Here is a 72089-nt window from a genome sequence, read left to right as displayed (position 1 = left end):
AGTTTTGGTTGCATGCGGGATTCAAATACATACAAGATGGCATTAATGGTAGAACCCCTTTTGAGACTTCAGAAAAGGGTTAATGTTCTCCTGAAGGAGTTTCATGAACATCCAATGTTGCAGCAGATTCTACAAATTATTGGGTGAAAGTTCTTATTCAAGGTTCTTATTTGGTGAAAGTTCTTTGCATCCATTTCTGTTGGACCTCATAGGATTTTTCATTTTTGCAGATGAACTTAATCCATTATCATCCTTAGTGAGTCATTGGAGGAGGATTGAATTTGAATGATGGCCTACTTTGCTGGATGCAGTGGAGCGACAACACAAGGTTGATGCTAAGAAGGTCAGTTATAAACTTGATTTTGTAGTTGAGTTTGAAATTTTATGATTAGATTTTTTCCATTATGACCATATAGTTTTGGCAATTACAGTTGTGGTTTGCCTTACACTCAATACTATTTCGGAGATTTCTTGTTGATCAAGATGTGGAAATCAACTCTACAATTTTGAGGTACATGCTTTATATTTTTGCTTGTATTTGTTGGATAAACTTGAAAGATATATAAGTTGAGGAATATTTCCTAACTTTCTTTGTGAACTTGTAGTATCGAAGAGTTTATGAAAACTAAGACCATAGGATAGTTTGGGAAACACTTGGAGCTCTTGTTTATGTTTCATCGGCAGTTTTCTATACAAATCTGCTTGGAATCATACCCTATAGATATGCCAAAGTAATAGTTTACCTGTCTTAATCTTGTTATTATTCTACGATTTAATACTTTTACCCAGGTTTTTTAGTTGTGAATATATATTTTAACTTGCAACATGGCTTTGGGATAATTAGGCGATAAGACGACCTGTTAAGTTTCAAAGATTTATTCACTTGTCATTATGGAGCTTATTGTCTAATGGAAATGTTCTAAATGAATTGCTTGAGAAGAGCATTTCAGATGGATACTTCTGATATTTTACTAACTGCTTTCTTACATTTGCAGAACTCTTGCTATAAAGGTTTCACAAATTACCATAGTTACACGGGTACCGCTCCCAGGCATTGGAGAGCACATACCCGAAGCTCCCCGCTCTTTGGAGCTTGGGCGCTGATCGGAAATGATCCAAAACCGCTGGGAACTTCAATGGGTACTTTGGAGCTTTTTGGGAGCTTCACTGCATCCGATTTTTGATGTTTTGGGAGCTTCACGACAATGAATAAGTGCAAACGTAGGTGTATTTGGGAGTTTCACTGCAATGAATAAGTGAAAAAAAAGGTGTATTTGACATTGCCAGCTTGGTTGTTGCTTATACTGATGGCACTCTGTGAAGGGAAGGGTATGCTGCTCAGTTTAGATTTGGATATGGGTATAGAACTAAGAGAAACAACCTGTTTATGGAAAACCCTTCTATCCAAATGAAGATGAGGCGTTTGGCCAATCCCGATCTTTGTCATTGGAAAGCTATTCATTCTCCTCATATACGCGGATGGCCAATGGATATAAAAGAATTTAGGAAGATTGTTGGCCATTGGCAAAACCATCATTATCGCCCAAGTTGAATGGATAAAAGATGGAATACTAAAGAAAAAAATAGTTGAAATTATGAAATATAAATATTATTTAAAAACAATTTTTAATTTAATTTTCATATTTATTTAAGTATAAAATATATGTTAACTTGGAAATTTATAATTTTATTATACAAATTCTTTTTAAAATAACATTGGATTTAAACTCTATTGTTTTAACTTTTTTTTATTTACTATTAATATATTTTTTATTTTTCCTTATCTCTATTATAATTAGATAAAATATATATAATATTGGTGAGGTTACATCAAGGGCGAAGAATTGAAGCAATGACTTAACATATAGCGTTGCATGAAATCACCTAATAATCGAGTAATAACAATCCTTTTGAGAGTTCTGCATATTTATTTGCTCGAAAAGAATTTGATTGAGAAATTGTTGAAGAATTGAACCAATGACTTAACATATTGCGTTACATGAAATCACCTAATAATCGAGTAATAACAATCTTTTTGAGAGTTCTGCATGTTTATTTGCTTGGAAAGAATTTGATTGAGAAATTGTTGATGGATTAATATTCTGATTTTTTTTGGAAATATTTCAAGTTCAATATTTTACATGTTTCTTTACAAGATGGAATTTGATTAGAAAATTTTGGATGGAAATAAATAAATTATTTTATTTTTATTTTTAATATATATTAAATTTTAATATATTATATTATTGCTGCTCCTAACTTGACGTTTCCTGTAAATTGAGCGATACTTCTAACATGCGAAATACTCATTCCCACCTATCAGAAATACCAGCGTACCAAAAACTTGTGCAAGATAGCAAATTGCATACAACATCTTTGGGTATTATGTGCTGTTCTTACCTTTGTAAGTATTTTTGTGCTGTACACCTCAGAGTAGAAATGTTATTTTGTTTAGGAGTATTCCAAAGAACTAGAGTGATTTAAAGTATGCTATAAGGATTTAAGCTGCTTGGTCAACCAATGCGACAAAAAGTATGATCGCTGATGTCTTGTTTTCTTCTTCCTTACTAGAACGGGCTTCACTGTTATTTCTTGCACGATTCTTCAATCACTCGAAGCGGGTAGAAACCTTGTTGAGAAGGAGTTGAAAGATTGTTCAGATCTTTGTAAATGGGAGGGAAATTGCTACTATTTGATTGAATCATATAAAAAGACACATCAAAAGCTTCAGAAACTAGTTCAGAAATTCAATGTAAATATTTATCTCATATTAAATCATGTGGCAGCACCATTACCTGAAAAAGAAAGGGATCTCCCAAAATTTTTCATTCAAAGCAGACGCTTTGATTATCCCTCACTGTCTGCCTTAGATTTTGTTCAAGAGTTTGAAGTGGAGGTGCTATATCAAATGGCTCTATTTAGATTTTAAAGTACATGGGCGATATGTCATAAACATTTTCGGCAATGGTATTGACTCTGGCGATATCTTGTGGCAGTTTGGAAAAGTTCAGATCTCAGATGAGGAAAGACTTCATGCATTTACCACCGCATATGATGCTGGCAAGAAATTTGTTAAAGGTTGTGCTAAGTGTACACGGTCTTCTTTGCAATATGTTAAATCACTGGCAATTTCTTCAATAATGAAGTAAAAATATGTTTTAGCATTGCATCGATCCTAAAGTGTTGATCTGTTTATCCTGACTTGGCCTCCTATTCTTCTCATGTGCTTTCCAACTTTTCCAGGGACTGGGTATTCTTTACCTGCAAGATTGGATGAAAATTTTTTGTCAGGCCATTTGTTGCGTTTGTGTTTGGAGCACCAGAAGCTTTCCCAGTAATCCTGTGCAAAATACAATATTTACAAGGGTATTTACCATGAATAATTGTAGAACATCTGGTTTTGTTTGAGTATATAGTGTAAGGATGCGAAAGTTCTCTTAATCTCATGTTTTGGTTGCATGCAGGATTCAAATACATACAAGATGGCATTAATAGTAAAACCCCTTCTGAGACTTCCGGAAAGGGTTAATGTTCTCCTGAAGGAGTTTCATGAACATCCAACGTTGCAGCAGATTCTACAAATTATTGGGTGAAAGTTCTTATTCAAGGTTCTTATTTGGTGAAAGTTCTTTGCATCCATTTCTGTTGGACCTCACAGGATTTTTCATTTTTTCAGATGAACTTAATCCATTATCATCCTTAGGCAGTCGTTGGAGGAAGATTGAATTTGAATGCTGGCCTACTTCGCTGGATGCAGTTGAGCGACAACACAAGGTTGATGCTGAGAAGGTCACTTATAAACTTGATTTTGCAGTTGAGTTTGAAATTTTATGATTAGATTTTTACCATTATGACCATATAGTTTTGGCAATTACTGTTGTGGTTTTCCTTACACTCAATACTATTTCGGAGAATGCCTGTTGATCCAGATGTGGAAATCAACTCTACAATGTTGAGGTAAAAGCTTTATATTTTTGCTTGTATTTGTTGGAGAAACTTGAAAGATATATAAGTTGAGGAATCTTTCCTAACTTTCTTTGTGAACATTTAGTGTCCAAGAGTTTATGCAAACTGCGACCATAGGAGAGTTTGGGAAACGCTTGGAGATCTTGCTTATGTTTCGTGGGCACTTTTCTTTACAAATCTGCTTGGAATCATACCGTATAGCCAAAGTAATAGTTTACCTGTCTTAATCTTGTTATTATTCTACAATTTAATACTTTTCCCCAGGTTTTTTAGTTGTGCATATATATTTTAACTTGCAACATGGCTTTGGGATAATTAGGCGATCCACTGAAAGAGGGCCTGTTAAGTTTCAAGGATTTATTCACTTGTCATTATGGAGCTTATTGTCTAATGGAAATGTTCTAAATCAATTGCTTGAGAAGAGCATTTCAGATGGATACTTCTGCTATTTTACTGACTCCATTTCTTACATTTGCAGAACCCTTGCTATAAAGGTTTCACAAATTACATACAACATCTTTGGGTATTATGCGCAGTCCTTACCTTTGTAAGTATTTCTGTGCTTTTCGAAAGGAGTACACCTCAGAGTAGAAATGTTATTTTGTTTAGGAGTATTCCAAAGAACTACAATGATTCAAAGTATGCTATAAGGATTTAAGCTGCTTGGTCAACCAATGCAACAAAAAGTATGATTGTTGATGTCTTGTTTTCTTCTTCCTTACTAGAACGGGCTTCACTGTTATTTCTTGCAGGATTCTTCAATCACTCAAAGCGGGTAGAAAACTTGTTGAGAAGGAGTCGAAAGATTGTTCAGATCTTTGTAAATGGGAGGGAAATTGCTACTATTCGATTGAATCATATAAGAAGACACATCAAAAGCTTCAGAAACTAGTTCAGAAATTCAATGTAAATATTTATCTCATATTAAATCATGTGGCAGCACAATTACCTGAAAAAGCAAGGGATCTCCCAAATTTTTTCATTCAAAGCAGAGGCTCTGATTATCCCTCACTGTCTGTCTTATATTTTCTTCAAGAGTTTGAAGTGAAGGTGCTATATCAAATTGCTCTATTTAGATTTTGAAGTACATGGGCGATATGTCATAAACATTTTTGGCAATGGTATTGACTCTGGTGATATCTTGTGGCAGTTTGGAAAAGTTCAAATCTCAAATGAGGAAAGACTTCATGCATTACCACCGCATATGATGTTGGCAAGAAATTTGTTGAAGGTTGTGCTAAGTGTACACTGCCTTCTTTGCAATATGTTAAATGACTGGCAATTTTTTCAGTAATGGAAGTAAAAATATGTTTTAGTATGGCATCCATCCTAAAGTGCTAATCAGTTTATACTGACTGAACCTCCTATCCTTCTCATGTGCTTTCCAACTTTTCCAGGGACTGGGTATTCTTTACCTGCAAGATTGGATGAAATTTTTTTGTCAGGCCATTTGTTGCGTTTGTGTTTGGAGCACCAGAAGCTTTCCCAGTGATCCTGTGCAAAATACAATATTTACAAGGTTATTTACCATGAATAATTGTAGAACATCTGGTTTTGTTTGAGGATATAGTGTAAGGATGCGAAAGTTCTCTTAATCTCAAGTTTTGGTTGCATGCAGGATTCAAATACATACAAGATGGCATTAATAGTAAAACCCCTTCTGAGACTTCCAGAAAGGGTTAATGTTCTCCTGAAGGAGTTTCATGAACATCCAATGTTGCAGCAGATTCTACAAATTATTGGGTGAAAGTTCTTATTCAAGGTTCTTATTTGGTGAAAGTTCTTTGCATCGATTTCTGTTGGACCTCACAGGATTTTCATTTTTTCAGATGAACTTACTCCATTATCATCCTTAGGGAGTCGTTGGAGGAAGATTGAATTTGAATGCTGTCCTACTTTGCTGGATGCAGTTGAGCGACAACACAAAGTTGATGCTGAGAAGGTCAGTTATAAACTTGATTTTGTAGTTGAGTTCGAAATTTTATGATTAGATTTTTACCATTATGACCATATAGTTTTGGCAATTACAGTCGTGGTTTGCCTTACACTCAATACTATTTCGGAGAATGCCTGTTGATCCAGATGTGGAAATCAACTCTACGATTTTGAGGTACAAGCTTTATATTTTTGCTTGAATTTGTTGGAGAAACTTGAAAGATATATAAGTTGAGGAATCTTTCCTAACTTTCTTTGTGAACTTGTAGTATCGAAGAGTTTATGCAAACTGCGACCATAGGAGAGTTTGGGAAACGCTTGGAGCTCTTGCTTATGTTTCATGGGCAGTTTTCTTTACAAATCTGCTAGGAATCGTACCGTATAGATATGCCAAAGTAATAGCTTACCTGTCTTAATCTTGTTATCATTCTACCATTTAATACTTTTCCCCAGGTTTTTTAGTTGTGAATATATATTTTAACTCGCAACATGACTTTGGGATAATTAGGCGATCCACTGAAAGAGGGCCTGTTAAGTTTCAAGGATTTATTCACTTGTCATTATGGAGCTTATTGTCTAATGGAAATGTTTTAATTTCAAACCATCCTCCAAGCCAGGATGCAGCACTTGCAAGCCAGGATGTAGGGCTTTCAGTGATGCAAGGATTACAGTGATGCAAACTCATTGAAGGTGTCGCATGGCCTTCAAACTCAGGCCTGATATGAACGTTTGGTGAAACCTGATTTGAGCCATTAATCCAGAAGAGGAGATCAATAGCCATAGCTAGTAGTAGGCCCGTTGAGCAAGTGGTTGAACTAGTCCATTTAGTGGACAGGTTTTTTGCCAATCACTTCCAGTGAGTGGGCATGCCACGAGTGGATTTGAACCAACCCAGAACTCGCGGTTCCTCTCCCTTCAGGCAGGACTAGCTGCAGTGCAGCGCTCCTTGTTAATAAAATAAATTGATTTCAAAATATTTACCTAGCATGGCATGACATAATATAACATAGCCTTATTAAGGGAATAAAAAAATAAAACAAATTTATAATTTAGAAATTATTAATATAATTATTTCTTTAAATATATTCCATCAATATTCATCTCACTTCAAAAATATTACATTTACATTCCAGATCGTCTTCTTCATGTTCGGCTTCACCATCTTCAGATTCACTTCACCGTCCTTGATATTCTTTAAAAAGGTGAGAGAGTTTGGATTTTACGTCATCATTCTCCCAACTTATTCCATCCCACCAACGTAACTCTCCTACAATTTCCTTCAACTTAGGTACCTTCTCCATTTCTTTTGGCATTCTCCCTAACAATGGACAGTCTGTGATCTCTATAAATTCCAGATTAGGCATTGTTTCTTCATTCCATACACTCGATGGCCTTGCAATAGTCTCTGCCTTCTCTAAACCTGTAAGAGTCAATTTCTTTAACATTGGAAGGCTGCTGATCTCAACTTCCAACTGACGGCACTGGTAAATCTTTATGGACTCTAAATCAGTGAGCTCCTCCATTCTCAATGTCTTTAACCTGCCGCAATCTGACATGTGTAAGGAGTGCAGTTTCGGCATTGTTTTTGCATTACACACTATACTCTCTAAGCTGTCTAGGGAGGATAGATTTAATGTCTGCAACACTGGAAAACCACCACTGCTCTCCATGAACAGCTCCTTCAACCTAGCACAACCTAATATTTTTAATTCCCTTAAATTGGTTAGCTCCTTCATTCTCAATGTCTTCAACACGCCCCAAGCTGATATCACAAGATTCGCAGTTGCTGCATTGTTTTTGCATTGCACACTATACTCTCTAAGCTGTGAAGGGAGGATAGATATAATTCCTCCAACTTCGGAAAACCGTCACGTGCAGCCTCGCTCCCAATCTCCAAGGCTGGAAGCTCCTCTAATTTCATACAGTCGCTCAAGTGCAAATTCTTCAAATTTTGAAACTGACAAATACAATTTGGCAGACTTACCCCTTGATAATCGAATAACTCAAGACTCTGCAACTCCTCCATGCTCTGCATGTTCTGTGGAAGAATATCTAGCGCCGCATCATCTCTATTTTCAACTTTACCCCATGGGAACCATAACCTCAAATTTCTCATCTTTGACCACGTACTCATTGAACCTTCTTTAATTTCTGGATTTACTCTGACATTCAACTCGATCAGATTTGAGAGATTTGTGAGATCCTCCACACTCACTGGAGTTGACCTATAAGGCAAGACCAGTTTGTTCAATGAAGTGAGTTGAGAGATTTGATGTGGAATCACCCCCAAGTGTCCGTGGAGAACCGAAAATTTGAGATGCTTTAGATTTTTAAGTTCTCCTATCCTATCGGGTAAAGAATGGAGACTTTTACATTCTTCAAGATTCAAAAGTTGAAGATGTGAAAGACTGCATATGCTATCAGGCAAGTCCTTCAGCTTCTTACATCCTTTCAAATTAAGAAACTCAAGCTGTCCAAGTTTCTCCACTGCTGTTGGTGATTTTTCTATTGAGGTATCCGACAGATCCAGAACCCGGAGAGACCTGAAGTTTACCAAAAACCCCTCTGGAATTTCCTTCAACCGTCGGTTTTGGGCCAACACGAAAATTTGACATGCTTTAGATTTTTAAGTTCTCCTATCCTATCGGGTAAAGAATGGAGACTTTTACATTCTTCAAGATTCAAAAATTGAAGATGTGAAAGACTGCATATGCTATCAGGCAAGTCCTTCAGCTTCTTACATCCTCTCAAATTAAGAAACTCAAGCTGTCCAAGTTTCTCCACTGTTGTTGGTGATTTTTCTATTGAGGTATCCGACAGATCCAGAACCCAGAGACCTGAAGTTTACCAAAAACCCCTCTGGAATTTCCTTCAACCGTCAGTTTTGGGCCAACACTAAACTCACGAGTGTTGGAGACTTCAATTCTGTTGGCAAATCACTAATTTCGCTGCCCAGAACGGAGATTCTTTTGCCAGGCCTGGTCTCTTCTTCGCTTGGAAATTGTTGTAGATGTTGACTTGCTTCAAATAACCACTTCTCCTCTAATTGGCCTACATAAATTGTCATATTGCGTAGTACATCATGAACTTTTATATACTGCTTCTGCCAACCAACATACTCAATCAAGCATCTATCTACCAGTGCTTCTATGTATTCCCGCCCAACATCCATGAAGTAAGTAGTCCCTTTTTGGGGAACCAGTGGTTCTGCGATCCACATCTCCACTAGCGTCTCCACATCAATCTCTGCATCTTCAGGAAAGGCAGCACAATACAGAAAACATATCTTCATGTTATTATTGGGCAAATCATTGTAGCTCCATCTCAGCCGCTGATAGAGCTCAGCATCGATGGTCCTGTGAGTGGAGGGGAAGGATGGATCTACATTTTTCATGAAAACTAAAGCGCGACTCCACTCATCCGCAGTCTTTTTCCGAGCCATAGCTGCAGCAATTGTATTTATTGCCAAGGGCAACCCTTTACACTCCAAAGCAACTTGTGTAGCAATAAGCTCTAGATTATTTTCTGGAGCAGCCCCACTTCTAAACGCTCTTCTCCGGAAGAGCTCCCACCCTTCCTCTGTGGACAGGGGTCGTATCATCATGCAGTACTCTTTTTCTGCCATTATTTCAACTACATCTCTGTAGCGACCGGACATTAAGACTTTGCTGCCTTTATAACGCCCAAAATTAACCCCAACTTGATTCAAATCAATTGGACTCCAAATATCGTCCAAGAGAAGAAGAAACCTCTTATTTTCAAGAGATGCATACAATTTCATCTTTCTCATGTCAATACTCTCAAGTCTTAAATTCAGAGACTCGGCAATGGTATCCTGGAGACTTTGAATCTTATAGTTTTGAGAAATGGTATACCAAATGACGAGATCGAAGCTAGTACTTACCTTCTTCTTGCAGTTATTGTAGATGAGTTGGAGTAGTGCAGTTTTCCCAACCCCCGCCATCCCCAAAACACCAATCACCGGATGAGGATCGTTAAGCCATGAGAGCAGTTGATGCTGAGCGGTTTGAATGCCAGTCCCCACGAAGCCGGAATCTGGTAGAGGTTGAAGAAGCACCTCTGCTTGAGGCTGTGAGGACACCACAATCTGTGCAGTATGGGCAGCTGTTGAAAGAGCAGAATCAAGCTGTCGGAAGAGCTCACTGAATCCGGTCTTCCATTCTCTGATATCTGCGGGGATGCTGGGGCTGAAAAAGAGGCAGCAACCGCGACACCGTTCTCGCTGTCTGTTGGCGCGTTGGATGAGGGCTTTGACTTCTTGAAGGGCATCGTTGATCCTTCCCAAAAAACCTTCCACTAGCTCGGGCAGCTTCTTTGGTTGATCTTCGAATTGCGTTTGAATATGGCGTAACGACTGCTCCATATGGTCGAGTTCATTGTTGAGAAGTTGAAGGTTCTTCCCAAACTCCCTCACATCCTTCAATTGTTGGTAGAGGAGACCGATAATGGCGTTGGTGACGTTAGTGGCCACTCCGTCGCTTCTCCAATTGCAAACTGGGTGGGCATATTAGCAAAATGCAGAGAGAAAATGGAATTTATATGAAGATTGAAACCAAAACAGGGGACGATAGAGGGCCTGTAACGAGAAGCAGCACGGGGTTGGAGAGGTGCAGTGGGTTTGATGAGTGCGATACACAATACGATGAATGATTGCCTATATGCAGACGCAACCCTGTTTGCCTTTGGAGTATTTCTGGGCAATATTTGACCACAGATCAAATTCCCCACCTAACAATTAAACCACAATATCCCACCTAACAATAACAATAAGACCACACATTAAATTTCTTACCGAACGACCACACATTAAATTTCCTACCGAATAATTAAACTACATATCTGCCATTCCTGTTTTTGAAAAATATAAATCTATCCCCACCTAACCATTAAACTACAACTTATACTTTTATATATATATAAAATCAAATTACAACCACATAAAACTATATATCATCCCACCTTGAAAAAAATAAATCTATATTTCTTTTTAACAAAACACACCTTTCTAAAAATAAAAATAATTACACCTTGAAAAAAATAATTATTTATTGAACCCATACCCCCATAGTGATATATATATTTTTTTACTAAATACACTTTTCTAAAAATAGTTATTCCTTGAACCCATATCCCATAGTGATATAATTTTTGTATTCCTATGACTTTTCATCGCCAAGTTATTTGTATGGTTAAAAAGTTGGAACATTAATACAGTGATGTGTGGTGTGGCGGTTGAGTTCGTTGGGTGAAACCCAACGAGATCAGGGGTCAAATCACATTGAGGATATTATCTTGCTATGGTGTGCTGCTCAAGGAGTAGACTCCCCTTATCCGTGAGCTCTTGCCAAAATCATAAGAAATTAGTATTAGACTCCCCTTATCCGTGAGTCTCGGCTCTTGCCAAAATCATAAGAAATTAGTATCGTGTGCGGATCTCTTGCCAAAATCATAAGAGACTCCCCTTATCCGTGAGTCTCGGCTCTTGCCAAAATCATAAGAAATTAGTATGGTGTGCGGGAGTCTAAGAAATTAGTATGGTGTGCGGGAGTAGACTTGCTCTTGCCAAAATCATAAGAAATTAGTATGGTGTGCTCTTGCCAAAATCATAAGAAATTAGTATGGTGTGCGGGAGTAGACTCGCTCACTCTTGCCAAAATCATAAGAAATTAGTATGGTGTGCTCTTGCCAAAATCATAAGAAATTAGTATGGTGTGCGGGAGTAGACTCGCTCTTGCCAAAATCATAAGAAATTAGTATGTAGACTCCTCGCTCTTGCCAAAATCATAAGAAATTGGTATGGTGTGCGGCTCAAGGAGTAGACTCGCTCTTGCGAAAATCATAAGAAATTAGTATGTAGACTCTTCTTATCCATGGCTCAAGGAGTAGACTCCCCTTATCCGCGAGTCTCGACTCTTGCCAAAATCATAAGAAATTAGTATATCTGCTTGCAGGTTGTTGGATATACTCTTGGTGTTATAGTGGCAGCTACAAAAATTGATCCTAGATCTTCCTTAAATTAAATCTTGTAGTTACTAATTCACCCTCTCCCTTAAAAAAAGAAAAAGAAAATTAAAACATTAATAAAATAACATTCCACTAAACTTTACCAACGAAAATTAATGTTATTCCAATACATGAGAATCTAATCATGAACCTAATTGATACTCATTTCCTAAGTAGCATACACGTTATATATAATATCCAAAATCATCGCAATTCATTGAGGCATATCACACACGTCCACATTAATTCATTGACACATATCCACACACGTCCACATTAATTGGTTTGTTCGATAGTATGGGAACCACTTGTCATTGTACAAGCGATATAAAAAAGACAATATCAAATTATTAAGGTGGTTATACATGACTTTCACTTCTTACAGCATTTATTTTTAATTTAAGTTTTAATAAAATTTATTTATTTATTAAATTTAGTTAGTTTGTTTTATAATATAAGAAGTATTTATTGGGTTTGGAGTATGTCTTAAAACTGTTTTAGTGTGGATCCCTTTACTGAACTTTTGCGCGCGGCCCGACCCTTCGCTCTCAAGCTAGGGTTCTGAGTGTTTGCGGCGTCGCTCAGGCTGCTGCGCCTCTGCGCACAACCTTGCCCCTCCCTCTGCAGCCAGATGGAGGCTCCTGAGAGCTCTGCCCCCCCTGTGGATCCGCCCCCCGAAGTTACGGCGTTCAGAAACTTGATAGCGAATGGAACAAATCGGTCTCCTTCTGCGACTCAGCAAAAATTCATCAAAAGGATGGATTCGATACCCTCTGTTGCCCTGCCAGAGGAGGACACCTGCAAAGCTGCTCTGAACTTGGCAGAAAAAGGCCTCATAGGCCAGTTTACAGGCCTATGGCCCTCCCCCAAATCCGTGGAGGATTGGACCCAACGAAACTGGCAACCTCTGATAAAAAACGGAGTGAAGAGTTACTTCGTGGGCAAAGGGTACTTCGTTTTTGTTTTTGAAAGCTCGGAAGACAGAAGCTTAATCTTCAGAAATGGCCCCTATTTCATGGGGCCACAGGGACTGTATTTAAATCAATGGAACCCAGACTTTGATCCCTCTCAAGACGTCCCATCTGTTGTGCCGGTGTGGGTAAGACTCCCCCATCTGCCCCTTCACTGCTGGAACCAAAAATCGTTTCAGACTATTGGGAACGCATTAGGCAAGTATATAGACCAGGCTGTAAGAAGAGACCAATATTCTTGTGCGCGTATCTGCGTCGAAGTGGACCTTGAAGAAGGATTGCCTGAAGCGATCAAGCTTACGGTGGCAGGATGGACGCACATCCAAGAGCTCGATTATGAGCAGCTCCCCTTTAAATGCAGACACTGTCACGGCTACGGCCACTTCGCCAAGAATTGTAAGAAGAAAGCAGAGGACCAGGCTGAAAAACAGAATGGAGAGCAATGGACCCTAGTCCAGAGAACAGCCCAAGCAAAGAAGGACACAGGAAAAAGCGCAGCAACAAGAGACAGGAACAATGTCATCCCAACTCAGGAGACAGGAGAAAATGTAAAAGGAACCGAGGAGGCGCAACCAGATCCACCGATCAAAGACCAGGTAAAAGAGAACCATGAGGAAACCCCTCCTGAAAGCAATGAGGGAGGGGGTGACATTCACATCGAAGTCACCCAAGGCAGCCCCTCAAGCCCCACCTATGCAGAAATCACGAAGAAAAAGCCAGCTGAAAGCTCTGAGTCCTCAGAGGAAGAACTCTTTGAGAGACCTTTAAAAAGACCCGGAAGGAAATCCCGCAAGGAAAAAAGAGAAGAAGAAGCAGAAAGGCTCAAAACACAAGGGAGCCAATCCACGATAGAAATGACAATCAGAAGAAGTAACAGGCCCAGGTCATCCAAGGGCGGCTCCACCCCAAGCATAGGTAAATAATGAAGTTAGTCTCTTGGAATTGCAGAGGACTGGGGAACCCCGCCAAAATAGAAGCAGTTAAGGATCTCTTAAAATCGGAACCTACTGATATCCTCATGCTCCAAGAGACTAAGATAGCAGGACAAGCCCTGCTAGAAACCAGCAAATCAAAATGGAAGAAAAACTCAGGCATAGCTGTCAGCGCTCGGGGATCCTCGGGAGGTCTGGCAACGCTCTGGAATGAAGAACAATTCCAACTCATCAGCACTCATGAGACCTTGCACTAGATATATACAGAAATAACCCACATTTCAAGTAAGTTATCTATCTCTCTAGTCAATATATATGTACCTGTCAATTATTCAGAAAAAAGAGACTGCTGGAAATCTTTGGCAGAATTTCTTGAACAGGAAACCCCTAACAACATCATTCTCGCTGGAGATCTCAATATTGTTTTGAAAGCAAAAGAAAAAAGAGGAGGTTCTGACTCCAAGGACCCTATGGTGGGTGTAGTGGAGGAACTTGCTCAGCTCTGGGATCTCCAAGATTTTAATCCAATCCAAGGCTTATTCACCTGGTCAAATAACAGAACTGGAACAGATCATATCTCTGCTCGGCTTGATCGTTTTCTAGTGCAATCCCTCCTCATGAATAAGAAAATCATAACAACAAAAATTCTGCCCAAGTTGTCCTCGGATCACAAGCCAATACAGCTCTGTTTAGAAGACGAAGAGGATTTGGGTCCCATCCCATTTCGTTTTTCTCCTCAATGGATTGAAAGAGAAGGCTTTATGGACACGGTGAAAGCATCTTGGAACATCTCCATTTCAGGTTCCCCAAGCTTTGTTTGGGAGCAAAAACTGAAACTCACCAAAAAAGCATTGAAGGAGTGGATCAAGAAACCAACTCCCAACCCCACCTCTCTTAGAGTTGCAGCAGTCCAGGCTTTGCATTCCCTTCAAAATGACATGGAATGTAAAAACATTAATGAAAACCTCTTGGACAAGGAAATAAAAGCGCAGAGAGCAGCCTACCAATCTTTTAGAAATGAGGAAGAATACTGGAGATTAAAGTCTAGGAGCCTGTGGCTGAAAGGAGGGGACCGCAATACCTCTTTCTTCCACCGGCAGTACAGAGCTAGATTGTCAAGGAACCATATAGCAGAAATAAAGACTATGGCGGGCCAAATCTGCAAGGGCAATCAGCAAGTCAAAGAAGCTGCAGAACTACACTTTCAGAATCTCTACAGCTCGGATGACCAAGGTGAAGAAATGGAGGAAACAGAATTTCTCAACCATATCCCCTCCTTAATCTCTCTGGAGGACAACGCAGATTTATGCAAACCTGTTACAGAGGAAGAAATAATCAAAACTATCTGGTCCATGGATTCCGACAAGGCCCCCGGGCCGGACGGATTTACCATTCACTTCTACAAAGTATGCTGGGACATCATAAAAAATGATCTACAAAAGATGATAAGGGGATTCATGTCTAAAGCCAAAGTAGGCGGCAGCACTAACTCAACCTACTTAGCTCTGATTCCCAAAGACTCTAATCCGGAAACTTTTGCCAGATTCAGGCCAATTTCATTATGTAATGCTTCCTATAAGATCTTGGCAAAGTTGTTGGCCAACAGAATGAAGCCCTTGCTCCCTAGAATCATCTCTAAATCTCAAGGAGGCTTTGTGAAAGGTAGACACATCCTGGACAACGTCATTCAAGTTCAGGAGACCATACACTCAAGCAAGCAGAGAAAAGAGAAAGGTATGCTCATAAAGTTAGATATGGCGAATGCGTTCGACAGAGTCAATAGAACATTTCTAAGTAAAGTCTTGCTCTCCTTCGGCTTCTCCATTCAGTTTGTCAACCTTTTAAAGGCCTGCATGAACAACCCATGGATAGCTCCCCTCATAAACGGCAGACCTGCAAACTTCTTTAAAGCCAAGAGAGGCATCAGGCAGGGATGCCCGCTCTCTCCCTATCTTTACATCATATTGGCTGAAGCATTAAGTCGAAAACTTGAAGCTGAAAGACTGTCAGGATCCATTCCGGGCCTCAAACCCTCCAACAGAGCAAGCTCCCTGAACCATGCATTATTTGCAGATGACTCGATCCTTCTGGGGGGCGCCTCAATCAGAATTGCAAAGGCCTTCGGCACGGTCATTAGGAACTACTGCAAAGTCTCAGGAGCACTGGTAAACGAAAGCAAAAGCGAAGTCTACAGCTGGAATACAGATCAACAGGAGCTCAACAACATAGCTAACTCTCTTGGATTCAAAGGGCATTCACAATGGGAGAGAATCAGATATCTCGGCCTACCCATAATCTCAGGAGTGAATAAGAGATCGCTTTGGAGCGACATAATCTGCAAATTCAAATCCAAGATCTTGAAATGGGGAGGATACTGGTTGACAAAAGGAGGTAAGGTCATTTTAATCAAATCTCAGCTCTCTTCTTTAATAATTTATCAAGCAGCCTTTCTGCTCGCCCCCAGAAATATCATGGACCAAATCTCCTCTCTCCTTAGAAATTTCCTCTGGCAAGGAGGCAGGGGCAATGATAAGAAACTCCATCTTGTAAATTGGGAAACAGTCAAGAAACCCATCGAGGAAGGAGGATTGCAAATCCGAGATCCTTCTCTGGTCAATCTCGCCTTAGGCAGCAAAATCCTGTGGAAAATGTTTAAAGAGCCAAGTCTTCCTGTAAGTGTCATTCTGCGATCAAAGTATACAAACAGAACTGATTTGAGAAACCTCCATCTGGACTACACAGCAAACAGTACTCTGCTGTGGAAGCTCTGTTACAAAAGCAGCAAAATCTTCAAACGAAACATCTACAGAATCCCAGGGAATGGCAAGAAAATTCGACTCTGGCAGGACAGGATAATGGGGCGAAATCCTCTAAGCGAAAATGAGGAAATCGCAGGATTAAGGGACTGGTTAATCACAGGTGGGAAGTTAAGTCTATTTGACATATCCGTTTGGGATCAGAGAGGCGATTGGGCAGGTTGGGCAATCCCTGCTCCACCAGCACATCTGCAACAGCAACTGAATTTATTTCTGGACCTGATCGAAGAGGCCGCACCGATTCATAGATCGATGCAAGACCGATGGGGCTGGGGCCATTCTGGAGATTACACAGCAGCTGAAGGCTATAAAGCATTTCAGACATCGGGAAATAGCAAACACAGTCCGGCGTTCTGGAAAAACGTTTGGGATCCCACAGCTCTCCCGAAAGTCAACTTCTTTGTCTGGACACTGATACACAATAAGATTCTAACAGGTGACAATCTAGTAAAAAGAAGCTTCGCTGGCCCTCACTGGTGCGCCCTTTGTAGAAGCAACGCCGAGACAGCTCAACACCTCTTCATCGACTGCCAGTACGCAAAGGAAGTATGGAATTTTACGCTCCAAGATTTGCTTATAAGCTCTCCCGCTCAGATATCAGTTCCAGACCTCTTTGCCGAATGGAGCCACCGTTACTCTCGGCATATCCCTCAAAAATCGATTAGGTATAAAATCTGGAACGCTTTGCCCAAATTTGTCTGCTGGAAGATCTGGTTGGCTCGTAACCAGAAGGTCTTTAAAGATTACCAACTAACTCCATTGCAAGTAGCAGCTAAGGCTAGATCCCTTCTTCTAGAAACGGTGCAGCAACAGTATTATAAAGAGGATGCATCTCTTCAGCAGATAGAGAAGCGGTGGATTGGAAAGCTTGAATTACAAAACAGAAAAATCCTCTTTTCTCCTAATCTAGAGCTCCCATCCTGGAAGAAGAGAGACGCAGATGAAACATTCCAGATCTGGTGGAGAGCTCAAAACTCTCATACAATCTTCTTTGACGGGGCTTCTAAAGGAAACCCCGGTCCCTCGGGCGCCGGTGGGATCATCTTCTCCCCTGAAGGGCGCTCCAGCGATTCTTTCTACTGGGGTCTTGGTTTGAAGACTAACAATCAAGCAGAACTGCTCAGCCTTCTTAAAGCTTGTCAAATTGCCAGAGAAAAAGGGATCAGGGACATTCAGATTTTTGGAGATTCGGAGATCCTCATAAAGAAGCTGAACGCTGGAGAGTTATTCAGAAATGCAGGTCTCAATAGAACACTGGAAAGACTGAAAAGAGTGCTCTCATCCTTTGCATCTTACAAATTCTATCATATACTCAGAACTTCAAACACCGAAGCGGACTTGATGGCTAACAAAGGGAGCGCTCTGGACAGAGGGTGGTTGTTCATCAATGAGGACAGATTTGTAGAAACTCCTCCATAAATGTTTAGATATAACTGCTATTTTAGAAGCACAAGCAGGATGTAATCAGGGCTGCTTCGGCAAAGCCCCTCTCTTTTTTCTCTGGAACCAATAAAAAAAACCATATCCGTTACAGTTAAAAAAAAAAAAAAAACTGTTTTACTGTGGTTAAGAGCTCGTTTTCTTCAGATGTAAAAAACAAGTTAATAGTCCAAGACTTAGAAGTATCTAGCAAGAGTGAAAGTCCACCCTTACAAATCACCAACTAGTTATTCTAGGTGGCACGATTTTCCTTGAATAACAGTGATGAGTTAGCCTTCCTTGAATAACAGTGATGAGTTAGCCTGTATTTACAAATAGCAGTGAGAGATGGTTGTCTTCACGGTTGGTTTGATGACTGAATTATGATAGATTTTCCCACCCTAGAAAAATGAGATACACTTGTTATAGTTCATTTGATAAAAAAAACATTATCAAATTATTAAAGTGGTTACACATCAGTGTCACTTCCTATTGAATTCACTCTTAATTTAAAGTTTAATAAAATCTATTTATTTATCAAATTTAATTGGTTTCTTCAATAGGATGAAAACCACTTTTTATAGTTCACGTCATATAAAAAGACAATCTCAAATGTCATAGTCTAACTATAGACGAAATAGCCGAATTCATCAAAATTCAACAATACAATTTTAAGATTTTTTGTTGTTTAAAATACATTTTTGAATGCGTAAATGGATTCAGCACCTAAAACACCCATAAACGCTAGAATTATGCAAATTGAACAATTTAAATTCAAGTTTTTAAAAATCTCTGTAAGATTTTGATTAAAATTAACAAAAAAATAATCAAAGCCATTTAATTTATTTGTTAATTTAATCAAATAATTAAATAATTAAAATAATTACACATAAGTGTCACTTTTTACCAAATACATTCTTAATTTAAAATTTAATAAAATCTATTTATTTATTAAATTTAATTGGTTTGTTCAATAAAATAAGAACCACTTGTTATAATTCAAGTAAAGTAAAAAACAAATATCAAATTATTAAAGTGATCACACATGACTTTCACGCGTGGTGCATGATATGACGGCGGGGGCGGATGGCTTTCGCACCCCCCAACCGTGTTCGATCCCTACGGAGGACCCTCGCTTCGGCGATTTATGTGACGGCTATGCCGTAAAAATCAGCTGGCTTCGGTCGTATTCTGACTGGCTTCGGCCATATTGTTATCTGAGGGCTTCGGCCGTATTCTGACTGGCTTCGGCCATATTGTAATCTGAGGGCTTCGGCCATATGATATGGATTTCTCTCTGAAAAAAATGACTTTCACTTTCTAATGTAATCATATCTATTTATTTATCAAATTTACATTTTCCTGGCAGGCCGATTCTTATAACCCAATTTTAATTAATTCTAAATCGAATTAAAAGAAAAATCAATAGTGATGGTATGAATTGGAAAAATTATTTAGATACCGATACATTTTATTCAACTGAATAAAGTGGTTATATATACGAGAGATAAAATGAGATAAAATTAAGATAATTATGATAATGAAAATTAGTAGGGCAAATGGTACTCCATGTGATTTTCGCTAAAAAATCTCTCACAATCTTGATATGGATCACAGAAGTCTGAACTCTATTATTAAAGTTCCTTATAATTATTTTTTATTATATTATTAATAATTTTTATAATTAATTTTTATTATATTATTAATAATTTTTATTTTAAGCTTTTATGGAGAGATTATATTTTTTAATATGAAATTGTTTAGATACGGATACATTTTATTTAATTGAATAAAGCGGTTATATATACGAGAAATAAAATTAAGATAATTATAATAATGAAAATCAGTAGTGAAATAATCAAATTTAAATTAAATATTAAAGTTTATTATAATTAATTTTTATTATATTTTTTTTGTGTAAATTTAGGCATTCCTCATTCCATATTACGAAAACAGAATTACAGCAGACTAAAGTTCAGGTGGCTAGTCTGCCCGCAGGAAACCAGACCGCCACCTATCGGCCTTGTAACCAGACCAAAATTTAAAAATGTTTTTCTCCTTCATCCTGTCATAACCATGCTTTTGACTACTTTTAACTAATCTAGCTACAGGAGCATAACTTAACAACCAGACGCAGTTCTGTTTTAACAACATTTTAAACAAAATTTAAAGACTCAGCTCAGTTAATCCTCGTCTGACGAGTTGACCGGGGCGGGCGTTGAGGCGCTGGTCCCAGGTTTCGCCTTCTTCTGCTCAATGATCCATTTTAGTTCCAGCAGCATTTGTTCCATGTTCTTCAACAACAGGTGGTTTCTCGCTGCCTGGACTTGGACAGCCGCGATCTCTTTCAGGAGGGTATTCTTTAGATTCTCTGATTCCTCCGTTATCTGGCTTTTGAACTGTTCCTCTGCCTGCTTGCGTTCCTCCTCCTCTTCTTCTCGGACAACCTGATTCATCTCCATTGCCTGTGCAACCACATGTTTCATTATCCAGTACTGCTGAAGCGTTCTGTTGAACAGAGAGTTTCTGCTTCTTGTGTTTCCTGGGTCCGGGATCAGATCCTCCCATTCCCCGCGGGGGATTTCCTTGTTCTCACTAATAGCCCTCAGCTCCCTCTCCCACCCATTGATTTGAGTGCAGATCTCCGGGGAATTTCTGGCCATATACACGTTGATCATGAACATGCTCTTGTCTGAGTCCAGCTTCCTGCCCCTTTTCCTCAGTTTGCTACTGGTGCCTTCCTCCTGAGCCTTAGCTGGTTTTTCCTTTTTCAGTGCCATCTTGCTGCGGTCTTGGGATCTTGATTTTATGGGGACTTTTCTACCTATCATAACAGCAAACCACAAGTCAGTGCCTTTAAATTGTAATTCAGCTGAAATCCACTCGCTTACCGCCCAAGCTTTAGCATGTCGGTCCTGTGGGTGGTTCAGGCTTGCGGTCCGGGGCCATAACACAAGTTTTCCTGCTAAGCGGCTCATGTCACTCCACCCTCTCTCAGTAGCCCTGGAGATCCCTCATAGACCAGCTTGGCTAGACTCATCAGACCTAGCCAACTGATGGTGGGAGTATCCAGGCATGGCACCGCGGGAGAGATCCAGGGAATAGACATGGGTAGGGCGTCGGTGCCCATCATGGAGCATGACAAGGCCCGACAATGCCACCCTCCCCTCCCACCTCTCTGTTCTGGGCATGGGTTGAGCCTCCCGATAGGAACCCAAATTTTCGCCATCCGAGTCCCCCCCTGCTCTGGAGGGAGAGAGGGGAATCGACTTTTTGCCGAGGTGGCCTCTATCTATCCTACTACTGATATACTGCTTACAGTGGCGGGACTGTTTAGGGCAAGCATAGACATTTCTATTGCTAGCTATCATAGGCCCAGGAAGACAGGGACGAGAGAGAACATACCACCTTTCCTTGCGAGAGCCGGGGACGAAGGCTGGTCATTGGGCCGTGCTGCCACCTTTCCTCTTTCTTTCATGTTTCTCGCCAAACTGCATGAGCGTTCCATCTGCCACCTTTGGCTATTGTTTGTTATCGATCCGTTGTCCTCGCGACTAGACCTCCACTTGGCCATTTAATTCTCCGGCTATCATCCCCGCGTCCCTTCCTCGGGATGTGGAAAAACTTGTCTGTCCTTCTTTATGCTTCATTACTCCAATATTCTCCCGGTTGCTCCTGCTGTATCTGTAATGCCCCACTTAAATCTTATCCTACAAATTTTGTTAATATTTACATTATCTGAAAATATTGAGAAATATTGGTCTAATATAAATTTATGATTTCCATTATTCAAATTCCCCACTTACCTTCTCAAATTGAATATTATGTAGGATATGGTCTCCTTCCATTATTTCAAAATATATGTATTCATTTCACATTCCCCAATGTACCCTCACATTTACTTGGGAGAAGACATAGTCCTCTCCATCTTATCATCAATATATATTTATTCATTTCACATTCCCCAATGTACCCTCACATTTACTAAGGAGAAGACATGGTCCTCTCCATGTAAGTACATTTCACATTCCCCAATGTACCCTCACATTTACTTGGGAGAAGACATAGTCCTCTCCATCTTATCATCAATATATATTTATTCATTTCACATTCCCCAATGTACCCTCACATTTACTAAGGAGAAGACATGGTTCTCTCCATGTAATTACTCTTCACATTCCCAAATGTACTTTTCAGATTTACTTGGGAGAAGACATGATCCTTTCCCATTAAATTCTCAATTTTATATTCATGTCACAATTCCAAATGTACTCCTAGCTTACTTGGGAGAAGAGAAGTCAACTAAGGATGGATGAGAAGTTAATGACATTAATGAGAGGTGGTTGAGATGGAGAAAGGAAAGAGGGTATAAAAAGGGAAGGGGGAAGGAAGAAAAGGGGGGGGGGGGGTTGGAGTCTTGCTTAGGATTGTGGGGGTTGGTTGTGATTGTTTGGCCTTGTTATGATTTTGGGAGACCTTGGAAACCTGTGGAGGTTTCTTGGGTTTGAGAGGAGGAAGGTATCATTATCTAGTTTTGCACATTCTTCTTAAGGACACACTATATCTGGTTGGACTTGGGCACGGAGGGCTAGGGAACCTGTGGAGGTTTCCTGGGCTAGGAATTTATTTCCTAGTTGGCTGGGAGGTAAATCCGGTTGGGTTGGTGAGAAGGAGCGTTCAACAGGAGCTATAAGACAAAGGTATCATCATCAACCGCCGGAACAGGTATTTTCCATGGACCACTCTTGTTAAGTTGATATCAATGGAATGCTCACCTTAAATTATGTTACTTATGATAAAGTGATAAGATGTTGAATGTTTAAATCTATGTAAGAAGGTCAGCAAATTCTTTTTTTTACTTTTAGAACAGTAGGAAAATAGATCTGTTAGTGTATTATAGATTGAGACTCTAATAATTGGAATTAGGCCTTTACACATGGTATCAAAGCTTTGGTTCAAAATCTGGACCCAAAACCCACTAAACCCGCAATTCATACCCAAAGTGTCCTTGTCATTTGATGCGAATCCCCACCCACAGCTACTGGCCTTCACTTATGATAGGATTCTGTATTCCATTCGCATTTGGTTTGACTCTGCCATTTCTTCCACTAGCAAAAGCTTGATTGGTTTGACCATATTTTCAAAGGCGCAGTGCGAGTACATCTCAGGATCGAGTCATTCATCGATGCAAGTCGTAGTACTGACCAACATCTCCGAGCACACGAACGATTTTGGTTTGGAGCCCTTGAAGATGTGCCCGGATCCAGAAATTCAATAAAATTGAAGAGCAACCATGGTTGGTGGCGTCCAGCAGGGCATATTGCAGCCTGCATTGTTCTGTTCCTCCAATGGGGATGGTGGGGTGGCACCTCAGCCGGAACAAAGTGTTCTTCTTCAGCGCAGGCTCTCTTCATAACCTTAGCGGTAGGGGTTCATCTCATGCCCTATTTTCCAAGTATTTCCGATATTTTTTCTTCGTTTACGTCATCTCCTAGCTTAGATAAGTCAAATTCCCCAATGCCCTGCGAGTTAGTCCTCCATGAAGTAGACTGGGAGGAGAACAAGGGTTTTGATGATAATAATAGTTCATCATTCAATGGATCCAGAACATGGCATTGGAATGCTCAGGTTATTGAATCTGGATGTGGGTTTCAAAGATTGAACAGGACCGATACTCTGGATCTCCTCAATGGCTCATTGATTGCCGTTGCCGGGGATTCAGAGGCTCGGTGCCTGGCTCTCTCACTGTTAGAACTGATACTGGAATCCACTGAATCCATCTCAAAGAATCTTTTCAAACAACATAGTGATTATGAATTTGTGTTGGAGGAAAGAGGGCTAAAGGTAGATTTTATTTGGGCACCTTTTGCAGTGAATTTAACCAGATTTTTGGGGAATGTTCACCATGGCAGCAGGTATCCTAATGTTCTGGTCATGGGAACAGGACTTTGGCATATGCTTCACGTCACCAATGCTAGTCATTATGGTAAAGCACTGTGGAGACTGCAGAATTCTGTTGTCTCTATCCTGCCTCTGTCTCCACATTTTGGCACCGAAGGGTTTGATGCTGATCGTGTTGTGGTTCAAGCATCCCATATGTTCTGGCTTGGCATTTCGATTCTAATTAATGGTATGTTGAACACAGAGGTAAATAGGCAGAATATGACCAAAGAGATGTGTGCTGCTTATGCCGAAGAACTCCATAATAGCAAGCTTTTGCGGTCCACGGGAGGGCCTCTCATGCTGCTTAACATCGAGAGCTTAAGCAGAGGTTGTGGACCCGATTGCACAGATGATGGGATGCATTACAAGGGTGCTGTGTATGAAGCTGCTGTGCAGATAATGTTGAATGCTCTTCTGGTCAAGTCCCAACAAGTGAAATTTTGACCTTGTGTGGATGGGGAGTGTGCTTGCCAAATCAGTTTGTGCAAATTCAATGACATTGGATGGCCAAAGTAAATTGCTAATTGTCTAACATTCCTTCCGGTCCAGAGATAACCGATTCCTTCTAATTCTTGAAAGAAGGCTTACCCTCTTCATTAGAATAATGTTACCCGCCCTTCACTTTGTTGAACCATTCAATTTTGTTTTATTCATCTCCTCTTAATCAAATCATCGATCATTGTTATCTTTAACGTTCAACTCGATACGTTTTGATTCCATTTTTATCAGAGCTGAATGGATTCTTTGACCCCTCCATCGACTACACCTGTGATGTATCATGTGACAACACCCTCCTTCACAATGGAAAATTACCACATCATTGAAGATGAATTTAGAAGGATTTTCATCCATGTTATACCTGCTCTTGTACCCACACCTGCACACAGCAACACATGCAGAACTGATTTTTATTATTTTCTGCTATGTTGATAGTTTATTTCTATGGCCATTCAATTCGATGTATTTCACCTCCATTTTATTAAGTGCTAATCTACCCCGGACAAGTTTTGGAAAGCTACACTAGCAACCTTTTCATAATTGTTGGGCCTCCACTGTTACCTAGGTTGATAGTTACATCAACCTATATAGCCATAAGATGAGAAGCCCCATACACATATTGTGTCAGTTCTACCCTTGAGACAACTCCCCTAGTCACAGAGATATAGTCACCATGGCTTGGAGGTTGCCCCTTATCAATTTTGATTTTGGCCAGAAACAAGTTTGAATGCCAAGTGCATGGGCTTAAATTTATATATTCACATAGTTAGTTGTTTTTTTTCAGATTTAGAACCAATGTCTGTACAACAAATAAGTGTCAATGTAATCAACCGCTAGTCTAGTTATGCTAGAACATGAAAAAGAACTATAGCCTGTGGTTTATGCTACACTCTAAAAAAAAAACTGAAGATATTGCAACACCAGATAATATTTTGGGGTTTTATCATCCCAAATTCCATTAGTAATCCAAAATGAAAAAAAGTAAAGCAGTAAGCATAAAGATTGAACATGGCTTTCAGTGTTTTTATATACCTGGCGAGCCTCAAGATTTGACACAGCCTTTGCTCCAACATAAGGAAGCCCCTCAATTACAGCATCTTCCAAATCTGAAACGAAGGTAGGTTCACATCCCAATGCTGGCACACACTCCCAGTTCACAATACTAGATTGAAGGGCCAATTCTTTGTATTCCATGTCAATTTCCTCTAGTGTTTCAATGTGCTCACTGACAAAGCTGCATTTGATCAAGACCATAAAATCCAATATAGAAGTATATAATTACACTAATTTTAGTAGAGCTTCAAATCTGAAGTATCCTTAATGGAACACATGAATTTACTTCTTTATACAACTAAGAATAAAATTATTTTCAATAGTTTTGGGATTTCATGTTAATTGAAATTGCAGATCTCATATTCATCTTACGACCAAGGTATGCTAACTTGATCCTTTCATGTCAAAATGTGATTTTAATTACATTAACCAAAATGGCTACAAGACATCCGAAGTTGTAGAGCCTGTCTTCTGAGAGTAGTACATTTTTCACCCACGTACCCACCATCAACAATTCTACCATCAGTTCAAATTATATAGACTTTTCCACAACACAAGTTCTCAAGTGCACTCTTGGATACAACACTTCATTTTTTTTTTTTTTTTCGGAGAAAGCCTTAGTTCACACAAGATGGTTATGCATACTATGATTTGGAAGACACCACTTAGAAATTTACAATCACCACTGAAATGTCAGGGGTGTGGGCTCAAAAGCTTATGCTTACACATTTTTTCGTGGAATCTGCATAGAAACCCAGTGTTGAAACTTAAAATTTGACTGTAGTCATCCATGTCCATTTAAAAATGCAGGAACAGCTCTCTTCTATACCAAGAACTATCATTTCATTTCTTTTTATATCTTCTTATAGCCCAGGATTGCAGGGCTGGAACATTACTTCATGCTTATATGCACTTGCCTTCTTACCATGCCTTGGAAAATGCCACTTATTATTTTTGAATCATCACCATGGCATGTGAGGAGTGGCTTATAAATTTTCATTCATCACCATGGTTTGGGAGAAGCTTGAGAAATAAAAACAATGATATTTCTCATTAATATGGAAGTCAACATTTTACATATAATGCAAATTTTCAATTCTAATGCATTTCAAAATACATATGATGGTACATACTACAAAACAATATGGATTTTGGACATAATAAGTCAATTTGAGTTAGATTTGTCAAGTCAATCTAACTAATGTTTGACTTGTGAGTTTGAGTCCTCATTACGAATCAAATTGATGAGTTTGACTTAGGATCGAATCATATTTAGAATCAATTCGACTCTGCTTAATTTCCTCATAGAATGGAATTAGGCATAGTCTTTCACTTGTAGTCAAGGAGGATGGTGACACTTCACAAAAAAAAACAGGATACTTTTTCCATATTGATGACCTGAGCTACAGGTAAATTTGGGTTTCTAGCTAGACTATAAGAGATATTATTTCAAACTTCCAAACCATTTGCCAGGTAACATTTTAATAGTTCTTTGTGTAATCAGCGATGGAAGGAACAATGTACATTGATTAAATGAGCTATTTAAAATATAATATGTAATTTATACATTAACTCTTGGATCATTATTTAATATTGAAAGACGTGATTATTAAGTAGGTGGGGACATACTCTCCTTTAGTGAATATTAGGTTCAAAGAGAAAGGCAGTGCTATACACCTACGATTTTATAATGTTCAAAATTTCGGTTTCCCTTATGATGGGTTAATAAGTCTTAGATATCGTGCAGATTTTGAACAAATCAAAATGGTGAGGACGCGAAGGAACCAAGGGCCTGGGGAGTCTTCACAAGGACCTCCTTCAAATAACCCATTACCTTCACCAGAATTGACTCTCATCCTGCGTTCCTTGGAAGCAATTAATGAAACCTTAAGAGGACGCCAAACAAATGAAATGGAAGGGGAACACCCTTCATCAGGGTTAGGGAACCCCGAGGGATCTAGAGATTATGATAGAAGACCTCCAGTTGAGGACATTACTAGAGAGCTCCAAAAGATTAAACTCCCAGAATTTGCAGGAGGTCGTGCCAGTGAGCATGCAGAAGCCTGGTTAGAGGGGATGGGAAGGTGTTTCGCACTAATTCCAAAGCCAAAATAGAAATATTCCAACTCAGAGATAGTGCTCTGAATTGGTGGGGTAACTTGGAGCGTCAACTACACCTCACTCCAGACACAGTTACTTGGGAATTGTTTGAAGAGAGGTTTAGGAAGAAGTACCTACCAGCATATTATGAAGAACAACAGGTAGGAGCCTTCCATGCCCTGATACAGGGAGGTCATACTGTAGAAGAATATGAAATTCGATTTATGGAATTGGTCAAGTACGTTTCCTACATGGATACTGATCAGCGCCAAGCGGATCGTTTTATGTATGGATTGAGACCTAAGATTAGGGCAATGGTACGGATGTGGAAACCATCCTCAGTTGCAGAAGCTGTAGAACAGGCTCGTTATGTCAAAGAACACCTAGATTTAAAGGGTGAAGGTAGAGCCATCTTTCCACGTCAAATAGGGTTTATGGGGAAGGCCCCTCGTACCTTCCCAAGGGGGGAAAGTCGGAGGCCACCACCATATGGAAACAGGGTTATACCTAGAACACCAACAGTAGGAATTTCAATGGTTTCTAGTGCAGCTTCACCCACAGTTTCAAGGGCGCGTACAAATCAAAGTCATAGGCGAGGAACAACAAGTGGGGGTAGGGGTTCCAGGGGAAGAAACTCTTTCCAAAGAACTCCACAACATTCGGTTCAAGGTCCACCACGCATCACTTGTTGGGGATGCGGAGGACCTCATTACCAGCGGGACTGCCCAGAGTTTCGAACCAGTAACAACAGAAGAGAGGGAAAAGAACCAATGGGGGGAGCAGGTAGCCACCACCGAATCTATGCCGCATTTGACAATCAGCAAGTTGAACACCAGTTTGCTGTAGTAGAAACCTCAGGTATGATAAACAAAGTAAAAGTTAAAATTTTGTTTGACTCTGGTGCTACAGATAGGTTCATTTCACCAGTTGCATTAGAAAAATGTGGGTTGGCAACCTATGAGCATGATGACTTTAAACAAGTCGAGATGGCTTCTGGAATAAAACAAGCAGTAGGGCCTAGTGTTGACCAATGTCAGGTAAACCTCGGGGTGTGTATGACTAAGTTAAAGGCATACGTCACCGAATTGGGAACGTATGATGTAATTGTTGGAATGGACTGGCTAGAAGCTCATCGAGATTTGGTAGACTGTTTCAAGAAGAAGGTGATCTGTTTAGATGATGAAGGTAGGCCAATTGAGATTTGTGGAATCAAGAGGGGAGTGTCCCTACGATTCATACCCATGATGAAGGTAAAACGTTGTCTCAGACAAGGTTGCAAACTGTATTTGGTCAAGACTGTAAGTGACCAGAAAGGACCTTCCTTGGATCAACATCTAGTTTTGGCTGAATTCAAGGATGTTTTTCCAAAGGAATTGCCTGGATTACCTCCTGTAAGAGACATTGATTTCACCATTGATCTAAAACCAGGTGCAGAACCAATATCTAAGACACCCTATAGGATGACAACTCCAGAGCTTTGTGAGTTGCAGATGCAGTTAAAGGAGCTCTTAGACTTGGGATTGATCAGACCTAGTATTTCCCCTTGGGGTGCACCAGTAATTTTTGTCAAGAAGAAGGATGGTTCCCTGCGCCTATGCATAGATTATAGAGACTTAAACAGAGCCACGATAAAGAATAGGTACCAAGTTAAGCGTGGTTTGTGGTTATCCTAGGATTGTCTCCCTTCAGCCTGAGGTCGATCTAGGCTCTAACATAGTAAAATGGAAAGGATAGCCAGTGGAGGATGCTAGTTGATTGACAACATCAGAGTTGCAGAAATATGGAGTAAACTCTGACAGTTTGAGAAATGATTCTTTTCTTCCCCGAGAGTTTGATGCAGGAGCATCTGGACTTAGCCAACAATGTGAAGGTTTGTTCACATGTTGTGGCTAAAAGAGTTGAAATTTATTGACCCTAGTGGTCAAAATTCTATTAGAAAAGAGGGTTGGATCTCTCGAAAATGATTTGTAATTCATTTCTTGTAATGGTTAGTAAAATGTCTTATTTTAGATTAGAAGATAAGTTGTTAGCGTAGGTGTGTGATAAAGCTAAAAAATAGCGATTTGATTGTTAGATTGAGATCAGATTTTTAGGATAGGATTTGATTCATAAATAGAAGAAATTGTAATGGAAAGAGAGTTAGCTGAGAGATTGAGTTTTGAGTGATAGAGAGGGTTTTTGAAAGCAAACATAAGTCTGATAAATGTTGTAATTGAGCTGAGAGGGCGAGACTCTATATTTATTATTTTATTGATTGAATTTGATTTAGTGTGCATCTGTGTATTTATCCTGTCGGAAACTCTCGTTTGTCTCTATATTTTTGTGTTCTAAACTAAATCGCGTATTTTTCCGTTTTCGCATTTCAATTATACATCTCAACATCTAAGTGTTAAATTGTGATTATTGGTATAAACAATGAAGATAACAGAGCATAGAAAGGTTTATTGGGGTTGTAGACCCACAAGCCATAGGATTTGATGACTGACTGGATGTCGACCGTTAGATCTAGAGAGAGGAGATTAACGGCCCAGATTGAAGTGCATGTCTTCTAAATGGAAAGTCAATGCATAAAGTCAACGTGGGAAAAGTGTTGTTCAATTACGGACTGTTGTTGAGTTGTGGATTGCTGTTCAATCCGTAATGCTATTCAATTACGGACTATTGTTCAGTTACGGATTGCTATTCAATCAGATTGTTGTTCAATTACAGACTGCTGTTTAGTTACGAATTTTTGTTCAATCCGAACTGCTGTTCAATTAGGGACTGTTGTTCAATTATGGGTTGTTGTTCAGTTACGGACTGTTGTTCAATTACGGATTTGCTATTCAATCCAAACTGCTATTCAATTACGGATTATTGTTCAATCCAAAGTATTGTTCAAACTGACTGTTGTTCCATCATAGATTTTCCGTTTAATTGATGATTCACTGTTCAATTGACAATTTGTTGTTCAATTGATGATTTACTGTTTAATTGACAATTTGTTGTTCAATTGACGATTTGTTGTTCAATTGGTAGTTTGCGTCAGGAAGGGGGTAATTGTCCTTTAAGGATGCCCTATTGAGATTTCTAAAGTCCACACATTGGTGAATCTCTCTGCATTTCTTGCTGACAAGCAACAAATTAGCTACCCAAGTAGAGTAGCATAGGGGCACTATTATTTTTGCATATAAGAGTTTTTTAATTTCCTTCTCAATAGAGGGAAGCAAGAGGGGATTAATTTGTCTAAACTTTTTCTTAAAGGGCTTGACTCCCTCTTTTAAAGGGATGTGATGCTCTATCATACTCTGGTCATAATTTTTGAGGCCATTATATGACCAAGCAAAAACATCGGCATACTTTGAGAGGAGTTGGACATATTGATCCTTTTTATGTTGTGAAAGAAACCTGGAAAAATTATGAACGTATTTTCAGATGTAGTAGAAATGTTAACCGTCTCCACCTCAACATTAGGAGGTTTAAGGGTCAGGGTAGCCATAACGTCATTATGATCAACTTTTTTTTCAAGGGGAATCAACCCTCTAGGAATATGATTATTTTTTAGTTGAATGACGCCATGTTCGCCAATTTTTGGATTGAATGGAGGGACGTTGGTTTGTGCCAAGTCGACATCCTTGTCTTTGTCAATAAATTGGTTTGAGTATTCTCCAATCAATTGGATGAACCTCTTAATCTCCTGCTCGTCTTCAAATACCTGCCAATGCTTGATGTTGTCAAGTATTGAAGGTCTATAGAGAACCTCTATTGCGAACTTAATTTTAAGTCTAGTGGGAGGGGAAAAAGTAGCTGCTGTAATAGCCAAATCATCAACTAACTAATTTTTTTCATTAAGAACAATTGCGAAGTTAATAGATGATAAAAAATTATCAACCACGTCCCAAAATTGGTTTCTATAAGCACGCAAATGGGGATGTTTATCTTAGCACTTGTTTGTTACTTTTATGATCACCAGCTCAGAGTCGCCATATACTAATAAATTTTTTATGTTTAGTTTGCACTCAGTTTCTAACCTGAGGAGGAGTGCTTCGTACTCGGCAATATTATTTGTCGTTTCGAAGTTTAGCTTAAAGGAAAATGAAGAGTTTTTCTGAGAAGGAGGGATTAAGACAATGCCAGCTCTAAATCTAGCTTTAGTGGAAGCGCCATCGAAGTACATTTTCCATACTGTGTTAGTATCTAAAGGGAAAGTAAGGAGACTATCTTTTTCGACAAGAGAAATATTTTCCTTATCCAAAATGGAAAATATGAAATTTTCCCATATTTTCTTCAACAATATAAGAGGAGAATTTTCGGGGTTTTGTTCTGAGCTAATCGGGTAAGTTAGTCTAGATTCTCTATAAATACGATGAGTACCTCCCCAAAACACGGGGATAGTGGTGTATGAAAGGTCTAATTGGAGTGATTTGCCAAGCTTGGCACCCCATCTCCTTGAGAGAAGCATCCCGTAGTTAGGAGGCATGTCGGCCAAAACTATATCCATAACAATACTTTTAACGGGAACACGAGCGAGAAAAAATACCAAGTCTTTAATAAGCCCTAAACATTTGACCCTATGAGAATCAAAATAATACAGATCGCGGTATTCTTAGGTTATACTCAATCTGAGATTTTCCATGATCTCCTTAGGCATGAGATTATAAGATGCTCAAGAGTCTAGCATTCAATTGTGGAGATTCCAATCATGAATCTTGAAGCTAATATAGAAGGGAGGAACAATATTGCCACTTTTGGGTTCAGCGAGTCCTAAGGAGATCTTAGGAGCATCATCCTGTACATTTATAACATCTGTGAATCTTATTTCCTGAGGAGACTCTTGGGACCCTTTTAGAAAGGAATCAATCCCTTGCTTATACTTTGGGTGTTTCATGACTTCCATTAGTGGCATATTAATTCAGAGTTTATTCAACTCCTTTTGCAAGTTAAACTTTTTTGGTAGGGGAGATTCCAATTTGACATGATTAGGATGGAGTGGTTCAGGTTTTACAACGAGTTTCTCATATCTAATGGGGTTTTCCTAAGGGGACTCTCGGTTCTTCCTAGGCCTCAAATTATACTTTTGCTAAAACTGGGCCTCTAGCTGCTCTGCGAATCTTTGTAGTTGGGGTTTCTAGAACTTCTGTTCCAATTATTTAGGGGAAATCAGAGAAGGCATATCAAAATAATTTATAGAGTAAACATTTGGATAGTCACCTTCATCAGGGTTTCTGAGCTGACTAGTAGTGCCATCATCATATTCATCTATTAGGTTCGAATTATTTCTCGAAGGAGGTTGAAGGGGAGGTTCATCGGCTCTTTGCCCTTGTTGTATCATTTGTTGCTGCTGAGGATGATTAAAAGGGGGATGATTCCTAAGAGGGAAATTCGGGTTACGATTCTGAGGGTTAGGGGGATGAGTGGGAGATGTTCTATTTCCTAGTTCTAAAGGTTGTAGTTTATTCGTTAAGGTCTTGATAATTTTGGACATCTCCTAAATCTTTTGTTCCTGTGAAGAAGAGGAAGCAAGAAGATGATGAGGAGTATCAACAACCTTTTTCTTCCCATTAGACTTAATGTCCAAAGGGAACCTCTTTCCCATAGCAATGAGGTTTCCCTCGCAGGAACAACCCTTGGCTTGTGCATCAGCGAATATCACGGGCTATCTCTCCCATAGGGCATAGGAAAGATCATTTTCAAGGGAGGAAGTGTATGCCCCAACAACTGGAGTGTCAGAAGGCCAAACTGCGAGAGGTAAATGATTATAACATTTGGTAAACCTTTTATTAAAGTAAGTAAGAAATTCATTAGTCTTCAGATTGAGAGCGGAGAATTCAGTAAGCCAAATTTGATTGCTTTTCTTCACACCATATTGTTGAGTAAAAAAACTCGATAAATCTTTCCATAGTATTGATGGTTGGGGCCAAAGACCTGGACCACTTTCGAGGTTCTCCTTCGAGGCTCTATACAAACAATATCATACAATATCATCGTATTCGGCCCCAAAATTTTCACAGTAATATTGAAACTTAATTACGTGCTACTAGGCAGTCGAGCTCCTTCATTAACGAATCGAGGAAGGTTTTTATCGTATTTAGGAGGAAAATCATGTAAGGGCCCCTGCATATTAAGGGGGCGGTATCAGGCATTCACCCAGGCATTCATGGGTGAAGGGGTCGGAGGTAAAGGTGGTGAGGGAGGAGAGGAAGGTGATGAAGAGGAATACTGATAGGGAGAGGTGGATGGATTATTTGGGGGAGTAGAGGGATAAAGGAAGGCTGAGCCCTCGGGGAGAGAGGAGGATGAAGATATTTTAGCTTGATAATTAAGACAAAGTGGACTGGAATACGCGACTATCCAAGGGGTAGGCAATAAAGGGTGGTTTTGTCTAAAACTATTAACCCGCCTTCTCCTATTTGCTATAGTTACAAGCACTTTTGGGTCTTCTAAAGGAGAAGAACTAATATCTCAGGTAGATATGGTTAGAATTTGAGGGGTATCCATGTTTTGAAGGATGAATACATGAAATTACATAAAAAGAAAGAATTTCTATAAATACAACATCGTTACAAGTAGATGGTGATTAAGTCGATACAAAGAGAAAAGTACAACATGAAATTACAAAGTACCTTAGCAGTAACGAACGTGAAGTACTGTAGCAAGCTTTAGGCTCTCAAAGGTTTTCACCATCCAAGAGCGTTAGGGTTTGGTTGAGTGTGTTCGTCTTCCTGTACGAAAACTTCCCAATTTTGGCATATCTCTTGATGTGTTTAGGAAACCTGTAGTGATAGTTCATATAAACCATTAAGGACATTGCGTTGATCATACAAACCAAATAAAATATGTGGTTGAATAGGGTTATAATTAGTCATCCACAAATTAAATTAATAACTCCCCAGCAACGACGCCAAAAGAATGTCGGTGCACAGATTGTTCCCACATATAAACAATTAAGCACACATTTGCTGAGGACTAGATAGCCCCCCTGCTCTAGGTGTAACTACTAGTCCTCAACACACCATAGGGGGTAACCCTGTAATATAATTGTTATATTTTCAATACGAAAATAGAATAAGACCAGATGTGAATATTTTCGTTGTAGTAAATAGTGGTGGTATTCATAGGAGGAAGGAAAACATTTAATGATAAACAGTTCTGAAGTTAGATTCCCAGCGAGAAAGACAACAATAACAAGGTATGGCAATGATAAAAGTGAATATAAGGAAGGTAGAAATATTAATGAAAAAAATAAAGACATCAGTTTTAGAACAAAACTACGCTCAGGTTAGATGAAAACATGTGCACCAGGTGCAAGCATATTCATTCCACTCTATGCTGAAAAATAGTTAATAGTATATATCGTGATTGAGATTCACACAAGAGTAAAACGTGAGGATTTTAGAGAACAACGCACACTTTATGATGGAACAAATGTATCAACATAGTAACATAACACCTAGAGTTGTAACCACTGCAAAACACGAATTATATCAATGAAAGGTAAGTCTTCAATCCTAAATAACTCAAGATAACTCATTCTGTATTTGTGTTGATAGTATCGATATCAGAAGACAACACTAAAGGATTTAGTGTCTAAACAAGATCAAGCCTCAGATTTATTTTGTTGTAATTGGAATTCAAAATAACAGACAAAACACAATAAGAAAACGAGAATTGCGAGGACCTGTCTTCAAAATTAGTTATGAAAATTTTGTATCATGTACAATCAATTTCACTATCTGCAGAGTTTTTTCCATACTGCCAACAACCCCCCGGTAATGGGAAACAGGGTTTTAAATAATAATTTTTTTAGATAACTACTAAAAACAAAAATAAAATAAGTAATGTAAATGGAACATGATAACAAAATGATTAAATGTGGTGTCACCTTCACAGCTTAGATGATTTAGAATTTTTGGTCGGCTCTGATAAGGATAGTGTATGCGCCCCATGATTCTTGCGAGTTGGTGCTTGAGTTGTAATGAGGGGAATCTCATTCTAATCCTCTCGTTGATATGTGACCAATTGCAATGTTGGGACTGACTCAACTACTTGAGATGAAGAGGTGAGCTACTGAATTTTCTTGTTGTGCCTACAACGACTTCTCAATTTGATTAGTTTTTCCCAATTAGCAAGAGACATCTAGTGCACATTCTTGTACTTGGTAATCACCACCACCAGTCGATATATTATTTTATACATAGTGGTAGGAAGATCCTGGATAACTTTGTTTAGTCCTGCCAAGATAGTAAAATCTTTGTAGAGGGTATTAACAATCGGAGAAGAGGAAACTGATTCCTCTCCTAACGTGTCCAAGCAACCTAGATCTTGTTCCATTGCTTTCAATTGATAAGAGAATCTTTGCCAGGAGATTGGCCAGTTTTCTTCATTCCAGAATGAAGGCATGCCAAATCTCCCCAAATAATTCCACTCGGTTATGAAATTGTTTATTTCCTTCATTTCTTTATCGAACTCATCTTGCATGTCCTGCATGATGACCTGCTTCTCTTTTAACATATATAAGGTGAAAATACATTCATCCCTGATCATCAACTCAAGTTCTATTAAAGTTTCATCCTCCAAAGTGTTAACCAGATCAATAATAGCATCGAGGTCTTCTATCCTTTTCTCTAAGACCTTGAATGTAGATTTTGCCTCTAGGATGGCATTTTGTATTAGTGCCTTTTCACATTGTGAAAAAAATCTCACGTATGCATCAATTCTAATGATATTTTTCCATACTTGCCTCCAGATTTTGTCTTTAGCTTACATTAGTAATTTCTTCCTGAGAACCATGACATGAGCGACTTCCTTGAGATTTTTTACCTGATTAGTTCTATCTCTGAGTGTAGCTTAGATTTGCTCAATTTCTTAATTCTTTCACCCTATGGACACATATGTCATGTGTAGAGCTCTTGCGATTTTTCCTTTGGTTGTATGCAACTCCTGCCCTAGTTGGGTGATTTTGATATGTAATAATTTGGGATCTTCTGATTCAACCACCTGGGCTTAGCTAAGAGCTTTATCGATTGAAACCCTATATTCCACCAAGGTCTTCAAGTGTTTTTCCTCTTTATCATGTGATTCTTTTTTTACTTCCTCTAGCTGATTGAGGGATTTTACACTCTTCTTCCTTGAGATGCATAGCAGTTTCCATTTCCTGAATGCTATGATCAACCTCTTCCTTCCTTTCAAATGTTTTTATAAGAACATGGAGGTCATGGTATCGAACTTTCAAGATTGCCTGAAGATATTTTGTATGTTTTTCCTTTTGATCGAGTACCTTCTCCAAAGGGGCAGTGTCTTTAGGGTTCTCGGATTGTTGAACGACAATCTATTCCAGTTCTTTGATTCAGTTAAATTTGATGTGCGGGGCCATAAGGGCTATGTTTAGATGTTCGGAAACTTTTTCCAACATAGCCTACATGTTCATATTCCATGTTATGGAGTCAAGAAGTCTGTGAGCTACAATCTCACCTGCTTGTCGGTGTAGGTTAATCACATCCATGTATGACACTTTTCCCAGATTTATAGTTAGGGAAGATGTTTGGGATCCAACCATTTATTGGTTTTCCCCCATCTCAGGTTACGCCACTTTAAGATTCTTCGTCTCGAAATCAGCTGCTGATATAAACCGGGGTCTGCTTAAAGGTAACATCTCTTGGAGCACTAAGGTGTCAACTTATTGGGATTGCTCAGGGCTGCAATTAGTTCTTTACTAGACATCATTTCTTCCTTCTGCTCAGTAAATGAGTGTTTGACATCCAGGGCTTGAGTCCCAGAATCCTTCGGTTTGATATTCATTAAAGTCTGTCTGATCCCTGTGTCCAACTTCTTAATTTGCCAGTCAAAATCATCTACCTCCACATCAGGTTCTTTTGATATGACAAGCTTAAACTGAGTTAATTCATCATCTTTTCTCTTATTTGTAGGGGTAGTAAAACATGAAATTGTAGGTTCAGCTTCTCCTATGTGTTCCTGAATCTGTGAGTGGCTAGAGGCATCTTGTACGAATACATAAGTCACCCCTCTAGAGGGTGCCGATTGTGCAGCACTGAAAAAATTGTCATTTTTTCTAGTTCTTGTACGATTTCATAAACATAAGCCGATAATCTGACCTGTTTTTTAAGTCGCGAAATAATACCTAATGGATCATAACGCCAACAATCGTCTTGTGCAAAACCAAAAGAAGACATTTCCTTTTCTATACCATCAATGGAATTATTATTTTTAGCAATTAGAGGAGATATAACATAAGGATAATTGAACAATTCTCATTTCTTTCTAGACACAAAAATAAATTCATTAAGAAAATTTTTTTGCCTTAACACTTCGTATGCAAATAGTAAAGGTGCCAGATACTTGGGGAGCTGAGTCGGAAGATTATCAAAAACATATAATCGTATTATAGTATACTTTGGAAACAAAAACTAGCTAGTGATACTTTCTTTCTTGGTCAGCCTCAGTAGTTTGACTTTCTCTTCTAGGATCTGATTCAATTCACTCTAGCCTCATTTATTTTTTCTTTTAAAGGGTAGGCAAAGCAGTCAATATACTGTGAGTAAGCAAAAAGAATACATTGAGGATATACTGCATTGGACCAATGGAATACCTCTTTTTCTTTTCCTTCAATCTCTGTAGTGCTTAGGGGGAGACCAGAAGCAAGGAAGTATGAAGGATAATTATATAAAAACAATTGACCAAGGTAAGAATAGTGCCGGCAGGAGTGGAAAGGAAGAGTGGTAGACAAATCCACAGTGAGGGCCAGAGCTAAGTATTTTGGAAAGTTAATGGTATGCTTGTCTAGATTAAGAGTAACAAGACGAATTGCTAAAAACAATGGTTCATCTACCTTAGACTCGTCAACGAGACCGAAAAGAACCGACAAAAGAGACTTTAAGGTCTAATAGAAGGGCTTTAGAAAAGTAGTCGAAATAAGAAAAACTAGCTTTAGCTCAAGGTCGGGAATTTTGAAAAGGGTTCAAAGGAATTCAATCTTATTATCTTCAACCCATGTAATAAATAGGTTTTCTAACTCTCTATCTGTAATGTCTATTCCTTGGGCTGGGATGCCCAACATTTCTAATATAATTCCTTCATTAATATTTAGAAATAAAGTGTGGATATTCGTAAAGTATATTGATTACTGTTCTAGTTCAAATCTCTCATGATGGAATCAAGGTTGAAATGGACTGGCGAAAGAGCTACATGTAGTATTCTAGTCCTGAGCAGACAATGATCATCAACCGATGTAGCAGTTGATGAGGAGAGAGTCCTCTTTAGGGTGAGAATATTAGTGAGGCACACCTTGGTGTCCTGCACTCTGCCAACTCATTCACGAGGGCTTCCTTTCTTGCTGGCTCGACCATAATGGCTCGAAGGGGTAGGATTACACAGTAATCAAAATGCGGAAAGAAATAATGACTTACAGGTGAATATGCTTGAATTCGTAATACGCATGGTAGTCTTATAGCCTCAATGGGATCATGGCCAAGCTTGAGTGAATAACATGCAGAGAGCGAAAATAATGAGCAGAATAGGAAAAAGATGGTGGCACTTAGACTTAATGGCGTTTTAAGACGCCCATTAATATTACAATGGACATGTGTGATACTATCACAGGCTAGGTTACCAACCATGATGGGCAAGACCCGCCCATTGCATGAAAGAAATAAGTTAATAAGCATGCAATTCTAGATGTGATGACCATCGATCTGATATCGATCAATGATGATCGTGGTATCGTTTTTGAGGGGATACACTAACAAGAGGGAAACTTCAATTGCGATAGGATCTAAGAGACGTTGGATGTAGGATTAATCAATGGTCTACGTGTGTCGGGAGAGATTCAAGTGCTTATTACACGCACACCTTCATAGGTGAGCACGTTCATTATTCTATTAGATTAATTATTGATGATGATCAGGCAGGGAACTGCAAGATTTTTAAACGTGTCGGGAATTTAATAGAAGCTATCCAAAACGTGATTTGAGAGCATGAGAGCTATGGTTAACTGTTGATCCTTAGCTAAAGGCAGATCCACCCTTCAATCATGCTTAGCTATTAGAGAAAGAATTAAATTAGTCTATAAAGGTTACTGAAGCTTAGTATTTAAAAAACAATCATTGGGGGGGGGGGGGTTGGGGTGAGGGAATTGTTTCCCCAACACTTGTGCATTTGATTTGAATGGTATGCCTACCACAACACATTTGAATGCATTACTATTAGGATCATATAGCATGTTGTTGGGAATGGATTGGTTGTACCTTCATAGAACCAAGTTGGATTGATATGGTAAGGCCATTGAGTGCGTGGATGACAATGGGGAACCAAGAGTCTTACAGGTAAAGAAGAAAGCCACATCAGTTAGGATGGTAACAACTATGTAAGCAAAGTATAGTTGCAAGAAAGGGTGTATGTTATTCACAATGCACATTTCTAGTGACAAAGGTAATGAAGTTGAGGGTGCAGATCTTTTGAGAAGGTACCCAGTTCTACAATAGTTTTAGGAAATATTTTCTGAGGAAATTTCAGAGTTACCACCTCACATGGAGGTTGAATTTTCTATTGAACTAGTGCCAGGGGTAGCTCTGACATCAAAGGAACCTTACAAGATGAGCACACCTGAGTTAGTAGAGTTGAAGTTGCAGTTGAAGGAAATGTTGGACAAGGGATACATTAGGCCAAGTGTATCACCATGCGTCGCACCGTTATTTTTTATGAAGAAGAAAAAGGGTACTCTCAGATTATGCATTGAACATAAGTAGTTGAACAAAGTGACCATCAAGAATAGGTATCCGTTGCTGAGGATTGATAACTTGTTCAATCAGTTGAAGGGAGAATCAGTGTTCTTGAAGATTGATTTGAGATCCAGATATCACGAGGTACACATCAAAGAGGAGGACATTTACAAGACAACTTTCTAGACGAGGTATGGGAATTATGACTTTGTTGTAGTTCCATTCGATTTGACTAATTCTCAAGCTATATTTATGTGCTTGATGAATAATGCATTGTGCATGTACTTGGATAAGTTTGTTATTGTGTTTATTGATGACATATTAGTATATTCTAAAAATGAGGAAGAGCATGCCAAGCATTTAGCAGAAGTGTTGAGTTTGTTGAGAGAGCATCGGTTGCATGCTAAGTTCTACAAGTGTAGCTTCTTTTAGATCGAGGTACATTACTTGGGGCATGTTGTCTCCAATGAGGGCATTGCAGTATATCCGAAAAAGATAAGGGACATCATGGGGTGGGTAGCTCCCAGGATTGTAGATGAGATGAGGTCTTTCATGGAGTTGGCAGGTTATTACAGGAGGTTCATTAAGAACTTCTCACAAATCACTTATCCTATTACATCATTGCAGAATAAAGGTAAGAAGTTTGAATGGACATAAGAGTGTGAGGTTATTTTTGAGTAGCTTAAGTAGTTTTTAACACATGCACCGGTGTTAAAGATTGTAGATCTGAAAAAAGAGTTTGTAATATGCACATATGATTGCAAGAAAAGACTTGGTGGAGTACTTATGTAGGATGGACATGTGGTATGCTATGAGTCGCAAAAACTAAATGATCATGAGAAGAACTACCCCCCACGTGATCTTGAATTGGCAGCGATCATACATGCATTGAATATGTGGAGACACTACCTTCTGGGTAGGATATTTGTGTTGATGAGTGATCATAGTGGGTTATGGTATTTATTTGACCAACCGAACCTGAATGGTAGGCAGGCTCAGTGGTTGGCCATGATCAGTGAGTTTCAAGATAACAGGGTGGCAGATGCTCTTAGCAGACGGATACAGGTAAATCACTTAGCAACTATGAGCTCCTATGGGATAGACTTACATGATAAGATCTTGTAGGCAGGTCAGCAGGATGTCAGGCACATGGAGATTATGCACAGGTTGCCACAGATCATAGGTACATGTGGTGGTACAAGTATAGGTAAAGATAGTAGTACAGGTATAGGTATAGGCACATGTACAGGTATAGGTACAAGTACAGGTACATGTAGTAGTACAGGTACATGTATAGGTAATGGTATAGGTACAAGTACATGTAGTAGTACAAGTACATGTATAGATAATGGTACAAGTACAGGTATAGGTGCAGGTGCACAAGATGTGGACTATGGTCTTACTACAGATGAATTGGTTAAATTCGGAGATAGGATATATGTTCCAGATAGAAGTGAGCTCAAGAAGGTGATCTTGAGAGAGTTTCATGTGAAACCATATTCAGGTCACCTAGGTTATCAAAAGACATTGACAATCGTGAAGAATTTTATTATTGACCGAATCTGAATAAGGATGTAGAAAAGTATGTGGCTAGGTATTTTGATTATCAGCGTGTGAAGATAGAGTGTAAACATACAGGTGGACTGCTACAACTGATTGTGATTGTAGAATGGAAATGAGAGGTCATTTCCATGGAATCCATCATAGGGTTGCCGAGGACAGTGAGACAATATGATTCCATCATGGTTGTTGTGGAAAGGTTGACAAAGGTTGCACACTTCATTCTAGTGAAGTCTACATTCTCAGCTAGTGATGTAGAACAAGTATTCATAACATATGTGGTCAGATTTCATGGTGTTCCAAAGAATATTGTGTTAGATAGGGATGCGAAGTTCACTTCCAAGTTTTGGAAGGAGTTGTTTGTAGGTTGGGGCAGAGAGTTGGCCTTTAGTACAACTTATCATCTGCAGCCAGATGGACAAACAGAGAGGGTCAATGAGATATTTGAGGGCATGTTGAGGATTAATATGTTGCATCCAAAAATAAAGTGGGAAGGGTATCTTCCATTGGTATATTTCACTTACAACAATGGGTATCAAGAATCTTTGAGGATGAGTCCATTTGAGGCACTATATGGGCAAAGTTGCAATACTCTTATTAGTTGGAGTGATCCAGTTAACAAAGTGTTGATTGGACTGCATATGTTGGCAGACATGGAACAAGAAATGCAGGTAATAAAGAAAAATCTAAAGGAAACACAAGATAGGTAGAAGAGATATGTAGATAAAAACATGTTTATCAAGGAGTTCTAGGTTGGGGAATAGTTGTACTTGTGCATCAAACCAAATAAGAGCTCCTCACGGGTTGGATTATGTACCAAGTTGGAACCACGGTTTTGTGGACCCTTTAGTATCATTGAGAGGATTGGGCCTATTGGCCAGATAAATCGATCTTGCGAACAAGACCAATCTCCCTAGTATCAGAAGATAGTCTAACAACAAACAAACAAACAAATCTATCTTTCTCTAGACATATGCAATTTATAAATAAATACTATAAAGGTGTTAAGACCCTACCTTAGATCCAATGCTTGTTCGTAGTAGTCATCCTTCAATCGTTCGAAAGAGTTACCTTTGAGAACCTGCAATCACAAACAAGCAAACATTAAATAGCACCTGCATAGAAAATATCATAAATCATGTCTATTATGGTGATCAAGGAATCCATAAAATAAACCATGAATCAACAGTTTATTGAGAAAAACAAACTTATTTGTATTAACTTTGAAGTAGAAGAACCTTACAACCTTTTCAGCCTTGATGTTGAACAAGCTCTTCCTGGGGTCCGAAACAGGAATTTCCTTTACTTTGACAAGCCTTGCACTCTTCCAAATGAGATCATAGAGGTATGTAATCTCTCCTCATAAAAACTCAATTAAGAAGACTAAGTTCCAACAGCATTTCACCTCAAAAATATTCAGCTTCTAACCTCTTCAGTAACTAGCCCAATGCTTCTTTTTATAATGCAGAGGAGGATGTTACATGTCCACCTATGAAGGGATAGAATCCTCCTTCAAAGGGATAAGCTCCTCACATCAAGGGGTTAGCTCCTTAAGGTATGGGATGCATGAACCTTAAGAGAGCAAACTTGCAACCTCAAGATTCCTTCCAGAAGCTTCTAGAAATGACTGAAAGTGAGTTTTTCAGAATATACTCACGCCTTTTTAACTTTTACAAGGGTCCGCACCTTTAACATAGAGATAGAGCGGTCAGGTGCGCAGGAGACATGACCATTAGGTGTGGGACCGCAGGTAAGACAAAGAGAAAGTGCGGAACCAGAGTTTTAAAGACTTTAAGGGCTTTTCTCTTGCTTTCAAGGCTTGATATGAGGAACTGATGCTTCAGACTTGCAGAGGGGGAAAGTAGGAGTGGTAATGAACTCACACATATAGCAAAATGTCAAGGTGACAATTTTTAGTGCAACAGATTGCCCCCTAAAGTGCGAAGTCTGTAATAGATGAAGATAGAGTCTGTCATTTATGAAGAGTGAAGTACTTTATCATTTCAAGGATCATCCTGTGGACACCCCAGTCAGAACCTGTAAAAACATTCAATGCAATATATATATATATATATATATATATATATATATATATATATATATATATATATATATATATATATATCATTGCTGAGGTAGGCATTCCCATACTCAGATCAAAACTGACTAGAAAACTGACTAAACTGTTCTGATACAGGAATGATTTTGTAATACATCAAGAGTATAGACATGTGTAGACACAGTATGGGCGCAGCCATCTGTTTATAAATAGTCCACTGTATAATGAATAACAAAATTCCTCACAGTCTAGATGGTAGAAACTAGATCCAGGGTCTTGATTTCCGCTTCCCGAACTAGTACGATTCTATCCATGTGAATGAATGTGTCGAAGTCAAACATGGTAGAAACCACTTGATTACCAGCCAATGATGTGGACTGTTAACAAGTGTGAGAGAAACCACCAGTAATGTCAATGGCTCTCAAAGTACCCAATACAATCCATGAAATGTGAATAAATGAGCTGAAGTTGAACATGTCATAGAATCATTCGATCGAAAGTCAATGATGCAACCTATCATCGAAGGCGAGAAAATTTCCATTAGGGCATGTAGTTTTCAAGGTACTAGCGATTTCTAGATCATATTCCTAGATAATGAGCTGATGTCAATAGAAAGCGATCCGTTGTAGGCAAGTCCACAACACAAAATCATAGATCAAGTTTTGAAGAAATATATTGGCAAGGACTGACTCAGGGATGGTCAAAATGGATGACAAATATCTTGCAGATGAATGGTTTGTTTGAACTGATCCCTTGAACACATAATGACACTGCAGATGGTTTGGTGACAATTGACCCAATGCTAATACCTAGAAACCGGCTGAAGACTTTCAATATGGTTTGATTAACTATTAGGCAAAGGATTTTCCTAACCCAGGTGAACAAAAAGTGTCGTGTTCAAGAGTGGTTAACGGCTTTTCTAAAAAACAAAGTGTAACAAACAGGTTCATTTTTCTCTCTTTTCCCCCACCATTTCTGGCAAGTACCTCTTTATTTTTGACAAGCTTGAGCAGGATAATGTTTGCTTGTTTATAAGCTCATCCTTCAGATGAGTCCAACTTAGTTTAAAATTCGAACCCTAAGAAGGAGTGGTTCATTCCTATTTAAAATTGAACAGGTCCTTTACTGTTAAATTTTAACGAGCCTAGTATAGGAAAAACTCGGTGTTTTTCAATTTTAGGGAGTCAGAAGAAAAACTTAAGAAAACTCCATGGGAGTCCTTTTTCATAAATTTGTGTCCCTCGAGCCTGAAAAAGTATAAAATAATACTCGAGAGAACTGCTTGACCATTACAATCAAGAAGTACTTTTCATAATTAGTGGCTCCGATCCGAAAATTTTAAAAAGTGATCGAAGACACATCATTTCATAACCAGTATCGAACTTGAAATGACAAAGGTCCGGCGATCTTTTCATGTTTATATGGTCAAAAAAGAGCTGTAAGTGGACCGCCATTTTAATTCTGTTTAACGATTTAAAAAGGGAAAAACTCTGCAATCTTTTCATATTTTACGAGTCAGAAAAGAGCTAAAAGAGGGCTCCAATATTTTGCTTTTTCGTAAATTTTTGAAAGAGTCCAAAAGAGTGATAAAAGTATGCTCTTTGTTGAAAAATGATAAATTTTCCCGAAAAATCCAATATTTTGCATAAAAAACTCAAAACATTACTCATACATGTTTAAGATAAATAAAAATGTATTTAAATATTTACCTTTTTAAAGTGAAAAATAAATAAATTAAAAATTCATTTATTCGAAAAAACTTATAAAAAGGGCTTTTCTAACTTCATTTTTACCATTTGAGTTCAAAGTGAGAAGTGAGAGCTTTTGGGTAAGAAAGTTCCTGTGAAGATTTTGGAAAATCCGTCCGTCGGAATCGAAAACTGTCAGCTCCAGGTAATCCACATCCTCCTTATCTTGCATTTCATCCATTTACATTTCGTTTTTAGGCTTTAAATTTGATTTTTGAAGGAAAAATAGGTTTAGAAAGTCACTCACGGGGGTCCGCAGGTGCAACACACGGCCCCTGCAGACCCCAACTTTTTCTATAAAGAAAAAAGTCGTGGGTCCGCACCTATTTCTCACAACCCGTGCAGACCTACGCACTGTGTGTAAGCAGCGGGTGCAGACCCTACGCAACAAATTTTAAAAATTCAAATTTCTCCATTTTTGCCCAAAATTTTTCGAACTAGCTGGTTCTAATATGTCTTTTTATGCATTGTAGGACACTCAAAATGCTTATTTGGAAAGAACACGAGCATGAGGATGTAGATCTTGCCGCAATAAATCATATGCCCACATTGCAGGCATTGAGAGCATGCAGACTGTTTAAGTTCTGGGCCATACCGGGCATGAGGGCCCAAGTAGACCTCTTGCAATGGCTGGTAGACAGATGGAACACACAAGACCAGTGCTTCGTGATTGGTGGCCACCGGCTCGAAATCGAGCTAGAGGACATATATTTTTTGACTGGTTTGTCCAAGAGGGGTGAACAATTATCTCTTTTCGGGACTAGGCCAGGTGGCCAGTCTGTCGCTAGTCTCCGATTGGAGTTTTGCGATGATCAAACAAAGGACAAATGGATTGATATTAAAACTATCAACCGTCTTGAGCTTAAGGTTATTGAATTCATTGTTACCAGGCTATGCAAGAGTGCAGCATTGCATGTGGCTATTGGATCCCAGATGCAAATGGCTATAGACTGTTTTCGAGGCACCATATTCAACTGGTGCGAGGCTGTGTTGTCAAATGTGAAAGGCCAACTAACTAGAGCAAAGAATGGACAGCTGAAAAATTTAGGATATGGATTTATCGTAGTCATCTTTTCTCTAGAGAGGATCCCCATGTTAGCCCCGCAACATATTCCTATTGATGCTGGTCTTCCTCAAGAGCCTAGGATAATTCGCTGGGTTGCTTTGATGGCCCGTCACCCTAAGGAGGGCACAGAGATTGTTCGATTTCCGCTTGAGTATTTTCGTTGTTTGAACAACCAACTTTTTATGATTCAAGATTTTCCATATGCCGGGATGGATTATCACGGTGACCCAGACATGACTCTTTCACTAGGAGAGCAATGGGATGATTCAGGTAAAAACCATTTTCAACACTTTCTAAGTTTTAATTAATTTTTTTTATTTTAAACCGTCCAAAACTGACAATCAAAATTTTTAAATGTAGATGTGGGTCCATGACGACCAACCGTTCTCCAGCCTTACGAGAGGAGACACCCAGCTGCAACAGTACCAGCCCCACAGGACCAATCAGCAGAGATCCTGACTGACTTGGAGCATCATCTAGAGCGCTTGACAGTAGATATTCCAAAGACTGGCATAGATGATATTCCACTTAGGTTATAGAGATATGTGATTGGGGTCCTAGGACCTTTTAGGAGGTTCCTATGTAGGGTGGCCCAAGCAGTAGTTTCTTATCGTGATCATCACCAGGGATAGGATGATCGATTTTGTAGACTCACATGACATTTTTGTCTTTTTGTATTATCATTTTTGCCGATCATAAGGTGTTTTCCAGCCTATGATCGAAGACGATGTATATTTTGAAACACACTTCTATGCTACAATATATCACTATTACTGGCTATCTCGTGTAACATGTTATCGAATGTTATTAAATTTACTGTTTTGATTATTGCAAATGTTTGTTTATCATACAAGAATCAACTGCATCTGCTAATATGTTTAAATGTCTTGGAATATGTTGATATTCAATGTACTCAAATTCACGTTCCAAGAGACGAAATCTCAAAAATAACCTTAATAACACTGGATTTCTAATGGCATAAACCCTGTTAAGCTATAATACAACGAGTTCAGAATCCAACCTAACAATCAAACTCCGAATCCCAAATGAGATGGATTCAGATAATAACTCAATCACTGCACTATACTTTGCAATGTTATTCGTTGTTTGATAGAGGATTACCCCATGTATAGACACTAACTCATCAAAGGGTGAATAGATAACCCAAGCTGCGGAAGAAATGTTCCATGTACTACGACAAGCACCATCAGCAAAACCAATGTATGTTTGAAGAGACGTCGACATCTGCAATATCAAGAGTAAAATCAAGATAAGTAGGAATAGTGATAAGAGCACTCTCTAAACTAGGCACACTTTTCTAATCTAGAACACACCAGCTGTAAAGAAACTAATCTAACAAAAAAAATCTCCACACAGAATTTAAGCATAATATCTCTTCAGATAAAGTCCATTTCTGGGTTTACCCAAAGAGACACCATCAAAATCTATCAATTCATAAGCCCCTTTTGTCAGCTTTCGCTTAACAATGTAAGGACCATGCCACATAGGTACAAATTTTCCAGCTCCTAGCTTATCGTTCGCTTGATCATATAGTAAAACTAGGTCTCCTTCTGAAAAATTACGAGGTGTAACATTTCTGTCGTACTGAACTTTCACTCGTTTCGTATGAGTCTCATTTGCTATTGCAGCGGTGCGTCGATTCTCATCTAGCTGAGCTAAGTACAAAAAACGTTTCTCCTCTTCAAAAGTAGCTGGGAGTAATTCTATGGCTAATTGTAATGACGGAATTTCACATTCAACAGGTAGCATTGCTTCCAAACCATAGACCAATTGAAAAGGAGTGAAACCAGTTGATGTTTTTACTGAGGTCCGATATGCCCAAAGTGCTGAAAATAGCATGGTATGGCAATTCGAATTATGAATACTGATGATTCATTGGATCATAGTGACTAAAACTTTATTGATAGTTTCAACCAGACCATTAGGAGTAGAACTATCGTGGCACAGGCCAAGTTGATCTGTCAATTTAGTCATCATGATATTTCGAAAGTGACTTCCATGATCAATAATAATAGCTTGAGGAACACCGAATCTAGCAATTATATGATTGAATGCGAAAGTTGCAGCAGTCTTGCTGTCTGCCGAAAATGTAGGCATCGCCTCAGCCCACTTAGTAAAATAATATACCGCTAGGATAATATACGCATGCCCCCCGGCTGAGTGAGGGTTACATGTAATAAAGTCAATACCCCACTTTGCAAAGGACCGACGGTAATTATAGGGTGGAGAGGAGCAGGTGGAGCACGCATTTTACGATCAAAGATTTGACAATTATGGCATTTTCAGATTGCATAGATACAATCTTTGAATAAGGATGGCCAGAAATACCTAGTGCATAATATCTTTTGGGCTGTGGTATACCCAGACTTATGACTGCCACATGCTCTAGAGTGACAGTGATTTAGAACCTTTTCAGTGTCTTCATGAGTTAGGCAATGTCGGAAAACAGAATCCGCTCCACGACGATAAAGCATATCACCAATAATATTGTATTGATGGGATTGGAAACGTATTTTCCGTTGCTGAGATCGTGAGATTTCAGGCCGAAAAGATTGGGTTTTGAGATAAAAAATAATATCTCCATACCAAGGATTAAAAGTACTGATAAGAAACAAGGATTCATCCGCAATGGACTGCTCTGCCACTGTTTCAGTATCAGTACGCGGGAAATCACACATCAGTTCGGCAAAAACCGAATATTTATTTGCCTTGGATTTTTCAAATTCCAAGTCAAATTCCTGCAAGATAACTATCCATTTGGAATACTTGCCCCCTAGCAATTGTTTGGTCAAGATATACATCATAGGGTTACAGTAAGAAATTACCGTGGTTTTGCGTAATAAGATGTAGTGACGAAATATTTGGACAGCTTGGACAGCTGCCAAGGCCAATTTCTCCACATGTGAATATTTAATCTCAGTCGGATGTAGAGTTTGAATAAGATAGTAAATCACATGTTCATTGTTGAATTCATCTTCCTGAACTAAAACCATGCCAATGGTGGAATGAGAAGCGACGAGATACAAAAAGTAATCCTAGTTGTAATTGGGAGGATGCAGTAACGGCTTATGGGTAAACGCACATTTAAGTGCATCAAAAGATTTGTCAGTGATCTCATCCCAAAAGAATGGAGTATTCTGTTTCAACAACCTGGTAAAACCTTTCGTTATCTCGGCATAGTTAGGAATGAAACGACATAAAAAGTTTGCTTTCCCTTGCAAACTTTGGAGTTGGCGAAGAGTCGAAGGAGGAGGTAGATTGATGATAGCTTTAACATTCGAGGGATCAACATGAATGCCATCCTTTGAAACGATAAATCCCAATAAGAGACCCATTTCTACACAGAAAACACATTTGTGTGGATTCAGCCGAATTCGATAATGCCTACATCTCATAAAGATAGCTCGTAAATGAGTGAGATGATCAGCTCTACGTGATGAATGGGCAGGTAAATCATCGAGATAAGGCTGCACAATGTGCTTGATGTCATGAAATGCATAAGACATAGCCCTTTGAAAAGTTGCTCCAACGTTCTTCAATCCAAAGGGTAATTTGCAATAAGCAAATGTCCCCCATGGACAAATGAAAGTTGTTTTAGGTTGATCAGTAGGGAGTATGTTGATTTGATTGTAACTGGAAAAACCATCCATAAAGGAGAACATTTCACTGTCGGCACAATCATCAATAATTTGATCGATATAGGGGGTTGGATAATTGTCTTTAGGACAAGCTCAATTAATATCCCTATAGTCGATACATATTCTTATCGTTCCTTGTTTTTTGTTAACAGGAACAATATTTGATACCCAATCAGTTAAAGGAATTGGATAAATGAAACCTGCGTGGAGTAATTTCTCAACTTCAGCTTTAATAGCAGCTGCTTTTCTCGGATGTATCTAACATAAACGTTGGCGGACAGGTTTAGCATCCGGGTATGTTTTAATTTCATGAACAACAATTGCTGGATTGATTCCTGGCATTTCTTCATATGACCAGGCAAACATGTCGCGGAATTCTTGAAATAGAGCTTTATAAGTTTGGATTTCATCGTCCATATAGGAAGCACCTATATGAATGTTTTCAATAATTCCGGGCTTAATTGAAATGTCAATAAGAACCGTTCGAGAGATATTTCCCAAATTTAACTCAAAATCATAATGTTGCAATGGATTCTGTGGTTCTTTGACATAGTCAGTAGTAAAAATAGATGAAAAATCATTTTCAAAATGATCAAGCTCAGGTAGAAACGAAGATCGGTGATGAAGATCTTCCCATGGTAAATCATCAATAGACAAAAGTTCACGAATCTGCTCATAAGTATGAACAGGATCAGAAAGTGTTGTTTAGCTGAGGTTGATATCGAAAGTGATTCCCCATGTACCACATTCATTGGATCAGTTTCGGTTGAACAAGAATCAGAAAACGACTATACAGCCTGATATGCAATTTCAAAGGGACTCAAAGGCATTGCCCCATTAAATGAATCCACCTCAAAATCGGAAGGTATGATCCAAGGATCATCAAAAGCAATAGTGTTCAATGAAATCATATGAATAGTTACAATAGAAGGTGATACGTTAGGAGGAGGGAAGGAAAAAGTTCCTAGTAAACCAGAATCTTTAATCAAACTTACTCCAACATCCTGGTAAGGGATAGTTGTTTTATCGACATGCTGAATACTATCTGATGAGGCTAGGTCGGATGAGAAATAAGTCAACTGGTCTATCGTAATGATCTTTCCGTTATGAGGAAACTTGATAAGCCGAAAGACCGATGAAACAATAGCAGTCATAGCATAAGACCAACTACGACCCAGGAGAAGGTTGTAATCTAGAGGGGCATCAACCACTTCCACATCTAGATTTACGGTTTTGCCTTCGACCCCTATAGGTAAATCCTGAAAAATACTAAAAGGATGGAACCCTCGGCCATCAAAAGCCTTTAGAATTGTTGGAGACTGATTGAGTGTGGGAGAACCAAGCGATCTCCAACACTGGATCGACATAATACACGTATAATCCCCTTCATCAATCACAGTCCAAAAGCAAGGCCTGTTTTTTACTAACACTGGAATCTGGAAAGCCATTTGATGAGGTAAGTGGGGTGTATTATTCTCTAAATAGAATATTATTAGGTTCAAATCCTGTATATTGACAGCTCCTATAGCAAAAAATATTAATTTACGTTGTGCTGGGCACGATTGCAGCACTTCCAAAGCCGACATTGCTGAAGGGGAAATAGCTAAGTCTTCAACAATGTTATAATTCTGAGCAACTCTCGCATGTGGATTGAAAGCTGATTTATGAAGTATACCTTTAGCAGACGGTTTGATTACTAGGTCAGGGTTGGGTTTCTCGATCTGTAGTGGATCAGAACCAGGAGGAGTTGTAGTTGATGTGTTTGAATTAGAAGATTCTGTTTCTTTACCACCAACAGGATTTTTACTACCATAATCTTGCGATCGTGTCGCAATCCTAACATGAGACATCATCATAATGGGTTTTTCCGAGGCATTCGAGTAAGAACCAATCATCTTACTATCTTGAGTAGGAAAAGGATTCTTCAAGACAGCAGGCGATTGAGAACCTTTAACGATTTTCGAAACCTCTACTCGATGTGGGTAGTCTTTGGTAAAATTATCCTCGTCGCAAATGAAACAAGGATAGCAAGGTTTACATTTTTTGTCAATAGATTCATTTTTATCCGTTTTATCTTTTGAATTTTGTTTGTTTTTCTTCTTCCCCTTCTTTTTACTACCGGATTTTGATTTGGTCGTAGATGAGTCTACGACATGGATGTCGGAAAAAAATTCAGTGGAAGAATCTCCTTTCGGGGAATTAGGTAAAGTTATTATAGGGGAAGAATTCTTAGAAGATTTCTTCTTACTTTTAGTACTAACTGAACCAATCATACCATCAGTGGCATGAGACCCTGAAGGAGCTGTAGTTATTTGACCGTGTTTTGGAAGATCAAGGATTTTTTCATGTAATGTACCTAACTACGTATAGATGAGATCAAGGTACTGAGCCTGAGCAATGAATTGCTCTTCAGTGACAACTCCTCCCTTAGCTACATCTGTAGTGATTTTGGGTAAAAACGATTTAATGAACCATTTCGCTAAAATTTGATTTGGAATGAAAACTTTCACTAAATGCCTTCTATGTCGCCATTCATGAATATAATCAGAAATATATGTGGACGTGGATTGTTTTAGTGAAGTTAACAATTCTGTGCCATTGTCGTATCTGACATGCAACTGAAAATGAGTTAAGAAAGGAGTGGCTAACTGATTGAAATTATAAAAAGAAGCTCATGGTAACTCAATCTACCATTTGGTGGCAAGACCAATAAGAGTTCGTTGAAAAAGACGCAATCGAATTGAATCATCAATGATTGAATTAGATGCACACCAGAGGTGATAAGTCATAACATGATTTGATGGATCCTCTCCTAAAATACCCTTGAATTTTGGGATATCACTGGGAAACTTACTAGGCATTGGCGGCCAATACAGAAGATAGAAAATCGGATCGTTCGTAAGGCGTGACAAATCAGGTAAATCCAAAGTTGCAATAAATGGTAACTGACGGTTAGGGTCGTGAAAACCTTGAGTAACGAGACCAGCTCTAGGAGGAGGATATCCAAGACAACCTGGAATTGGATTTGCATTAGGAATGTTATAACCTCCCAGGAAACTAGGATTAACCAGACCAAACTGGGGTTGTTGAGGCTGTTGATAAGTATAGCCAAGATACGGTTGATACTGATAAACTGGGTTTTGTATAGTAGGACCGAATTGATATTGTCCCTGGTACAGTTGATAGGTGAATTGCGGTTGACTTGTGACAATTGTACTTGGACCAGCTTGTCCTGCAGGCATCTGGACCGAAGTCTGAACTGTAGGTCCTGACTGTGGCACAGAGACTTGAGGAGTTTGCACTGATGCAAGGATAGTAGAAACTGGAGCTACAGATACTCCAGAAACAGGTGTGGTAGGTTGAACATAAGTTGCAGTAGTTGTAGTAGTTTGAGGCAGAGTCTGAGGTGAGCTAGGCCCAGGCTGTTGAACTAAACCAGGTGCAGGGGTTTGAACAGTAGGTTGGACAGGTTGTTGGGTTGGACTAGAAACCAAAGGTTGTCCAGGTTGATTAGATAACTGCACATTAGGTTGCATAGTCTGTTGAGTTTGAGATGGATCCCACACCATATTCATTCCGGAGTATGGACCCATAAAAGGTTGTGCATATGGAGGACCATAACCTGGTTGAACATAGGGCTGATAATTAAGCGGTACATTTCTAGCTCCTTGTAAAAATGATTGACCAGAAGGCAGTTGGAAACCTTGAGTTGGGTACTGACCTTGAGGTTGATAACCCTAAGGCACGTACTGAAACTGGGGTTGACCTTGAGGTATGTACTGAAACTAGGGTTGACCTTGAGGTATGTACTGAGTCTGGGGTTGACCTTGAGGTATGTACTGTCCCTGAGGTTGCCCCCCAGGCAGTAACAGGTGGTAACTGACTACCTTGAGGTTGCCCCCCAGGCGGTAACTGACTACCTTGGGGTTGCCCCCTAGGCGGTAACTGACTACCTTGAGGTTTCCCCCCAGGTGGTAACTAACTACCTTGGGGTTGCCCCCCAGGCGGTAATTGACTACCTTGGGGTTGCCCAGGCGGTAACTGACTACCTTGACGTTGAGGACTTGGAATACTACTAGACATCATAAGGATTTGTTCTGCATTCAATGCTTGAGTTCCATTACTACAAGTTGATAACTCATGTTCAGTCGGTCGAGGAGATGCTCCTGAAAAAGTACCAGTGAGTGACTGGTACCTCGAAGGAACAGAAAGACCGCCATATAAAAATGTTTCTGGTGATTGGGAAAACATAGATGACTGTCTTGACATGATCGATGAAGGATAATAACCTCTTGGTGTGGGATGAAAAGGAATTCAAGGTGGTGAAGAACTAAGACCCGAGTTTTCTAAAAAAAAATTCAATGATACATACCAAGCGTCACTCCTAAAAGGACTATAGAATATTGATTCATGCTCCCTAAGATTTAAAGTCTGTTGGTTTTCAGGAAGAGTTACGTCTTCATCTTGACTGACAAGTTCTTCAATAGAAATGAGGCTAGAAGGAAGATTTTGAGTAATGATGTTTTCTACCCTAGGTGAACCAGGACCACTAGAAGTTGGAGAAGAAAATCCTGAAGTTGGAGTAGCAATAGGTTCAATGTCAGGCTCAGAAATTTTAGGTTCTTCAGCTAATTCACTGGAAGGAGAAATACTACCAGTAACTGTGGAAAATGAAATTGGCTCTTGAATATACTCTGTTGTCTATATTTGATAATCAAGATGAACAATTAAAGATGACTCTCCAGCTTCTGGTGATCCAAATCTACTGTCACTAGGTGATACAAGAGCTCGAAGCCCTTCAAGCTGGCTCGGTGTATACTCAGGAGGTTTCCCCTGAAGTCTATGAGATTGTCTCGGTAATTCAGCCACGATTAAATATTTAATTAATCACGCGTAAACAAAGAAAATTTCAATAAAACCACCTAAAGTCTCTAAAGAAACAAACAATTGAATCACACGCCTAAAAAATCTAAGAGTTCAAACCACACACAAACAATAACTTCCCGTACTAAAAACACTAGTTGGTGATGAAATCCAACGTAGTAGAAGTTTAATATAGAAAGAGCGGTTGGAACAGTTACCCCGACAACCTGCTTAATGAAACATACTGGTACAAGTTTCTTCACAAAACCATCTCTAGTGAAGAGAAGCCCCTAGAGAGTCCAAGTGAGTCTAGTCGACATCTACTCCAGGTACAGTGAGATCCTTCCTTCACCGTAACCTTAGGAAATAATCTTAAGTTTATGGACACTAAGGTTACCAACAACAACAAATACAAATGGGGGAACAGTCTACGATCCGATCTATGCGCAAGGGCAGAGTAACAAAGCTCAATCACCTTGAAGGCTCCTCAACATGGTCAATCCAAAGTGTACCAACAAGTCACGCCAGGCTCCTTGACAATGGTTAATCCAAGGTTTACCATTTATAATACTCGCAAATCTTCTATGTTTCCCAATGAAACAGAATTGATTGTCTCAAAGGTTCGGACATGATCTCGTGATTGACTCCTTTAAGAGAAGCTTCCCATAATGTATCAATTACAATTGGATTTATTTACTACCACAAGATGTATCTACTTGTTTGTTTTAACTATCTTGGAGAGTTAATTACTCCCTACTCCAAGATACTAGCCTAAGCTATATTGGTGATAAGAGCCCTAGAAATAGAAAAGATTACTAGATCAATTTAATTAAGCGTTGCTTTTATGGGTTGTTCTTTAAGTCAATAGGTATGGAAATGAAACTTTGATGGTGTGAAGACTCGACTCCAAAAACACTAAAAATGCACCTAAAATGATAAGCAATTCGTTTTTCTTTCAATGAAATTCTAGCTAAAAAAAAGAGTTCGAGAATGCAATTCTTTAAGAAACAAATCTTTCTTTCAACATGGAAATGGAAAGAATTTTTTTTTGAATTTTTCAATAAGAACTCAAAACGAGACTACTAATTAATGCTCACAATAAATCCCTTTCCTTTTTCAAAACTCAAAACTACAAAAAACAATTTGCTTCAAAAGAGATCTACAAGTTCTAGAAAAACACTCAAAACTACAAAAACTAATTTTGAGATCTAAAAACTTTTAAAAATCAAATTAAATAAAAGCTTCAATTCTTTTTGAGGATGTTTTGCTTAGTTGTTCTGTAAAATAAGGATTCATTTGTTCAGAATAACAAACCAATCAAAAACATCCAGATATTTTTTCTTTTGTAAAAATGAAATTCAAAACTTATAACAAAGTTTGTTCAAAGATTTGCAAGGAGAAAACTAAATCTATTTCTCACAAAGGATAGATTTCACAACCAAGTTAGACTCATCAAGAAGATGAAAAGACACCAGGGTGATTGATGAGCCCCAAATGTTGGTAACAATTTGGGCTCATTTGGCCTACTTACCTTGCTCAACCCTTCATTTTTTATCACTTATGCATCATTTCTTAGTATATTCGTGTTATTTGTAGGAAGAAGGGCAGTCATTATGCCTATGTGGCTAATACATGATGATTTCAGGTTTTTTGACATTAAATGGAGCAAATACCATGCAAATGAAGACAAGGAGACAGCCAAGGTGGCATTGCGGGTTTATAGGGAGGTTGTCCACAGCCTTGAATGACCTTCCTCGTGATCTCCACCCCAACTCCGAGCTCCAACAGCTATCACCACCGAGCTAGAAGGCAGCCAATGGATTCTACAGGAACAGCATTTTACTTTCAGTTGGACAGCCAAGCTCCACTAATTGAGGAGGCCAGCTTGGCCCTCATCATGTATAAATATTGAGGCTGTAGCCTTCGATGAGACTCTTGAACTTTTGTTGTAGATTTTGGATTACAAGCTGTAGCTCTATTTTTGCTCTTTGTAAGCCAATTTTGGCATGTTGTTAGACTCATGATTATGATCTTTTAATAAAAGGCAGGCAGATTTGGATTCGATTCTGAGTTCTTAGGGGAGCTATAGCTCTCAGGTTAGGGCCCAACTTGAGAGCAATAGACCTCCTTCTTTTTGTATTGTTACTTGTCTTTCTTTTATCATTGCATTTCTTTCCTTTACATGCACTTGAAAAATACAGTTTGCTGAGTTGACTATTTTGGTTTGGTTATGTAGGTTAGTTTCATGAATGCAGTTGTTTCAGTAGTTCAGAATTAGCGTAGGGAGATTGAAGTTACGTTGAGTTCAAAAAAGGTTGAATGCATGCTCACTTTCACCTCTGTTTGGGGACCGGAAGTGTAGACCGTGCCAACTGCCAAAAACACTGTTTTAACATATGCATGCAAGTATTGATGTAATGTTTTCGATTGAAGAATTGTCCATGCGATTTTATCTTGAGTAATGACTCTTTGGTTCAGCATCATGCACGAATTCCCTTCAACTTACATTGTTGTTCTTTGATTCCTAATAAAACAGTTAGAATAGGTTGGTGAACTTTCGTTTACATGCAAGATAAGGGTGATTTGTTTCATTTACACTGCGCAACACCACTTCATCGTGTTCTTATTCTTCTAAACCATGCCTAAGCCACCTACTCATCCTCTGTTCAGCTCATTTGCCTTCCAACCCTTCTATTATCCACGTTGCCTCAACTTTTCGGCCTTCCATTGCCTCTACCCTTCTATCGACCAACTAGCTCTATCCACTCTCTCTCCATCTCATCTCTCTGTCCATAGGTCATCACAAGCTCCTCTTTCATCTTACCTATCCACCCACACAGCTCCTTCACTCCTCCATCACCCAAAACTCCGACTGTAGAACATCCTGTAGAAGTTAGCAGACTTCCTGTAGAAATCCCGAGTTTCCTGTAGGATCCCCTGCAGACATCCTATAGAAGCCTGCAAACACGGTTGCTAAGCACCTGAACGTTGTGGACTTCTGTGGAATGATGTGAGGGATCCCCTGGAACCTCTCAGAGTCCTCCTGACCGTTCCCAAGCCTTCCTTCCCTTTGAACTACCCCTGCACAGTCAAGACCCAGTAAGAAGCACAATCACAATAACTCCACCCACTTGAGCAAAAATACAAAAACACGTTCTCTTCAATGGAAGTAGCTTAAATTCATGCATCTCATCTCACTAGAAGTAATGGCATCATTTCTAGAAGTTGCATTCCCACCATTGCATCATAAAGATTAAGCTAGTCAGATTAGGGTTTACTAGGGTTTCCATGTTTGGTTGGCTTTCAGTTCATTCTTGCAAAGAAGGTTAATTTCCTTTGAGATAGCCTTCGTTCATCATTTAGAAAGCTTCTTCTGAGAACATATAGAAGTTGGCTTGAGCCCTAGAGGACTTGTGCCAGTTGACCAAGTGACAGCTGCGACAAGAGCTAGTACTTGTGCATACAACACCGTCGCTTCCAAGTTTGTTACGAACTACCGGGTTGATAAAATTAGAGAAGGAAGCTCCAGGAGTTGTAGCATTATTGCTACAACACTGGAGCCCACCATCTTTTTGGCGTCGTTGCCGGGGAAGCGTTAGAGTATTAGTAATTGTTGCTTTTCTTCTATTTTCTTACTCTTGCCTTCTGCCAAGTAGTTTATTTCATTTCCATTCTGCAAAAGTAGCATAGACATTTCCTGCTTTCATAGATTAGCATTTCAATTCCGCAATTTCAATTTTGCAAGCATAGATTAGCCTTTCAATTCTGCAAGCGTAGACTAGCATTTCCATTCCTGCAATTCCATTTGAGCAAAGTAGATTAGTCCTTTCCTGCTTTCATTTCAATTCTGCATTTTTATTTCAGCAAGATAGTTAGTTGTAGATCAAATCTGTTTCAGTTTTGCAGGTACCAAAGAAAAAAAAACAAAAGCAATCAAAAAGTCTTTCCATTTCATGCCTCGTAGGAACCGAGATAAAACAGGCAAATTCCTACCCAACACCCCCACCACATCACTGAGTCACCCTTCTCTCTTCTTCGGTGACAGTGATCCAGAAGAACCTATAGGTGAACCTCCTGAGATATACGGAGATCCTATAGCAGAAGAAGAATTAGAGACCATCCCATCTGAAGCTATGGCTGACAATAGAGGAGAAGATGAGAGAATAGAGGGTGCCTTCCCCATCCGAGAAACCAATGGAGACATGAAAATGAAAAACATTAGTCCCTCCGCTCTACCTCACTTCCATGGACTGACTACTGAAGATCCTGATACCTTCCTGTTTGAGTTTGTTGTCCTTTGTAGAACTTATGACTATACCGAAGATGAGCAGAAGCTGAAACTCTTCCCTTCCACTCTTAAGGATGCAGCATTACGTTGGTTCATGGGCTTACCTGGGAATAGTATCACCACTTGGGCTCAGATGCAGCAAGCTTTCAATACCAAGTACCGGGACTACTGTAGGTCCAAGGAAACCAAGGGAGAAATCTTTCGGATGACCATGGGAAATGATGAGTCCTTAGAGGATTATGAGGAGAGGTTCCAACTTAGCTATAAGCGGGCCAGGTGCACACTTGACCCTGAATCCCTCAAGTTGGTCCTGCTCCGAGGAGTCCCTGAAGACCTTTTAGATACCCTTCACATGTTAGCTGGGGGAGATATTTACCAGCTGCCTTATGAGGACATCAGGACTGTGTTCAGAAACCACTCTAGGGCAGCCCGGAAACGAGGTAGAGGAAACCCTCTCTCAGCTGGTATCCCTTTCTCCAAGCATGAGTTTGCAAATCAATTAGAAGATCTTAAGAGTGAGGTGAGACAGACCATCGCCATGCAACTGGACACATTCAGGATCCAGCAGAAGAAGGAAGAAGCTAAGAGGGCCTTGGCTATCTTCTGCCCTAGATGTACAAGGAGACACCCTAAGAACGAATGCCCATTGCATTCGGTTGAAGTGTGCTTCGTTTGTGAGGAGGACCATCCCACAAATCAATGCCCAACCTTACCTGGACTTAAAGCTATGTACCAAGGGATAGAAGCTCCCACTGAACCTCTCTATTTCCTCAACCAAAGGAGGCCACAAGGACCTAGACCTTACCAGCAGGGGATGCAAGGGGCACCCCAAGCTTATTACAGCCCCAACCAATCGACTCCTATGCCTTCCTGGGGTCCCCCTGCTCATCCTTCCTGGTCTATGCCTCCTCCATGGTCTTATCCACCTCAGTACCCTACTCAACCCACTACTCATTCATATCATTCGCATGCCCAGCCACAGCCTCAGTGGAATACACCTCAGTCGGGGTGGAGGCCCCAGTACAACACTCCTCCCGCCATTTTGCCTCCACCACTAGTTCAACCTCAACCATTACCTCCTGCTCCTCCAAGGCAACCTCAAAAGCCTTGCCATTGTTTGGTCTGTTGGCAAAAGATGTGGAGTTTAAATGGACTGACGATTGTCAGAGGGCTTTGAATGAATTAAAGGACAAGTTGGTGTCAGCCCCAATCCTGAGAGGTCCAAACTGGGCCCTGCCTTTCCACATCCACACTGATGCCTCAAACAAAGCCATAGGGGCAGCTTTAGGACAAGTTGAACAAAAACTTCCATATGCCATTTACTTTGTTAGCAAAAACTTGTCCAAAGCCGAACTGAATTACACTGTAACCGAGAAAGAATTCTTGGCTGTGGTCCATGCATTGAACAAGTTCCGACATTATATTACTGGCTATCAAACCTTTGTACATACGGATCATGCTGCAATTAGATATTTAATGAATAAACCAGATGTGAATGCTCGTATTATTAGATGGTTACTTTTGTTGCAGCAGTTTGATTTGACCATTGTTGACAAACCAGGTAAAGAAAATGTTGTTGCTGACTTTTTATCTAGATTGGATTTGTCTGCAGATGAGGATGGAACAGTGGATGACCAGATGCCCGATGAACATCTGTTTGCTATCTTAGTAGTCTCTCCATGGTTTGCTAATATAGCAAACTACCTTGTTTCAGCACAGTTCCCTCCGCACCTATCTTCAAGAGAGAAGAGCAGAATCATCAGAAAAAGTGCCTCGTTTACTTGGATCGGGGGCAATCTGTTCAAGCTTGGCCCTGATCAGATCTTAAGGCGTTGTGTAAGGGAGGAGGAAGTCTTTGATATCCTCCTCACCTGTCATGATGGGCCTTGTGGAGGACATTTTGCAGCAAAGAGGACTGCCTTCAAAATCCTATAGGCAGGCTACTATTGGCCCACACTTCATCAAGATGTTAGAAGATATATCAGCCAATTTGACCGATGCCAAAGAATGGGGAAACCGACTCCAAGGGATGAGATGCCTCTCCAACCTCAAGTGACTCTTGAGCCATTTGAGAAGTGGGGTATGGATTTTGTGGGTCCAATCAACCCTCCTTCGAGGCAAAGGTCTTACATCATTGTGTGCACTGACTACCTGACAAAGTGGGCAGAGACTAAAGCAATCAAGGCAGCAACAGAAGAGAAGGTGGTCGAGTTCTTAAGAGAAAACATCTTCTACAAATTTGGCTACCCAAGAGAGCTGGTCACCGATCAAGGGAGCCAGTTCACATCCAACTTGATTGAAGACCTGCTAGCTCACCACAAAATCAAGCATAGGACTTCCACCCCCTATCATCCACAGGAAAATGGGCAAGTGGAAGTCACCAACAGAGCATTGGAAGGGATTTTGACTAAGGTGGTGAGCAGCAGTAGGAAAGATTGGACAGACCGCCTGGTTGAGGCCACATGGGCTTACAACACCACCTGGAAGACCACCACCGGCTTCACACCTTATGAGCTGGTCTATGGGAAGAAAGATTTGCTGTCCATTGAGTTTGAATACAACACTTTGAGGATGGCAGCTCAGCTGGACCTAGATCTCAGCCATGCACAACAAGAAAGGTTATTGCAGCTGAATGGATTGGACGAGCACCGGATGCAGGCCCTCCTTCACTCAGAAGTGGTTCAACTTCAGAGAAAGGTGTGGCATGACCAACACCTCCATGACAAGCAATTCCAGCCGGGAGATTGGGCCTTGTTGTATGACTCCAGATACAAAGATTTCAAGGGGAAGCTGAGAACCAGATGGCTAGGACCATATGCAGTGGAAAAATGCCATGACAATGCATCTGTTCTTATTCGAACCATTGATGAAGAAGCCATCCCCATGCTTGTCAATGGGCATTGCTTGAAGATCTACAGGAAGCCTCTCTCATGACAAGAGTTCATCAAAACTATGGAGAAATCAGTGTTGGTCATAGAGAAGGGTTCTGCCTCTGCTTTGGGCATACCCTGAAAGATCTAAAAAATAATAATAATAATAATAATAATAATAAATAATAAAGATCCTTGGGTGAAAACCTTTCTGAGGTTCCCAAGGCAGGTGGTAGGGGTGAAAACCTCGTTGAGGCGCCCCTATTGTCTTTAAAAAAAAAAGAGATTTAAAAAAGATCCTTGAGTGAAAACCTCTCTGAGGCGCTTAAGGCAGATGGCAAGGGTGAAAACCTCATTGAGGCGCCCCTGTTATCTTTCAAAAAAAAAAAAACAAAAGAAAAACAAAAAAAAAAAGAAGAGAAAAGAAGACAATAAGCAAAAAGATAGGGACGGCAAGTTTAAAATGTGAAAATGCATGCAGATTGCAGGTGTTCTATGAAGGTGAGGAGGACTCTTAATGCAAAGCCAAAGATCCTTATCATGCTGCCAAGGGACCTCACCAGCACCTCCTCCAAGAATACTCATTTCCTCCAAGGTATGTGCACAATGTCATCATGGCTTGAGTCTTCTACAGGAAGATGCAGACTTTCTACAGGAAGGTGCAGACTTTTCTACAGGAAACGCAACTTTTCTACAGGAAACTTCTTGTAGAAGTGCGGGACGGGCCATAATTCATTTTATGAGGAGATCTAACGACCAAGGGTCGGTTTGGACGCATGCAAGCTACTGTTGGCACCCTTATACATTGCTGTCTCCTCTTTCTACCATCCCTGTCGACATGCAATGAAGTTACCTGCACCATCAAAGCAGATTATTGAGTTATCAAGAGAAAAGTAATTTTTGAGATGAAAAAAAACGCTGAGATGTCATACCATATCCATCCCAGCCATCCATGAGCTTTGTGAGCATGATCGTGGGGCCATTGCCTTCGTCGTGCAACACGCACCCGAGGAGGAAGAAACTGTTACAGGACATCCTGCAGGAGTCCCGTAACAGTTAAGCCCGCTAGACTGCACACCATATACAATGAAAACGCGGGCGCATGCAGCTGAAGCATCAAAACCATCGTCAGCGACCTGTGAATATGAACCTCCGGGCCTGTGCAAATCCACCAGCAGCAAATAAATCCACTCATCATCGTCCAAGAGCCTGAACAATCGTGTTGCGGTCGCACAGGTAAGTGCCTCGACCCTTTCTTCCGTCGAATTGCATGAATTTTACTTTGAAAATGTTTGCAAGTGTGAAATGGATGGGTTGAGCGGTTGTATGGTCAATCGATTGGCCACGTCGACTAGTCAGCTGGTTGAGCCGGATGTGTGAATGGTGGCCGTGGGAAAAAACGGGCAGTGGACACGTGAGAACCGTCCACTCGGGGAGAAACGAGTTCTAACGAGAATGGCGACGGCGGATCTGCGAGGAATGATGCGACAGTAAGGGAACTTGCAGAAGAATGATGGTCTGACATCGCCCAACGGTCCGGCAGGGACAGCTCACCCCCGCGCCACGGATTCCGTCGATTCAAATCTAATCGGCTAGATTGCCACCCCATGCATTTATCATTCACCGTTTGCGACTCAAGTGATCATCCGGATCCCTCTGCAGCTCGATACTCTGAGTCTTTGGCCATCAGAACACCTGTGAAGCAACACCAAGAGCGTAGACCCACTGCAGTATCCCTCGAAAATCGCGCGCTGCTCCTACAAGAAAGCTGTTTCTATAGGAAGTCGGGTTCCTCACGTCAAAAGGTGGTGGATTAAAAAGGTAAGCCTGAACTCTCCATGCAATTGGTTTTTGAAGGTGGTAGAATCGTCGTCTACAGTCTGGTCGTAGAAAATTGTTGCAATTGTTGTCTGCCGTGCATGAACTGTCGTCCTACAGGATGTCAGTGTAGTTGGCTGTGTTAAAGGTTCTCAGGGGGTAAGCTTTGTGAATTATGTGCATGACAGAGGCGTAATCCTACGCTCTATCCCAGTAGACCGAATTTCTTCCGCATTTGCCACCCCCAGCTAACGCAACGGTTTTTCACCATGCCGGGTGGGTTCATCAGAAGGGAGCCCACTGATTCAGCGAAGTTAAGAGAAAATCCTGAGGTGGTGGAGCGCTTCACACGAGCAAAATGGATATCTTTCTGTGACAAATTGCAGGGCTATGACGATGAAGTGGCAGAAGAGTTTTTGCAAGCTCTGAGGCTGAAATCTAAAACGTTGGCCACCGTTACCTTCAGGGGTTTGAGCCTCAAACTCACCCTACAATTCATCAGCCGAGTTACGGAGCTCCCAATGGGATTACCATGGGATAAAGAAGAAAGGAAATTGAGCCAACAAGCTAAGAAAGAATTCTTTCCACTAGAGGAGGAATTTTCAGAAGACAAAAATGGGGTTCGTAGAACCAGTCTACTGCCACCGTGGAATGAAGTTAGCCTACAAATTATGAAGTACATCACCTGCGAAGGCCGTTTTAGCATTGTATACGGGTATCACTTTCGGTTACTCACTGAATTACGGCACCAGATGGATCTACCTGTAGAAAACAAACTCAGTCTCCCTTACTTTCTACTACAGTCTCTGATTGAGTGTGCAACCAAGCTGAAAGAAGGCATACCAGACCAGGTAGCCCACCATGGATTGATCAAACTCCTTGTGGAGGATGCGCTCCACACATACAAGGTTCCTCTCTCATGGGAAGCCTTCAGGAATTTGACAAAGGATGGGGATATAAAGATGCTAACCGAAGAGCTCGGTTCTTCTAGCAGTGAGGAGAAAGAGTCAGTGGCCGCAGTAAAGAGAGAAAAAGGCCAAAAGACCCCAACCACAGAGCAGAAGAAAAAGAAAGAAAAGAAACAAGAGAAAAAGGATGACAAGGAGAAAGATGACACACCCATCTTGACAGCAAGAGAGAAAAGGTTGCAAGGCTGAGTGGACAAGGCTGAGAAGGTCCACATCGGCAAGAAGGCTTCGACAGCGACCGCAACCAAGTCAAAAAGAAAAACCCATGCAGCAAAGCAAACCAAGGCGGCGACACCTGTTTCTAAAGGAAAGCCGAAACCGGCTTCTACAGGAAGCCCGAAAATTATTGAAAAAGGGGCTTCTACAGAAAGCCCAAAAATTATTGAAAAAGGGTCTTCTACAGGAAGCCCGAAATTGACTAAAACAGGGTCTTCTACAGGAAGCCCTGAAAAAGTGAAACCCAAGGAGAATAAAGCTGACATTCGTGAAAGAGAGGCAGCGGCTATGCTGGCCGCCCTCAGCACACCTCCTAAGCCAAAGGAGAAGAGAAAGAGGGAGACCCCTCTATACTTTAAAGCTCGAAGAAGTGTGAGAATAAAGACAGGCAAACCACAGCCTCCGTCCAGCAGCCCGATCATCATTGAAGATACCCCTACTTCGCCCAAGGAAAGGTCCCCCTCGAGGATATCAGTCACCTATGAGAGGGGAAGCCCGAAGAAAACTACGTGGCAAGGAAAGTTAGACCAATTGACTGAAAAAGCTCAGCTACAGGATGCTGAAAATGCTCTACAGGATACCTTAGCCAGGCTTAAAGAAACTGAGAAAATGGAAGGAGAAGCACCCTTATCACCACCAAGGGAGGGTGAAGTAGAGCCACCAGAGGAAGTGGAGAAAGAGCACATACCGGAGCCCAGCCCTCAGCCAAGTCTAAGTTCATATTACAACTTTTTAGAGGCTGGCAAGATCATACCTCAGAAATTTACTGTGCCACTGTTTTTTGCATTAGAGGAAGAAAGAGTCCGTACACACACGTGGATGCAAATAGCCAAGTCAAAGGGTGTGGCGGACATAGGTCCCTTACAGGAGCAGCTCAAGGAGGCCAGAAGTGAATTGTCCATGGCCAAACACGTGGCAAATTGCCAACACGTGTTTCTACAGGAAGAAAACTAGAAGCTGAGATTGCAGCTACAGGAGCTGAGGGCAGGGACAGGTACATCCTCCAAGGACACCACAGAGGAACAACAAGGCAAAAAGGAATTGAACACCAATCTTGGAGAGCCAACCACACTTCTACAGGAAGCAGAACAGCAAGCACAAATTGAGGTGCAAGCTCTCAGAGAACAGCTACAGCAGAAAGAGGCACAATTGGCCTGCATGGCCAGCTGGGCCATGGATGCTATCCAATGCAGATAGCCAGCCAAATCCTATGGCTTGTACTTGAAAGACCAATGGCTGCAATTCCAAATCAATACCTTGGTGCAAAGAGGTATCTCTCAGCTCCAAGACCCGCAGTAATTCACTGAAGTTTGCAGTACTAGCTCATCAGAGGATAGGGCCAAATTGGCGGAGTTCTACCTCCATAATCTGGCCCTGCCTAATGAAGTTTCATGGGATCCCAATACGGCCTTGGGAGATATGCAATTATTGGCATTTGCCTCATGGCTGAACCATGAGGACAAAAGAGCAGCAAAAGCCAAAGCAATCATGAACCGACAGCTGAACGAGCCATTGCTCATCAGACCAGAACCAGGGGATCCAGTTGCACTAATCACGGCACACCAACATTTGTCCACTGACCCTCAAGCTTCATTAAGGTATATGGATCAACAGGCCCAAGCCATAGCTCATTTTGAGGACATGGAGAGACTGTTAGGAGACAACGCTGTCCAAGCATGCACACGCAGATGGAATACATTGGCACACAGTCTGAAAATCTGAGAGTACCATACCCCAACTCGGATGAGGGAAGCTCTGGTACGGGTAGCCCTCTATAAGAAATCCATGCAAAACCTCCAGGCCAGCTGGATTGGCCTTAAACTCAGTGCACCACTACTGCTAGGATTGATGGAAGGCAGCACAGAGACAGATGATAATGAACAGTGGGAAGAGGTAAACAGAAGGGCTGGGTTTCATATCAGCAAGGAGGACACTACTACAGAGGCCTGGGATGTAAGGGTAGCAGTAAAGGCAATGAATGATGAAGAGTTGGACTAGTTGCTCAAGGATGAGCAAATATTTTAGCTGGGGGGTGATGATGAGCCCCAAATTTTGGTAACAATTTGGGCTCATTAGGCCTACTTACCTTGCTCAACCCTTCATTTTTTATCACTTATGCATCATTTCTTAGTATATTCGTGTTATTTGTAGGAAGAAGGGTAGTCATTATGCCTATGTGGCTAATACATGATGATTTCAGGTTTTTTGACATTAAATGGAGCAAAGACCACGCAAATGAAGACAAGGAGACAACCAAGGTGGCATTGCGGGTTTATAGGGAGGTTGTCCACAGCCTTGAATGACCTTCCTCGTGATCTCCACCCCAACTCCGAGCTCCAACAACTATCACCACCGAGCTAGAAGGTAGCCAATGGATTCTACAGGAACAGCAGTTTACTTTCAGTTGGACAGCCAAGCTCCACTAATTGAGGAGGCCAACTTGGCCCTCATCATGTATAAATATTGAGGCTGTAGCCTTCGATGAGACTCTTGAACTTTTGTTGTAGATTTTGGATTACGAGCTGTAGCTCTGTTTTTGATCTTTGTAAGCCAATTTTGGCATGTTGTTAGACTCATGATTATGATCTTTTAATAAAAGGCAGGCAGATTTGGATTCGATTCTGAGTTCTTAGGGGAGCTATAGCTCTCAGGTTAGGGCCCAACCTGAGAGCAATAGACCTCCTTCTTTTTGTATTGTTACTTGTCTTTCTTTTATCATTGCATTTCTTTCCTTTACATGCACTTGAAAAATACAGTTTGCTGAGTTGACTGTTTCGGTTTGGTTATGTAGGTTAGTTTCATGAATGCAGTTGTTTCAGTAGTTCAGAATTAGCGTAGGGAGATTGAAGTTACGTTGAGTTCAAAAAAGGTTGAATGCATGCTCACTTTCACCTCTGTTTGGGGACCAGAAGTGTAGACCGTGCCAACTGCCAAAAACACTGTTTTAACATATGCATGCAAGTATTGATGTAATGTTTTCGATTGAAGAATTGTCCATGCGATTTTATCTTGAGTAATGACTCTTTGGTTCAGCATCATGCACAAATTCCCTTCAACTTACATTGTTGTTCTTTGATTCCTAATAAAACAGTTAGAATAGGTTGGTGAACTTTCGTTTACATGCAAGATAAGGGTGATTTGTTTCATTTACACTGCGCAGCACCACTTCATCGTGTTCTTATTCCTCTAAACCGTGCCTAAGCCACCTACTCATCCTTTGTTCAGCTCATTTTCCTTCCAACCCTTCTATTATCCACGTTGCCTCAACTTTTCGGCCTTCCATTGCCTCTACCCTTCTATCGACCAATCAGCTCTATCCACTCTCTCTCCATCTCATCTCTCTGTCCATAGGTCATCACAAGCTCCTCTTTCATCTTACCTATCCACCCACACAGCTCCTTCACTCCTCCATCACCCAAAACTCCGACTGTAGAACATCCTGTAGAAGTTAGCAGACTTCCTGTAGAAATCCCGAGTTTCCTGTAGGATCCCCTGTAAACATCCTGTAGAAGCCTGCAAACACGGTTGCCAAGCACCTGAACGTTGTGGACTTCTGTGGAATGATGTGAGGGATCCACTGGAACCTCTCAGAGTCCTCCTGACCGTTCCCAAACCTTCCTTCCCTTTGAACTACCCCTACACAGTCAAGACCCAGTAAGAAGCACAATCACAATAACTCCACCCACTTGAGAAAAAATACAAAAACACGTTCTCTTCAATGGAAGTAGTTTAAATTCATGCATCTCATCTCACTAGAAGTAATGGCATCATTTCTAGAAGTTGCATTCCCACCATTGCATCATAAAGATTAAGCTAGTCAGATTAGGGTTTACTAGGGTTTCCATGTTTGGTTGGCTTTCAGTTCATTCTTGCAAAGTAGGTTAATTTCCTTTGAGATAGCCTTCGTTCATCATTTAGAAAGCTTCTTCTGAGAACATATAGAAGTTGGCTTGAGCCCTAGAGGACTTGTGCCAGCTGACCAAGTGACAGCTGCGACAAGAGCTAGTACTTGTGCATACAGCACCGTCGCTTCCAAGTTTGTTACGAACTACCGGGTTGATAAAATTAGAGAAGGAAGCTCCAGGAGTTGTAGCATTATTGCTACAATACTGGAGCCCACCAGTGATCTAAGGTTTCTCAAGCTTCTGATCTTTGAGTCACTACAGAGACCAAGTGAAAACCACTCCAGGCATGCAAAACTTCTAGAAAATCATCTAAAACAAAAATACCATCAGAGCTCACCCACAAGAGATTTTGACAGGAAAAATATAGATCTGGGTAGACACTAAAAATTCTAAATGAAACCTAAACTTAACTGGAAGAAGATATTTTAGGTTTTTCAAAAGGTTTTACAAGGTCCGCAGGCTCGAGAAGAAACAGGTGTGTTCCCGCTCTGTTTACTAAAGGAAAAGTGCGGAGATGCCCACACTGTCTGTAAAGAGAAAGTGTGGTCCCTTGAAAACTTCGAAAAAAACAAAAAAATAATCCAGATTCTAAAAACTACCCAAGCCAGCATACATCAATCAAAAACCAAAAACGAAAACAATTTTCTCAAGTCAAAACAAAGGAAAACCAAAAACCAAATTCCGATCCCCAGCGGAGTCGCCAATTTGTTGGTTAGATAAATCGATCTTGCGGACAAGACCAATCTCCCTAGTATCAGAAGATAGTCTAGCAACAAACAGACAAACAAATCTATCTTTCTCTAGACATATGCGATTTATAAATAAATACTATAAAGGTGTTAAGACCCTACCTTAGATCCAATGCTTGTTTGTAGTAGTCATCCTTCAATCATTCGAAAGAGTTACCTTTGAGAACCTGCAATCACAAACAAGCAAACATTAAATAGCACCTGCATAGCAAATATCATAAATCATGTCTATTATGGTGATCAAGGAATCCATAAAATAAACCATGAATCAACAACTTATTGAGAAAAACAAACTTATTTGTATTAACTTTGAAGTAGAAGAACCTTACAACTTTTTCAGCCTTGATGTTGAACAAGCTCTTCCTGGGGTCCAAAACAGGAATTTCCTTTACTTTGACAAGCCTTGCACTCTTCCAAATGAGATCATAGAGGTATGTAATCTCTCCTCATAAAAACTCAATTAAGAAGACTAAGTTCCAACAACATTTCACCTCAAAAATATTCAGCTTCCAACCTCCTCAGTAACCATCCCAATGCTTCTTTTTATAGTGCAAAGGAGGAGGTTACAGGTCCACCTATGAAGGGATAGAATCCTCCTTCAAAGGGATAAGCTCCTCACATCAAGGGGTTAGCTCCTTAAGGTATGGGATGCATGAACCTTAAGAGAGCGAACTTGCCACCTCAAGATTCCTTCCAGAAGCTTTTAGAAATGACTGAAAGTGAGTTTTTCATAATATACTCGTGCCTTTTTAACTTTTACAGGGGTCTGCACCTTTAACACAGAGATAGAGCAGTCAGGTGCGCAGGAGACATGACCATTAGGTGCGGCACTGCAGGTAAGACAAAGAGAAAATGCGGAACTAGAGTTTTAAAGACTTTGAGGGCTTTTCTCTTACTTTCAAGGTTTGATATGAGGAACTGATGCTTCAGACTTGCAGAGGGGGAAAGTATGAGTGGTAATGAACTCACACAGATAGCAGAATGTCAAGGTGACAAATTTTAGTGCAATAGGCCAGTAGCCTATCCAATTTTCACTACCTCCGACGGTGAAAGTCCATGATGTTTTTCATGTGTCATTTCTTAAGAAGTATGTTAAAGATGTTGATCATGTGATTGAATGGTTGGTATTTCAGGTGGAACTAGATGGAGAATTCCAATCGGAGACTCAATGTATAATGCAGAGAAAGATGATCATGCTTTGGAACCGATAAATCGAGAAAGTTAAGGTGCAATGGAAGCACTTTGGGCCCGATGAAGCTACATGGGAGATGGCGGATCAGATGTGGGCTATGTATCCTTCCTTGTTTTCAGTTGAGGCAAAGCAGTTTTGGTATGGTGTTTGGTATATGTTTTGGTATATGTTTTGGTGATGTTTGGTATATGTACATATGTTTATGGATGTAAATACTACCATGAGATATGCTATAAAGCTCCGATAAGTGGTATGGGTGTCATGTCATTATGATGCTATGTTTGCTATGTTTTCATGTTGGTTTGCTTCTCAACAGGTGGATCATTGTAAATACTGCAATGAGCTAAGTTATAAAGTTCCATCGATAGTATGTTTTACTTACAACAATTTTGTGGTTATAGGTGTTGCTTAACACTGAGGATGGTGTTCCCCCAAGGGGGAGGGTTCTATAACAACCCTAGTGAAAATTCCATGTAATAAAAGTTAATAAAGGAAAAATAATAACCACAATTGATGGGACACTTATTCCAAGCTGAATGTTGGGAAAGACATCCTAGTATGGGTGTTCATTTGGTTATTAATGGCTAAGGCTTTGGAAAGGAAAAATGACAGTCTTTGACACATTTATTTATAAAAATAATGGAAATTAGGAGAAAAGGGAGGTGAAAGATCACAAGTTGCATGTGAGAAGGAAAATGAAGGAAAATAATGGAGAATGAAGAATATAGAGGCCTCATTCATAAAAAGGCTTATGAGGA

General features: G+C 40.0%; 2 protein-coding genes and 1 pseudogene across 2 annotated transcripts; 2 read left to right on the top strand and 1 right to left on the bottom strand.

Moving 5' to 3' along the window:
• Positions 1-6965: 6965 nt before the first annotated feature.
• On the bottom strand, positions 6966-10636 carry LOC149243487 (putative disease resistance protein At5g63020). Its single transcript, XM_089374531.1, has one exon. It carries the CDS (start codon positions 10283-10285, stop codon positions 8780-8782), a length of 1506 nt encoding a protein of 501 aa, XP_089230657.1. The 5' UTR covers positions 10286-10636; the 3' UTR covers positions 6966-8779.
• A 1920-nt stretch (positions 10637-12556) lies between these two features.
• LOC149243486 (uncharacterized) lies at positions 12557-18063 on the top strand. The gene is made up of 2 exons (XM_089371224.1): positions 12557-13811; positions 14195-18063. Exons 1-2 carry the CDS (start codon positions 12557-12559, stop codon positions 18061-18063), a joined length of 5124 nt encoding a protein of 1707 aa, XP_089227350.1.
• A 5348-nt stretch (positions 18064-23411) lies between these two features.
• LOC149243485 (protein ALTERED XYLOGLUCAN 9 pseudogene) lies at positions 23412-24450 on the top strand (annotated as a pseudogene).
• The last annotated feature ends 47639 nt before the right edge of the window (positions 24451-72089 follow it).

This window comes from Pinus tabuliformis, chromosome 8, assembly GCF_031772625.1.
Source record: "Pinus tabuliformis cultivar Carrire ecotype Pingquan chromosome 8, CPIR1, whole genome shotgun sequence".
Classification (NCBI taxonomy): Eukaryota; Viridiplantae; Streptophyta; class Pinopsida; order Pinales; family Pinaceae; genus Pinus; species Pinus tabuliformis.
Note: the sequence above shows the minus strand (reverse complement) of the source record. Positions and strands in the feature narration are given on the sequence as shown.

What these genes read in the sequence shown, in the direction of transcription:
- LOC149243487 (XM_089374531.1), bottom strand. Translation starts at nt 10,285, where the DNA reads ATGGAGCAGTCGTTACGCCATATTCAAACGCAATTCGAAGATCAACCA.
- LOC149243486 (XM_089371224.1), top strand. Translation starts at nt 12,557, where the DNA reads ATGGAGGCTCCTGAGAGCTCTGCCCCCCCTGTGGATCCGCCCCCCGAA. An exon ending in CGGCTCCACCCCAAGCATAG is followed by an intron (nt 13,812 to 14,194) that starts GTAAATAATGAA and finishes AATCTTTGGCAG; the next exon opens with AATTTCTTGAACAGGAAACC.